The sequence below is a fragment of the Coregonus lavaretus genome (genome assembly GCF_964263955.1).
Source record: "Coregonus lavaretus genome assembly, chromosome: 6".
Lineage (NCBI taxonomy): Eukaryota > Metazoa > Chordata > Actinopteri > Salmoniformes > Salmonidae > Coregonus > Coregonus lavaretus.
Genome location: NC_139993.1, coordinates 10,049,183 through 10,121,271, shown reverse-complemented (window position 1 = coordinate 10,121,271; position 72,089 = coordinate 10,049,183). Strand labels below are relative to the sequence as shown.

General features: G+C 44.1%; 1 protein-coding gene across 1 annotated transcript; it reads left to right on the top strand.

Annotated features, from left to right (window-relative positions):
• Positions 1 to 33,436: 33,436 nt before the first annotated feature.
• LOC311130944 (egl nine homolog 1-like) lies at positions 33,437 to 71,014 on the top strand. The gene is made up of 5 exons (XM_084163767.1): positions 33,437 to 34,463; positions 49,662 to 49,781; positions 68,879 to 69,015; positions 69,450 to 69,517; positions 69,817 to 71,014. The coding sequence occupies exons 1-5, from the start codon at positions 33,690 to 33,692 to the stop codon at positions 69,870 to 69,872; spliced, it is 1,155 nt and encodes a 384-aa protein (XP_084019893.1). The 5' UTR covers positions 33,437 to 33,689; the 3' UTR covers positions 69,873 to 71,014.
• The last annotated feature ends 1,075 nt before the right edge of the window (positions 71,015 to 72,089 follow it).

The window sequence follows — 72,089 nt, the reverse complement described above, 5'->3', positions numbered from 1 at the left end:
TGCACCGTAGCTGTGCTGCATGATCATTCAACCATTTTAGGCACAGTTTGACAAAATGAAATAACTTTTTCCGTAATTGGCCAAGGTTTGGGTCAATTCTATTCTCTAAAGTCAATTCAGGAGCTAAATTTAAATTTAAATCATGATTATTTCATATGAAGTCTTTTGAAATCATTGTTTGAATTGACTTGCACATTTCAAATTGAAGTCAATTTGAATTGATTTACAAAATCTCTGTTAAAGGTCTCCTCTCATCAATATGGCCGTGTTTCTTTTTTTCTTTTTTGCAACAGTTGGCATGGTAAATATGAGACAAATTGAGGAGGAACGACAGAATTGAAAGCTGCCGATTTGGGATTCAAACTCACGTCACCAGGGGGGACATGCTTGGTCCTGATTCAGCAGCACTACGACTAGACCATCCCCAAGCACTTTGGCTGTGTTGTTTTGATCACTTTTCATGGCTTGATAATACATGCCCATCTGGTGTTTTTTGATTAATCAACACACAAGTATTTATATTATTTATTATTTACAAGTGGGATGCGCCCCAAATGGCACCCTATTCCCTGTAGTGCACTACTTTTGCCAGAGTCCTATGGGTCCTGGTCAAAAGTAGGGCACTAAATAGGGAATAGGGTGTCATTTGGGATGCATAGCGTTATCTGAATTGCCGGATATCGAGTAGTTTGTCATGGGTACTTGAAAACGTACTGGCGCTCAGCCTGATATCTTCATCATTTCAATTGGATTGAGCTTCTGGTGAAAGACTGTAGTGAAATCTAGAATGGAGTGTCCTTGAGTGAAGAAGGCCTTTGGGGACTGGCTTGTGGTCTCCTACTCTGTGTGTGGGAATAAATTCAAATTCTACTCTATTAATTTTAATTGCATGAACAGAAAAGCCATGTGTTCCTCAGGTTTGACATTTTGTCTTATTACAGGGAAGTTACTTTGTGCTCAGACTTTTGTTTTTTACACCTGTGTCTTGGCTTGACAATCAAACAAGGGAATCAGCGCCCCAAAGAAATGAGCAATAAAAAATATTTGTTGTATTTGTATCTCTTTTTATATTAATTTGGTCATGACACGATGTTTTCATCCATGCCCGCTAACTAATGAACAGATTTAGGCCTAAAGAGGCAGTGGGCCTAAGAGACATAGACATGTGTGTGCTGCCTCTGGACAATTCATATATTTAATGTATCACTTAAAGGGCAATTCCGCCACTTTTCAACCTCATATTCATCATCTCCAGCACCAAACCAGTGTTACATTTGTTACATATGTTAAAACAGTGTGTTTCTATGATATGTGGTTTAAAATGTGAGAAGAAAGGTCCTATAACATTGCTTCTCTGTGACAGGATTTAAAGAGAAAAAACATGTGATTTTCAAAACTTGCAATGACTTTCTAGCCCAAGGGAGGGTAATTTCATGCTCTACATGCCACCACGAATCACACAGTGTTTGAAAATCACTGTTTTTAAAATGTTTTAACTTTTGTTGTTGTCAACGGGTATAACTCTTTTACTTATTTATTTATTATTTATTTACTTAGAAATGCGCCATTTTCATATCTGAAGAGTTTATTTCCAAAACGCTATATCCACCAATTTTCCACAGTTGTTTTTTCACAAAAATAGATAGTTTTTTATGTGTTTTTTTTAATGGAATGTTTGTATACTGTACATTTGATGGTGATATGTGGCTGTTTCACCTAGCTTTCTTAAGATCAATGCACTAACTGTAAGTCGCTCTGGATAAGACCATCTGCTAAATGACTAAAATGTCAAATGTAAATGTTTTACATACAGATCTAATATTACTGTATTAAATATTGATGTCACAAATGTATCATTTCTACAGTTCTTTATTTTTAAAAATAGTTATTTGTTACATTTGACTGGGTAAAACCAAGTAGTACTACTTATTTCTCTGAGAGTGAGGCGGATATATATTGTAGTGTTTTGCAAAAAACATTATTTGTCTCTCAGAAATTAAACCACCAAGTGATACATTTCAAACAAATACATGTCTGTCATTTAAACAACCCCATACCATGATTAGATAGTGAAAAAAACACATCAATCGCTTTCATAAGTTCTTTAAAAAATAAAAGCTAATTTACCAACATTTCTGAAAATGAATACATAGCGTTTTGGAATGAAACTGTTGACACTAGTATTGTGCTGGAGATAATGAAAATGAGGTTGAAAAGTGGTGGAGTTGCCTTTTACGTAAAAAGCCAGGACACTGTCGTGGTCCTTGAGGAGAGGATCTGTGTACTATCTGTCTACTCTCACACGTAAGCACAGCTGATACACTTTCCCTATTTGCCTCCCCTTTGTGTCTGAGCCACTTCAGGCTCACTGGAGTTGAGATTTAATCACATTTACCCAGCATCACTATGGCAGCCCCCTGTGTCTCCTCAACTGCCCCTCACTGGGTGCCCCATTGCATTGTGGGAATTGCCCTCACTGCTTGCCACCGCCACAACACACCCTGTACTCTGTGTTTGTTTGTTCCTGCTGTGCGACGACAACCAAAGAGGTTTTCAGTTATACATGTCTGCCGATAGTATAAGGTGGATTTTGGTCAGAGACTAGATTTCGCATAACAAAGTGTTCTTAATGCTCAAGGATATTGTTTCTGTTTGCATGTTTTTTGGCGGCCATTTTGGGAGTTGATTTGTTAATAGAAATTGTTTCACTATTCTTATCTGCCTTCCTGTCAACTACGTCCACTTCTGGTCCAATCGGCATTGTGATCTAATTACATATCGCAGCATCCCCTTTGGCACCTCCCCTGTTGTGGAGTGTCTCATCAACAGTTCATCACCGGGTACCCAACTGCATCGTGGGAATCGGCTACTCGCCACCACACGCTCCGTGGCTCTGGCTCTGCATCCCAAATGGCACCCTATTCCTTATATAGTGCATTACTTTTGACCAGATCCATATGGCCTCTGGTCCTGTAAGTCGCTCTGGATAAAGCATCTGCTAAATGACTAAAATGTCAATGTAAATGTCAAAAGTAGTGCAATATGTAGAGAACAGGGTGCCATTAGGGATGCAACCTCTGTTTTAGACAGAGTAAATGTCATGACATAAAAACAGTGTGCCTCGAAGTTCATTAAGCACCAAACGGAATAAAACAGACTGACACAGAGAGGGACTACCTGGACCTTCTATAAAATCACTATTGATGCAAATGTAAGACATACAGTGCCTTCATTAAGTATTCACACTCCTTGACATTTACATTACATTTACGTCATTTAGCAGATGCTCTTATCCAGAGCGACTTACAAATTATTTTTTGGGAGGGGGGTGGGGTGGGGTAAGGGGGGGGTAGAAGGATTACTTTATCCTATCCCAGGTATTCCTTAAAGAGGTGGGGTTTCAAATGTCTCCGGAAGGTGGTGAATGACTCCGCTGTCCTGGCGTCGTGAGGGAGCTTGTTCCACCATTGGGGTGCCAGAGCAGCGAACAGTTTTGACTGGGCTGAGCGGGAACTGTGCTTCCGCAGAGGTAGGGGAGCCAGCAGGCCAGAGGTGGATGAACGCAATGCCCTCGTTTGGGTGTAGGGACTGATCGGAGCCTGAAGGTACGGAGGTGCCGTTCCCCTCACAGCTCCGTAGGCAAGCACCATGGTCTTGTAGCAGATGCGAGCTTCAACTGGAAGCGTGTGGAGGAGCGGAGGAGCGGGGTGACGTGAGAGAACTTGGGATGGTTGAACACCAGATGGGCTGCGGCATTCTGGATGAGTTGTAGGGGTTTAATGGCACAGGCAGGGGGCCCAGCCAACAGCGAGTTGCAGTAATCCAGACGGGAGATGACAAGTGCCTGGATTAGGACCTGTGCCGCTTCCTGTGTAAGGCAGGGTCGTACTCTCCGAACGTTGTAGAGCATGAACCTACAGGATCGGGTCACCGCCTTGATGTTAGCGGAGAACGACAGGGTGTTGTCCAGGGTCACGCCAAGGCTCTTCGCACTCTGGGAGGAGGACACAACGGAGTTGTCAACCGTGATGGCGAGATCATGGAACGGGCAGTCCTTCCCCGGGAGGAAGAGCAGCTCCGTCTTGCCAAGGTTCAGCTTGAGGTGGTGATCCATCATCCATACTGATATGTCTGCCAGACATGCAGAGATGCGATTCGCCACCTGGTTATCAGAAGGGGGAAAGGAGAAGATCAGTTGTGTGTCGTCTGCGTAGCAATGATAGTAGAGGCCATGTGAGGATATGACAGAGCCAAGTGACTTGGTGTATAGCGAGAATAGGAGAGGGCCTAGAACTGAGCCCTGGGGGATACCAGTGGTGAGAGCACGTGGTGCGGAGACAGCTTCTCGCCACACCACTTGGTAGGAGCGACCGGTCAGGTAGGACGCAATCCAGGAGTGAGCCGCGCCGGAGATGCCCAGCTCGGAGAGGGTGGAGAGGAGGATCTGATGGTTCACAGTATCAAAGGCAGGTCTAGAAGGACAAGAGCAGAGGAGAGAGAGTTAGCTTTAGCAGTGCGGAGAGCCTCCGTGACACAGAGAAGAGCAGTCTCAGTTGAATTACCAGTCTTGAAACCTGACTGGTTTGGATCAAGAAGGTCATTTTGAGAGAGATAGCAAGAGAGTTGGCTAAAGACGGCACGCTCAATAGTTTTGGAGAGAAAAGAAAGAAGGGATACTGGTCTGTAGTTGTTGACATCAGAGGGATCGAGTGTTGGTTTTTTGAGAAGGGGTGCAACTCTCGCTCTCTTGAAGATGGAAGGGACATAGCCAGCGGTCAAGGATGAGTTGATCAGTGAGGTGAGGTAAGGGAGAAGGTCACCGGAGATGGTCTGGAGAAGAGAGGAGGGGATAGGGTCAAGCGGGCAGGTTGTTGGGCGGCCGGCCGTCACAAGTCGCAAGATTTTATCTGGAGAGAGAGGGGAGAAAGAAGTCAAAGCATAGGGTAGAGCAGTGTGAGCAGGACCAGCAGTGTCATTTGACTTAACAAACGAGGATCGGATGTCGTCAACCTTCTTTTCAAAATGGTTGACGAAGTCATCCACAGAGAGGGAGGGGGGGGAGGGAGGGGGAGGAGAATTCAGCAGGGAGGAGAAGGTGGCAAAGAGCTTCCTAGGGTTAGAGACAGATGCTTGGAATTTAGAGTGGTAGAAAGTGGCCTTAGCAGCAGAAACAGATGAAGAAAATGTAGAGAGGAGGGAGTGAAAAGATGACAGGTCCGCAGGGAGTCTAGTTTTCCTCCATTTCCGATCGGCTGCCCGGAGCCCTGTTCTGTGAGCTCGCAATGAGTCATCAAGCCATGGAGCTGGAGGGGAGGACCGAGCCGGCCGGGAGGATAGGGGACATAGAGAGTCAAAGGATGCAGAAAGGGAGGAGAGGAGGGTTGAGGAGGCAGAATCAGGAGATTGGAGGGAGAAGGATTGAGCAGAGGGAAGAGATGATAGGATGGAAGAGGAGAGAGTAGCGGGAGAGAGAGAGCGAAGGTTGCGACGGCGCATTACCATCTGAGTAGGGGCAGAGTGAGTAGTGTTGGAGGAGAGCGAGAGAGAAAAGGATACAAAGTAGTGGTCGGAGACATGGAGGGGAGTTGCAGTGAGATTAGTAGAAGAACAGCATCTAGTAAAGATGAGGTCAAGCGTATTGCCTGCCTTGTGAGTAGGGGGGGACGGTGAGAGGGTGAGGTCAAAAGAGGAGAGGAGTGGAAAGAAGGAGGCAGAGAGAAATGAGTCAAAGGTAGACGTAGGGAGGTTGAAGTCCCCCAGAACTGTGAGGGGTGAGCCATCCTCAGGAAAGTAACTTATCAAGGCGTCAAGCTCATTGATGAACTCTCCAAGGGAACCTGGAGGGCGATAAATGACAAGGATATTAAGCTTAAATGGGCTAGTGACTGTGACAGCATGGAATTCAAATGAGGAGATAGACAGATGGGTCAGGGGAAAAATTGAGAATGTCCACTTGGGAGAGATAAGGATTCCTGTGCCACCACCCCACTGACCAGATGCTCTCGGGGTATGCGAGAACACATGGTCAGACGAGGAGAGAGCAGTAGGAGTAGCAGTGTTTTCAGTGGTAATCCATGTTTCCGTCAGCGCCAAGAAGTCGAGGGACTGGAGGGTAGCATAGGCTGAGATGAACTCTGCCTTGTTGGCAGCAGAACGGCAGTTCCAGAGGCTGTCTGAGACCTGGAACTCCACGTGGGTGGTGCGTGCAGGGACCACCAGGTTAGAGAGTCAGCAGCCACGCGGTGTGAGGTGTTTGTATAGCCTGTGCGGAGAGGAGAGAACAGGGATAGACAGAGGCATAGTTGACAGGCTGCAGAAAATGGCTACAATAATGCAAAGGAGATCGGAATTAAATGAACTAAACATCTGGGAAAGGAGAGAGCGGGGCCTCCCTCACCACAACACCCAAATATAACTCTCCCAACTTCCACCTCAGAAACTATAATTGTTGTAAACTACAGCGGTTCAATGTTTTCTAGGAATAGACTAACTTAGTTTATTCAGCTAGCTAACTTGGTACAGTATTCTTCCGTGAAAATCGTCCAGGGCACCTAGTCATAAGACGCCACAGCCAGCTAGCATGCCGGACTCCAACAACACGGTTTAGCACCAATACTCGGCCACAACAAACCACCAGTGTGTCAACACGCCAAGCAGATCGTTCGTGTCCGTGTCTAACGTTGTGGGTTAGTCCCGACAGCTTGAGCGAGTCCGTCATCAACTTATTCAGCCAGTTAGTTAGCTAGAATAGTTAGCAAACTAGCTAGCCATTGCTTTCAGACAAAGAAGAAACCCCTCCTTTCACGGCACGAACACACAGAGAGAGCCAAGCTAACGTTAACTAGTCACTCATGTCCCGAATTCCTTGAACGACTCTGGCTACCAATATGTAAAAACAAAACACAAATGTAGGTTATGACTTACCCCTAGCAGCTACTGTTAGCTAGCCAAGTGCAACGCTAGCCACTGAATTGACTCAGCCAGTTCGCGTCTGTTCGCTAGGTCGTTCCAGCTATTGTTTACTAGTAGCTATCCAGGTAGCAACAAGCTAGCTAAATTTCAAGCACAGTAGCCATTTACTACCTAACGTTAACAGTTCAGACAATGAGGTTAGAAAACAGCTGAATGGTGGGCATTATTGTATTTAATTATTGTAGGCAGCCAGCTGGCGTAATTACTGGCACTCTCAGGCGTGAAACAACTATACCGTTGCTAATAGTTGCCAGTAGCTACCCGCCAGCTAGTCCAGGTAGTGGGTTAGCTAGCTAGCTTCGTGCTTCACCGTGCTTCACCGGGCTCAGCCGAATACAATACTAACCTACAATAATTACATACAACAACCCACGATAACTACCTACAATACCTAACTACAATCTAAATACATAGTTTAAGCTTTACTCGACAAAGCCCAAACTATGTATAAAGCCAAGCTTACCCGACGAGCTTACCCGACGACCTCACCCGACAACCTCCTCCACCCCAACCCTTTCCTATGTTAACGGTTCAGACAATGAGGTTAGAAAACAGCTGAATGGTAGGCATTATTGTATGTAATTATTGTAGGCAGCCAGCTGGCGTAATTACAGGCACTCTCAGGCGTGAAACAACTATACCGTTGCTAATAGTTGCCAGTAGCTACCCGCCAGCTAGTCCAGGTAGTGGGTTAGCTAGCTAGCTTCGTGCTTCACCGTGCTTCACCGGGCTCAGGCGAATACAATACTAACCTACAATAATTACATACAACAACCCACGATAACTACCTACAATACCTAACTACAATCTAAATACATAGTTTAAGCTTTACTCGACAAAGCCCAAACTATGTATAAAGCCAAGCTTACCCGACGAGCTTACCCGACGACCTCACCCGACAACCTTTTCCACATTTTGTTGTGTTACAAAGTGGGAGTAACATGTATTTAATTATCCGTTTTTGTCAACGATCTACACATAGTCTGTAATGTCAAAGTGGAAGAAAAATTATAACATTTGTAAAAATTAAAAATAAATAAAAATAAAACACTAATATATCTTCATTAGATAAGTATTCAACCCCCTAAGTCAATACATGTTAGAATCACCTTTTGCAACGATTACAGCTGTGAGTCTTTCTGGGTAAGTCTCTAAGAGCTTTCCACACCTTGGTTGTGCAACATTTACCCGTTATTATTTTTAAAATTCTTCAAATGCTGTCAAATTGGTTGTTGATCATTGGTAGACAACCATTTTAAGTCTCGCCATAGATTTTCAAAACTGTAACTCGGCCACTCAGGAACATTCTCTGTCTTCTTGTTAAGTAACTCCAGTGTAGATTTGGCTTTGTGTTTTAGATGATTGTCCTGCTGGAAGGTGAATTCATCTCCCAGTGTCTGGTGGAAAGCAGACTGAACCAGGTTTTCCTGGTCCTTAACTATTGCACACATACCCATAACATGTTGCAGTCACCACTATGCTTGAAAAAAATCCAATACAACACTTTGTATTCAGGACAAAAAGTTAATTGCTTTGTCAAATGTTTTGCAGTATTACTTTTGTGCCTTGTTCCAAACAGGATGCATGTTTTGGAATATTGTACAGGCTTCCTTCTTTTCACTCTGTCAATTAGGTTAGTATTGTGGGGTAACTACAATGTTGTTGATCCATCCTCAGTTTTCTCCTATCAAAGCCGTTAAATTCTGTAACTGTTTTAAAGTCACCCTTGGCCTCAAGGTTAAATCCCTGAATGGTTTCCTTCCTCTCCAGCAACTGAGTTAGGAAGGATGCCTGTATCTTTGTAGTGACTGGGTGTATTGATACACCATCCAAAGTGTAATTAATAACTTCAACATGCTCAAAGGGATATTCAATGTCTTTTTTTACCCATCTACCAATTGGTGCCCTTCTTTGCAAGACATTGAAAAACCTCCTTGGTCTTTGTGGTTGAACCTGTGTTTGAAATTCACTGCTCGACTGCGGGACCTTACAATTATCTGTATGTGTGGGGTACAGAGATGAGGTAGTCATTAAAAAATCATGTTAAACACTATTATTGTATACAGAGTCCATGCAACTTATTATGTGACTTGTTAAGCAAATGTTACTTCTGAACTTATTTAGGCTTGCCATAACAATGGGGTTGAATACTTATTGACTCAAGACATTTCAGCTTTGAATTTTGTATTAATTAGCAACAATTCTGAAAAACATAATTCCACGTTGACATTATGGGGTATTGTGTGTAGGCCAGTGACAAAATAAATCTCAATTTAATCCATTTTTAATTCAGGCTGTAACACAACAGAATGTGGAAAAAGTCAAGGGGTGTGAATACTTTCTGAAGGCACTGTACATATTTAGGCAGTACATTTCAAATTCTCATTTGTTTGCAACTACTTGTATGGCTCAAAGATAGCTACAGTACACTGCAGGAACCCAGGGCTCCAGCTCAGATAAGTTGACCTAAAGTACAGCTCAGTCCAGTGCCAAAGAGTGAACCTGTCATCTGATATATCTTCCACACTGTAAACTGACCATGCTGATCCTGTGATCCCCAGTGTTCCCTCCTCATCTAACCCAGCGTTGTTTTGCTCCATCCCAGCGTTGATTTGCGCCAGCGCAGCCCAATGTGTTGTGTGAGCTCTGGCCTTTCAGTCTCCACTGGACCTAACCGAGGATGGCATGTTTGTGCCATTCACCCCTTACACACACACACACACACACACACACACACACACACACACACACACACACACACACACAGCCCTCCTACCCAGAGAACTAGTCCCTAGGCCCCCATGTTCTTAATTTATATAAGCGTTGTTGTCTTCAAGTATCAAGATTGATAGAAAGTCAGGACTGTCCAAGCTCTTCCTTTGCAGTGTCCCCTTGTTGGCATGTTTTCAATTTCGGTCACACTTTATTTGGATAGTCCGGAAAGTCCATCTGTAGATGCTCTTCAGATTGTCATATATCAACAAACTATCTGTTGTTATACAACGGGTGGGTCTAATCCTGAATGCTGATTGGTTAAAACCGCATTCCAGATGGTGTCTATTCCACAAGTTACCACCGGCTAAATCTATGACGTTAAAATGCCGATTTACTCTGTTCCATCTGATTGCGCAATCCACTGTCTCATCAACCCAGCCAGGCAATTTATAAACTTGATCTCCATTATAAAAAGCATCTAGACATTATCTCACATTTCTTTTAGACTAACATTTAGTTTTCAACAGCGGAGATTTTTATAAACCTTGCTGTCTGTCTCTTCGACATTTGCAACATTGATTTTGAGTGAAAACCTCCTTCCATCAGCAAGGGCATTGAAGATGAAACGTGGCTGGGTCTTTCAGCATGACAATGATCCCAAACACACCGCCCGGGCAACGAAGGAGTGGCTTCGTAAGAAGCATTTCAAGGTCCTGGAGTGGCCTAGCCAGTCTCCAGATCTCAACCCCATAGAAAATCTTTGGAGGGAGTTGAAAGTCCGTGTTGCCCAGCGACAGCCCCAAAACATCACTGCTCTAGAGGAGATCTGCATGGAGGAATGGGCCAAAATACCAGCAATAGTGTGTGAAAACCTTGTGAAGACTTACAGAAAACGTTTGACCTGTGTCATTGCCAACAAAGGGTATATAACAAAGTATTGAGAAACTTTTGTTATTGACCAAATACTTATTTTCCACCATAATTTGCAAATAAATTCATAAAAAATCCTACAATGTGATTTTCTGGATTTTTTTCCTCATTTTGTCTGTCATAGTTGACGTGTACCTATGATGAAAATTACAGGCCTCTCTCATCTTTTTAAGTGGGAGAACTTGCAAAATTGGTGGCTGACTAAATACTTTTTTCCCCCACTGTATATCTTGTGGAAGGATGAAACAGAATGAATAAATTCATCAAAATAACGTTTTTAATGAAAATATGTCAATCATTATTTGAATATGTTGGTAACTCGTTCTATAAAGGTGATAATGCCCTCAAAGCTGGTGTTTGGAGGATATATTGGCAAGATTTGCTAACAACACCTATGCCAATATATCCTCCAAACACCGGCTTCTTGGGAATGATCACTTAAATAAGCAACAGCCTGCTTAGGTTAGGGTAGGGTTAAGTTTAGGGTTAGGATACAGGTTAGGGTTAGGGTTAGTAGATAGTTAGTTGAAATGTTACTGATAGTCTGTAGATAGTCTGTAGAGCATCTACAGATGGACTATCCAAATAAAGTGTTACCCAATTTCTTCCCCAAAACTTATTTGAAAGGGGTTTTGTAGCTGAATAACTTGGTTTTAAGTTACTTTGACATGAATGATTGGGCATGATCAGAAGCCCTGTGTATACCTGGTTCTAACATGAAGCTTTTGTCCAGATCATTTCCACACTCAGATTGTGCCGACATTTTAGACAATTAAAAGACGCATTGTGATCTGATTGTGATCAGATCTTATAAGTGTAAACAGACAAGATCAGGACGAAGGACGCATGTTAACGGCAGGTATAAACAGGGCTAAAGACAGCTGTAGGTCACTGCAGGAACCCAGGACTCCAGCTCAGATAAGTTGACCTAGAGTACAGTGCTGTGCGAGGACAGCGCAGTCCAGTGCCTAAGAGGGAACCTGTCATCTGAAATCTCTTCCACACTGTAAACTGACTATGCAGATCCTGTGATCCCCAGTGTTCCCTCCTCATCCATCCTAGGGTTGTTTTGATCTATCCCAGCGTTGATTTGCTCCAGCGCAGCCCAATGTGCTCTGGCCTTTCAGTCTCCACTGGACCTAACCGAGGATGGCATGCTTGTGCCATTCACCCCTTGCACACACACACACACACACACACACACACACACACACACACACACACACACACACACACACACACACACACACACACACACACACACACACACACACACACACACACACCTCCCTCCTCCCCAGAGATTTAGTCCCTAGGCCCCCATGGTCTTCATTTATCCTGCTATGCAAGCGTTGTTGTCTTCACGATTGATAGTAGGGCGGCAGGTAGCTTAGTGGGTAAGAGCGTTGTGCCAGTAACCGAAAGGTCGCTGGTTCTAATCCCCGAGCCGACTAGGTGAAAAATCTGTCGATGTGCCTTTAAGCAAGGCACTTAACCCTAATTGCTGATGTAAGTCGCTCTGGATAAGAGTGTCTGCTAAATGACGTAAATTTAAATGATAGGAAGTCAGGACTGTCTAATGTCTTCCTTTGCAGTGTCCCCTTGTTGGCATGCTTTACATTTCTTGCCCAAAACATCTCTGAAAAAGATTTTGTAGCTCAATAACTTTGTTTGAAGTTACTTTGACATGAATGATTGAGCATGACATTTAAAGCCCTATGTTTCAGAGGGTCAACCATGCAGGTTAGGTTTATTAAGTAGCAGTTCTCATATTAATGTGCACGATAAGTAACAAACTGATTTCACAATTTGCTCTTTGTCACATTAGTTACATTTTTTACAAATACTGGTCTGATGGATATGATCCATTTGCTGCTGTAGCCCACATTTCCTAGAGAGGATCGCATTTTTTGCAAAAAATTATTCTAACTTCTAAATGAAACTGGGCCATGCAAATTAAGTCCTCCCACGCATTATTTTAACTAACAGTGACTGTGGGCCAAGTTCCCCTACTCAGTCTTAAAGGGATGGTTCATCGATTTTACATATTTCTTTGGCTACTTTAACAAAATCGAAGTATAGATTGCAGTCACTCCCTTTCCATAAACTGCCTTTATGGTAAGGAAACAAATATCTAAATATGTAAATTCACTGAACTGTCCCTTTAAAATAATGAAATAAGTCACAACAAAAACAAATTATTCAATATCTACTTGCAGTCCCTGTGGAGTTTTGCTTGCTTGCTTCAGCAGACTATAATGTGAGTAATTGGACACGCACTTGTCCTGCTGTCATGTCAAGGTCCATCCGCCGGTCAGGAAATGCCCTTCTGAGCTACTGACTCACTGACTCATACTGTAGGCTCAGCGGAGATGAATTGAGCATGTAAAGTGAATGCGTGAATGCCGAATTGGGGGCTTTTGGATTAAATATTGAATACACTATGAGTGAATCTAATGTCTCTCATCCTTCAATTATATTTCTCTATCCTTTGTGAAGTCGAATGTCTAGTCTCAACGTCCTTAATTGGTATTTTTCAGTTGTGTTCATGTGCCTGTGTGGCTTCTATGCTTCCGTTTCATTTATTACATTTCTGTGGTCGTGTCTGCGTTCTAAATAGTCAGCTGATTGGGTATGCAGAAATAATTGATGTTACACGGATAAGAGGTATACAGATATACAGCTAATGCTTTATGCTCTATTTACCACACAACACAAGTGTTTATTTTACCTGATTGCATAAAAGACAGGGAAACGTGTTGAGTTTAAGAAATGCAGAATGCGTTATTAAAGGGACAATCTGGGATTCCAAAAATGGATGTACTAATCCCAATCCTCTAAATAGGCAATCTGCAGTTCGAACACTAACAAAGCCTCACCCCGCCACTGATTTGATAAACAGCTGAGGGATGAGGTTGGAGAAATGTAACCACTCTCAAACTCATAGACAAAGCCATATACCACAAACCCCCGAGGTGCCTCATTGCTATTATAAACTGGTTACCAACGTAATTAGAGCAGTAAAAATAAATGTTTTGTCATACCCGGCAGCCAATCAGCATTCAGGGCTCAAATCACCCAGTTTATAATCTTCAATAATCAATGGGTGTGTATAATTAATTTAAAAGTCTAAATGAATGTAGCAACTGCAGATTGCCCCTTTAAGTCTAGAATTTCTAATGTAAATGCACCAAGCACAATGTCATTGAAGTACAGATTTCCACTGAGCACCATACTGTACATTGCTGGACAAGTTCAGTCCAATAAAATGTGAAGTCCTTCAGCAGTCCTCTAAAAAAAACACCCAAAAAGGAAATGAAAATGGCCTACAGAGAGAGAGCGTCACAGAGTAAAATACCAGTAAAAGGACCGTTTCTATTTTTACTACTGCCTAAAAAAAATCCAGAGTGGAATAATGGAAGCATTCAATGACATGGTTACTACATAGTTGTCTGTTGTTGCAGCTGGAACTTCCATCAGAGAAAGCTCTTTGAGGATGACTGGAGGGCCTGTCTCCCCTGGGGCCACGCTTCAGGCTTGCCCGCTTCTGAATATCGACATCTGAGTGGAGCCTGAAGTGAACAAAGATTTTACAGCAGGGGGAACAACGATGCAGCTGCATACACGCAGACATGGCCTCCACCACTCAACAAGCATCAACGAAACGATGAAACGACGACTTACTGAAGCAGTTTTCTCCACATCACAATTCTGATCTTAGAAAGCTGTAGATAGACAGTGTGTGCATTCTTTTTCTCCAGCTCAACATTAAATCACCTAGTTTAATGATTCAGCTGATCCACTAATCGTGGTCTTGGTGATTAGTTGACGAGACGAATCAGGTGTGTTGGTGCTGGGTCGAGACTACAGCCCACACATACTGCAGCCTTCCATGACTAGGGCTGAAGGACACTGACTTAAAGGGACAATACACAGCAAAATCAAACTTTGTCAAAAGTAGTCTAATGTCAAGATGAGTTCATGTCCCAGGAGATCTGTTTTGAAGATCCAGCTCTATGCCACAATCCAAAATGAATGAATAAGGTAATCCCCATGTAATTTCCACATTTGCGGTGCTTATCTTTTCCAGTCATTTATGATTGAGCTGGATCTACAAACCAATGGTGTTTGACGTCAACACGTGCTTTGGTACACTCAGAAAAAAAGGTGCTATCTAGAACCTAAAAGGGTTATTCGGCTGTCCCCATAGGAGATCTCTTTCAAAAACACTTTTTGGTTCCAGGTAGAACCCTTTCCACAGAGTGTTCTACCTAGAACCCAAAAGGGTTCTACCTGGAACCAAAAAGTGTTCTACCTGGAACCAAAAAGGGTTCTCCTATGGGGACAGCTGAAAAACCCTTATGAAACCCTTTTTTCTAAGAGTGTATTCTAGTGCCAACCATAGTGAGCATGTCAGTAAGCTCTCACAGAATACCCATTAGGCTTCACTGCTCTTGGTGGAATGGCTCGAGATTTTGACTGAGGGATGCAAGATTGCTCATTTGAAACCATCCCTTCATCTGGCTACAAGACAGTACAATGAGAATGTTGTACATCTATGATTCCATCATATTGGTCAGACAGCATAACGAGAAAACTTGGCATGGTATCATTCTGCAATATGACGATAGTAAAACAACCAATTTGGAGGCTTTTCCTCCATGTCTGACTTGATAATGAACTTACAGTACTTGACATACAGTATATTCCGATATTTTAAGTGTATAATTTTCATAGATGCTAGATTGCAAAACGTTATGCCTCAGAAATGTTGAGGAAAATTGAAAGTGTCACATTCTGTATGACATTTATATGACTTGGACTTTGCAATGCTAAAGGCGTGTATGGGACAGGCATTGTCAAGCATGTACACACACATACACACAAACACACACAGACAAACACACACACACACTGGCTGTCATGTCATTGGTCTATTGGGACATTGTGTGAGAACAAGAAGGTTTTGAATCTTAAATGCATTTAACCTCCAGTCTGGAATGGTTGTTAATTTCACTGGGTTAATTCAGTTAGTGATGCATGAACAGGCAAGACGCTCATTATTCCCACACACACACACCCACACACACCCACACACACACACACACATACGTCATTCAACAAGCTACTGTATACTCAGACTGGCTGATAAGAATACACACTTACACATGTCCTCACAAGCACACAAACACACGCACCAAACACACACACACACACACACACACACACACACACACACACCAAACACACACACACAAACCAGTGCCTGCCCACTGAGCACAGACGTCAGTTCAATGTCTATTTTTGATTTACATTTGGCTGAGTTGTCAACTAACGTGAATTCAACATGGAATCAACAAAAAATGTCACCATGACATTGGATTTAGGTTAAAAGTTGGGTGAAAAAAAGACAAAATTCCCTTATGTTGATGACGTTTTGCAAACCCAATCAGTTTTCCACGTTGATTCAACGTCATCACATTTTATTGTATTTTTATGACGTGGAAACAATGCTGATTCAAGCAGTTTTTGCCCAGTGGGTGGCTGCCAAAGAGCCCCTGTCAGTGGCATCCCTCTGGCAGGGGTGGAATTTCAACACTGATCTCTTTCCGCGCAATAAGCTGCTGTCACCTCCGTGAACAGTCACAAGTCTCAGCTCCTCCATCGTCAGCCATGCTCTACACACACACCCCTACACACTCACGTGTCCACGCACACACAGAGAGACACACTCCGATACACACACACCCCGACACACATACACACACAAACACACACAGATACCCCCATTCCACACACACCACCCCGATACGCACACGCGCGTGCACACACACACGGCAGCTCCAGAAATGTCAAGTGGAAAGAAAGGCGCCTTGTCACAAAGGCCAAGCCAACTACTGTAAAGGTCAGTCCCAGAATCCACCTCTATAAACAGGGTGTGTCCCAAAAGGCACCCTATTCCCTACGTAGTGCACTTCTTTTGTCCAGGGCCCATAGGGCTGTAGTCAGATGTAGTGCACTATTTAGGAAATGTATTGCCATTTGTGACACAATCACAGACTTCCTGGAGATAGCCATCATTAACTGTCAAACTGAAAAGAAGGTCTTCATGTACCATTTTACTACGCACTTTTTTTTATAAATACCTGCTGTAAGTGATGTGGGTAAGTGTTTTAGGTAACAACTACTGTAACTGCTTATTCTTGTGCCGTAAAGTAAAGTGTTACCCATGAAAATATAGTGTAGTTGTCAAATATTCTTCTAGTTCTTTGGATTTCAAAGGCAAAGGAAGGAGGGGCTTGAGTTGAGAAGTGCCGTTTTTACATTTACGTCATTTAGCAGACGCTCTTATCCAGAGCGACTTACAGTTAGTGAGTGCATACATTATTGTGACTTGATTTTATTTATTTTTTTTATTCTTTTTTTTTTATACCCCCCCCCGTGGGAATCGAACCCACAACCCTGGCGTTGCAAACGCCATGCTCTACCAACTGAGCTACATCCCCTGCCGGCCATTCCCTCCCCTAGACGACGCTGGGCCAATTGTGCGCCGCCCCATGGGTCTCCCGGTCGCGGCCGGCTACGACAGAGCCTGGATTCGAACCAGGATTTCTAGTGGCACAGCTAGCACTGCGATGTAGTGCCTTAGACCACTGCGCTATTCTCCTTCTTTTGACACAGTTCTTTTTTTACAAGTGAACCATAAATGGAATGAAAAGAGCAGCCACAATTCCCTTTTCTAACCGACAGACAATAATATCTGTTGTACACAATACATTTCTATCTGAGCATTGCATTCTGTAATGGGGCCCTTCAGAACAGACTCCTGATTAAAGTTGTGCACTTAAAGGTGATAGGCAAAGGATTGCAGGTTTGTAAAAAAAAAGATAAATATATTACATTTAGTTTAGTCTTGAGTTATAAGTTTCTGTGTGTGAGCACGCGTGTGCTTTCTATCAGCACAATGGGAACGGAAAGCAAGTGCATGCTCGCACACAGAAATGTATCGCTCGAGTCCAAGAATGACACATTTTCGTGTGTACAACATCTAAAGACCTGCATCACTATGCTGAGATCTTTGCCATTTCTAAAAGGAAGTCATTGGGTGATTTTGGACCTTTAAAAAAACACATTTATCACTGGTGGGGTAAGTTTCTCAAAACCAAGTGAAATCACAAAAAAAGTGTCTGGACACTTCCATAACATGCCATTTACCTAAAAATGTAGGGGTGGTTCAAAAAGCTAATTTGTCCTTTAACTGCCAGGACACCCACCATAGCTGATCCTGGCTTCAAACTTCTCAGGGTTTGTGTGAGTGTGTTCCTGAAGGGGTTGGCTTTAAAGCAAATAGGACACATTTCTGTGATCTGAAAGTCCTCACGCAAAAGCTTTTGACACGCCAGTGATTGAAAGATCAATCACAAAGTGTTAAACCAACATGCCAATCTATAACTTTGAATCTAACTTGACATTTACACTGTCCCTTTTACTGTCAAAAGAAGTTGCAGAATCGAGTCACTCAAGTGCTTATTTTTCCTTCAAATGTGACAAATAAGCTGACCCACTTTCCAGCTGAGAAGATACCCTGCTGAGCGTTTACGACATCCTGCTATTTCTCTAAATATTTCTATGCTCTCCCAAAGACATAGAGGAAGAAATGCTTGCAGTAGCAGCAGTAGCAGTGCTACCTCAATGACTCATGTCAGTTGTCCCTAGACATTGATATTGGGTCAGTGTTGCATTTCCCCCAATAATGTTTAAGGTTAGGATTTGGGGAGGAGAAGCTGATCCTAGATCTGTATCTAGAGGTAACTTCACCCTGGAGCACCTCAGTGACTCACGTTCCAAAACAGGGAGAATGGTCCCAGACGGCACTGTGTGTTGAAGTCATAAGACCCTGGTGCGACTCCTAAAATCAAAAGACAGACAGGCATGCATTAGCCCCTTAAACCAGACTGAGTGAGCACAGCGGTCAATCTGGTTGAGTTCAGCAGTCAGTATTGTTGACCAGGCTAGGCATGCATAGCTACATATTCCAAAATAAAAAAGTGTAGAATTCAGACTTGGGATAGTATTGTTTATGCCAGTGTCTTCATTTATAAGCACACGCACAAACACGCACAAACACACACAAACACACAGACACCTCTCATAGTACACAGTAGGCCTACTTTACACCTTCACGCATAACTGGGGCAAGAAGCCACGGGGAGAAAAAACTACAAATATAAAGCAGTCTTTGAAAGAGACATAAAGTGAGCATTAGGAATTCACAAAAAATCAAGGGAAATCTCTGGAAGCATGTGCTACTTGAGTAATGGTGTGAAAAGTCAAACTTGCTGCAAATAACTCTCACACGAGCAAGGCCAATTTAACCATTTGGGACTTGAATCAGCCTAGTGCTTAAAGATTAATTACTTAAGAATCAGGTCGCTGTGCTGCCACCCCAAAACACTGTAACATGCAGACTGGTAGCTAGAAAATAAACTGAATAAATAAAATGAAGGAAATTACAATTAAGTCTTGGCAGTGATGGCTTGACTACTGTAAACTCACAGGCAGCAAACTCACAGGCAGCCAGTGCAGAGACTTTAAAACCGGTGTAATGTGTGCTCTTCGTCTGGTCTTGGTCAGTACCCGTGCTGCAGCATTCTGTGTGTTTTGCAGTTGACCAATGGCTTTCTTGGGTAGACCATACAGGAGAACTTGACTACTGTAATGCTCTCCTTTATGGTCTACCCAAGAAAGCCATTGGTCAACTGCAAAACATACAGAATGCTGCAGCATGGGTATTGACCAAGACCAGACGGAGAGCACACATTACACCGGTTTTAAAGTCTCTGCACTGGCTGCCTGTGAGTTTTAGAATCCATTTTAAAATTATTTTATTGGTTTTTAAATCAATCCACAATTGTGCACCCCATTACACGTCAGAAATGCTTATAAGTTATGTACCCAGTAGGTCCCTCGGGTCCTCTGGCACTGGCCTTTTAACTATCCCAAAGCCTAGGACTGTCACGCCCTGGCTCTGGGGACTCTAGTATGTTGAGCCAGGGTGTGAGTTTTCATTTGTTTTCGTTCTAGTTTAGTATTTCTATGTTGGCCAGTGTGGTTCTCAATCAGAGGCAACGTGTATTAGCTGTTGCTTGTTGTCTCTGATTGGGAACCATACTTAAGCAGCCAGTTTTCCCACAGTGTTTGTGGGATCTTGTTCCTGTGTAGGTTTGTGTTTTGCACCTTTGGACGTCACGTATCGTTTGTTGTTTTGTTTGTGTAATCATTATTTAATAAATATGTTCACCTTCCACGCTGTGCCTTGGTCCTCTGTACCCGACGATCGTGACAAGGACCAAGAGCTATGGAGAGGCAGCCTTGAATTATTATGCCCCCAGCCTCTGAAATAGCCTGCCAGAGAATCTGAGGGGGGCTGAAACTGTGGACATATTTAAAAGAGATCTTAAAACACATATTTTTTGCTTTGCTTTTCCTTAGGGTGCTTTTTAGTCATGCAGTTTTTGTCATTCTTTTGTTTTTTATCTTGTGTTTGTTGTGTAGTAAATATTTCAGCTTTGGTTTTTTATTAGTTTTTTCCTGTGAAGCACATTCCATTGCATTCCATGTCTGAAATGTGATGTAGAAATAAAGCTTGATTTGATTTGATGGGCCTCAGACATATATATATTTTTGCATGTGCTCGCTGTTTAGGTATACGGTATTTTAAAATAAACTATAACCACAACCAATTTCATCTGTGAGAATAATAAGCCAATAAGCACACTTAAAATAAATTGTAATAATAAGCATAATCTTAACCATAACAATAACTATAACCATAACCATAACCTTAGCCATAGCCATTGTCACACCATGATCTGTTTCACCTGTCTTTGTGATTGTCTCCACCCCCCTCCAGGTGTCGCCCATCTTCCCCATTATCCCCAGTGTATTTATACCTGTGTTCTCTGTTTGTCTGTTGCCAGTTTGTTTTGTTTCGTCAAGCCTACCAGCGGTTTTCCCCTTGCGCCCGTCTTTCTCAAGTTCCTGTTTTCTAGTTTTCCCCGGTTTTGACCATTCTGCCTGCCCTGAGCCTGCCTGCCGTTCTGTACCTGTTGGACTCTGATCTGGATTACTGACCTCTGCCTGCCCTTGATCTGTCATTTGCCTTCCCCCTGTTTTTGTAATAAACTTTTGTTACTTTGACACTGTCTGCATCTGGGTCTTCTCCTGAAACGTGATAGCCATAACCATAACCATAACCCTAACCATATCCATAACCTTAAGGATAACCATAACCATGTAACTTGCTCAATTTTCGCCATACTGTGCATGCATTGAACCATAAGCATAACCATATGACTTCCTGCATTTTCACCATACTGTAGCCTACATGCATTGATTATAGCTTGTGAAATCCAGCTGACTGGAAACTATGACCACTAGATGAATCAAGTGTACCGAATGTTTTAACCAAGGTCATGAACCTTCCATTCCAACGCAAACACACACGCAGAGAGATACTCTAATCTCCATCCTGTTTCACCCATGGCCATACTCACTGTGGCCAGAAAAGAGAGAGAAAGAGACAGGGAGACAGAGAGACAGAGAACAGAGAGAATAGCAAGAGAGAGAGAACAGAGAAAACGAGAGAAGAGAGAGGGAAAAGGTCACAGCAATTAAGCAACACAGAGGTGGCGGAGAGTTCTCCAAATCGTATCGTGGGGAGGCCAAGCGTGAGGGTCCTGACAGAGGCAATGCTCAACCCACTGACTCATCAAAAACAGGGGCGATTAGATCAGATAAACAACCCAAAAAATAAAAAACATGTTTTTATTTCGTCTATGGTTCCGGGCAACTGCTGTCCCTTGGCTCTCAGCTCTCACATATATTTGACTTCGCAACGGGGGTGATTTCTGTTTACAAATTTCACATGCGCCAAAGTGACGCAACTAGGCCACAATGGCAGAGGGGAGAGGCTGGTTTGTGTAAATCATGAACGAGGACGAGACCCCCCCACTCCCTTAACGACTACCAGTGAAGCGCAGATTGTTGACCAGACAGACGCCTTGTTGATCTGTTATAATGCATTCATCCACCAGGCGGGAGTGTAACTACTCAAAATTGGAGCACGTTTGGGTCGTGTTCATTACGACATGCAACAGAAAATGTTTTAAAATGTTTTACAATGGAAAACGAAAACAAGCAGTTGTTATTGGACAAGTACAGATAGTACCTCCCCATTTCACTCCATTTAGGTGCGTTTCCCTCCGTTTCATGCCTACGGAAGACAACCGATTGGCATTCGTTATCCACCTGGGAGGGCCCCTGTCGGCCGGCCTCTGGCCGGTGTTCGGACGGACGGTTCCTCCCGCCCCATGTGGATTCGCCTCTATCGGTGGAGCCCCTTTCGGAGACGGTTTACCCCGCTTTCCCGATACGCTCCAGCCGAGCACCGTCCGAGCGAAACCAAGTCGACCCGTCTGACCCAGTGGCCCTACGTTGGTGTTCCGGTGCGGGGAGTGGCACACCCAGGCAGTGATGCCAGGAGTGAGGTCCACCCTGCTACGTACCGGCGCCAGAGACACGTGTTTCTCACACCCTGTTGTTGGCTCAGTTGTGCGGTTCCTACTAAACCCTCCAGCTAGAAAAATACCTCTTGAGCGGCGCCCTGGCACTCGTGGCTCCGGCCGCGGGCAGTTCTGGGCCTCCCGCTGGGTGTGCGGCGGATTGCAACCGGGCCTCCTCCCCTGACGGGGTCGGACCGTGCCCGGGCTGTTCTCCGCTTAGCGTGCCCAGGTACAACCTCTATGTTGCGAGGGGCTACCTGGTTGATCCTGCCAGTAGCATATGCTTGTCTCAAAGATTAAGCCATGCAAGTCTAAGTACACACGGGCTAAACCCAGAATAACCCGTTATGTGAGAATAAAGGAATTTTTACGGAAGAATAGTGGCTAGGCGGCCGAATCCTAACCACTCGAGTGCCAGGGAATGAATTCGAAACAATTCTCACTCCAGAGTGTCCAGACTGGGTTACCAACCATGGACCCATCCGTGCTACCCCAAGGGCATGGATGTGAATGGCAAAGCTTGGAGGAGCGAAGCGAGAGAAGCGAGAGAATAAAGCGAAAAGCGAAGAAGGCAAAATGGCGGTTTCGGGGCTCCGAACCGCTGGGAGATAAGTACCACAGGGGTGCTCCCTACCCAATAAAAACATATTTTCGACACGTGGCCTTCCTAAATGAACCTCAGGCCACGGATCCAGATCCCCCCGATTCCGCGGACGCGAGGGGGAACGCGGGCTCGCTGGCGCCTCAGTGTGTCGGCAAATTAAGGGCACCTGCTCTAGCATCATGGGATGGGGGCAGCAGTGTCGTGACACCACCACAGCCAGTTTATGGAGCAATTGAGAGAGATAAATCTGCTACCCCAATGGACGGATCGGTGGAGCCATCATCCCGAAGTACCCTGCTGATATCGCTCCCTGTCTTAGAATTGAGCTGCGAGCGATGTGGAACGCGACATGGAACCGTCGGGGAAGCTGCTAAGCATTATGCGGTGAAGCATTCAGAGGTGTCAGTCGTGTATATGTGTCGGGTGTGTGGTAAGTCCAGCGGCAACAGTCACTCCATTTCCTGCCATGTCCCTAAGTGCAAGGGACCGGTGGAGACCCGCTTGGAGGCTGACTATGACTGGGTCTGTGGTCAATGTGCAAGAAGGTTTACAATGGCTGCGGGGCTGACCCAACACAAACGTCACAAACACGTTGCTCTTTATTGCCAAGAAAAAGAGGGGGATACGGCAGCAATCCAAAAGGGGAAAAAGGATGGAGGTGACGGATGGAATGTCTGGGAGGAAGGTGAGTTGACTCGATTGAGCAACGAGTTGGCTGGGGATAAGCAGATTAACAGGCTGATCGCCGAGAGCCTGGGCAATGGCAAAACTCCAGAACAGGTGAGGAAGAAAAGACGAAAACTGAGGCTTGGAAGGCTGCCGAGTGACATGCTCCAGGAAGCTGCTGGTGAGTGCAATCTCATCAGGATGCTGTCCAAGCCGGCTGCACCATTAACACCCCAGAGCGGGATACGTGAGATCCTCCGGAAAGAGCTAATGAGGGGTGATACCGATGATGGTGTAGAAATTGGAGAAGTCACCTAAGGGGGGTGGAGCAAGATCCAGCCTTGCTCAATTCGTCCGCCCTGGAACTGCAGCGGTTACTGGGAGGGAGATCGGGTTCCCAGGGGTTACTAAACCAATCAGTGAAACGCAAGGTCACATTGCCAAGTGAAGGAGAGAAAATTGCCAAGCAGTCGGAATACCACAGAGTACAAATGTTGTTTGATATAAACAAATCCAGATTGGCAAATGATATTCTAGATGGTAATGGGGATGTGGTGGCTGCTTTACCGCCACTGGAGGTTGCCTTGGCATTCAAAAGTCGGTGGGAAGTGACTGAAACGTTCCACGGCCTTGGTCAGTTTCACTCGAGAGGGGATGCGGACAGTGGGATCTTCCGGTCTCTCATCTCAGCGGCTGAGGTAAGTGAAAACCTTGGGGCTATCAAAACTGGAACAGCAGCTGGGCCAGACGGGATCACCAAGACGGCATTACAAAAATGGGATCCGACTGGTGCGAAACTTGGTCATACTTTTTCTGTATGGTTGACATCGGGTACCCTGCCTAAGCCTCTCAAGAGGTGTAGGACCACTTTGATACCCAAAACCGCCGACCCGGCTTTGCGCACCCAGGCGTCTGGGTGGAGGCCACTTACCATCGGGTCATTGGTATTGAGGCTGTACTCTCGCATCCTTATAAACAGGCTGGCGCGGGCGTGTCCCATCAACCCACGCCAGAGAGGATTTATTTCCTCACCTGGATGTTCGGAAAACTTGATGATCTTGGGAGGATTGTTGAAGGAAAGTAGGGCGAGTGGCGAGATGTTGGCCGTGGTGTTGGTGGACTTTGCACGTGCATTTGACTCTATCAGTCATCTGCATATCTTGGAGGTGTTAAAGCAGAGAGGACTGGATGAACATATCGTCAGAATCATAGGTGACTCGTACACCGACGTTACGACAATGATTACGGTCGATGGAGAGCAGTCCCCTCCCATCGACGTGAGGATAGGGGTCAAGCAGGGCGATCCCATGTCGCCGCTGCTGTTCAATCTAGCCCTTGATCCAATGATTGACACTCTCGAACGTCTCGGCTCGGGGTACAAGCTGGATGATCGTCAGATCACAACCTTGGCTTTTGCTGATGATCTTGTCTTGGTGAGCGGTTCATGGGAGGGCATGACGCAAAACATCCTGATTCTGGAATTTTTTTTCCAACTGACGGGGTTGAGGGTCCAGCCCAAGAAGTGTCACGGTTTCGGGGAGTATTCTCTGTAAACTCTTGTAGGCCCTGGATAAGGGGTGTGTTGAGCTACACATGGTCGGGCCAGCAGAGTCGGTCGAGTACCTTGGGTTGAGGGTGAGTCCGTGGCAAGGCATTATAGAACCAGAACCTGTCGAGCGACTTCGTGACTGGATTAGCTCGATTGGGCGGTCCCCGCTAAAGCCTTCACAGAAGGTGGGGATGTTGAGTGACTATGCAATCCCGAGGATGGTTTATCGGGCGGACAACGGCGGGTCAGGGCCAAAAATCCTCAATGTACTTGATGGGATGATCAGAAAGGCGGTGAAGGTATGGCTCCATCTCCCACAGTCTACTTGTGACGGGTTACTTTACTCTAGATGCCAGGACGGCGGGCTGGGTATCGTAAAGTTAGCTTGTCAAATCCCATCTATCCAAGCCAGAAGGGACAGTGAAACCAAAGGAGTACCTCGGGATGTGGCTGAGAGCTGGTGGGGACAAGGCAAGTTTGTCTCCCCTAGAAACATCGGATGAGGGTGCTGTCCGGAGTACAGACCCCGCCAGCTTGGTGACGCCAACAATGAAAAACCCAGTCAAGCTTGACTGAAGGCAAGGAGAGTTTCAGAGATGGCAGAACCTGGCAGTGCAGGGAGTGGGAGTACAGGCATTCGCTGGAGACAGAAACAGCAATCACTGGTTGAGAGATCCAGCTAAGGTTGGATTCAAATAAAGATACTATATTGCAGGTCTCCAGCTGAGAGCCAATGTATACCCAACGCGAGAGGCACTTGCCAGGGGGAGGAAAGACATTCCAGCTGTCTGCCGCCACTGTCTATCTGGTAATGAGTCTTGCTCGCATATTCTCGGGCAGTGTCCTGCAGTGAAGGATAGCCGCATCTCGCGGCATCACAAGCTGTGTGACCTGTTCGCAAGTGAAGCCGAAAGCGCCGGATGGATCGTCACCAGAGAAATGAGTTGTATAACCTGTGCCGGGGCGTTAAGACGACCAGACCTGGTGTTCGTGAAAAATGGTACTGCTTTGGTGGTGGATGTTACTGTGCGGTACGAGATGGCCTCAAACACCCTAGAGGTCGCGGCTGCTGAGAAAGTCGCAAGGTACACCCCGATTGCTCAATATATCATGGCTGCCCTGAAGGTGAGGAAGGTAAAAGTGTTTGGTTTTCCACTGGGAGCCCGGGGGAAGTGGCCAATCAGAAATTAAAGGTTGCTAATGAACTTGGGGGTGAATCGTTTACGAAGGAAACGACTGGCCAAACTATTCAGCAGAAGGGCTCTTCTGTACTCCTTGGATGTCCTTAGGGACTTCTATAGAATTGATGGGGAGGTGGTGAGCTCGGATGAAGGTAGCGACGATGATCATCCCTAGACTCAGTAGGCGACTACTGAGGGGTGCCTGCTGATATAGAGGTACTTTCACCGCCCTTTCCAAATGCTGCCCTGACCTTGGTTAGGAGAATTCCCAGAACCCCCACCATTGAACGAAACCCCTGGCTTCGGCGAGGAGATCCAAGTAGACTATGGTCTAATGGGGCATTATGATGGTAGAGGTGCTTCTAAGTTAATCCTGGAAGTAGCACCATCGGCGAGCCATTCTGCTTTGAACGAATCCCTGACTTTGGTCAGGAGAAAAGGGCCATAATTAATTATAAATAGTTCAAAAGTTCGAATTGGTTTATATGAAGAAAAAAAAAAGATTTTAAAAAAAGATTTTAAAAAACTCTGGTCTAGTGGTAGTGTTGAGGCGAACCTGCCCATCCAACTGGGACAAACATGAAACATATGTCTGAAAGCGCAGTGTGAAAAACCCACTATCTGTGACTGTAATGACTGAATACTGGCCTTAGTTACAGTAAGCATAGATTAAACTTGTTGAATTTCATTCAAAGATAGATTAACCTCTACAACACTATAGAAATAGTGACTTCAATTAATTTATGTGGTTATTTTTCAAACAGTTTTGTAATGAAATGTTCATATATTGTATCTGAACTGTATGTAAGACTGAAGTTGCTGAGGACCAATTGCCTGTATTACAGCGACCTCTACTGGAAACATGTTTGTATGGTTTCGTGACAGCTCTTTTAAAATGATGGCATGACAGATATTTTTGTCATGATGATAATAACATCATTGACTTGACATTTGACGTCAAGATATGCTGTGCTGCTTTTGTGACACTCAATATTTACAATAAATAGTGCAGGAAAAATAAATACTATGCGATATCTTTACATTTGTATTTTTTCACCATGTGTTTTACTCTTATTTTGCTTTTTTTTATTTTTTATATATATTGTGAACTTTACTTATGATGATTAGCACCCAACCACAGAATTATAGACGGTACAATATCACCTCAAAATAATCTCCATCCAATACATTTGAGGAACTGTGACACCGAGGGAAAAAACAAGGAAAATGTTGTAGCCTATACATTAACTGTAAATCATCAAGCATATACAAAAGACCACAACATCAACACAGTTTAGCCAGGACTACTTCTTTCATCAACTAGATGGGACTCTTAATGACAACCATGGACACAAATGAGGTTACATGAGGTCTTCAGCGGTCCTTCAGTAAACAATAGCTACAGGCCCAATAGCCACAGGAAGGAGGGTTTGAAACTTGGATCTATTTTTACTACGGCAATTAACATCAAAGAATGTGATATCCTCCATTCTTTGGCCACAGTCTGACACGTAGCTTCGTCGAATGTTGGATGGCTCCTTTCAACGCTGCTGATATCACTTGGCTAGTCTCCATCTTTTGCAAGAGCATACCTCCACGATACAGATAGAAGGGAGATTGTGGTGTGAGGGGGGGGGGGGATATAAGGAGAGAGAGAGAGAGGGTGTGTGTGTGTGTGTGTGTGTGTGTGTTTGTGTGCATGCATGTGTCTGTTTGTGTGTGTAAAACCTTCTTGTGAAAACCTTCTTTTAACCTCATAATAATGTTATTTCATAACCACAATAGAAATCGAGTATATGGGAAATGTATCAGTGGAGTTCAGGGTTGAGGTCAATTCCATTTAAATTCAGTCAATTCAGGAAGTAAATTCCTCATAGGAGGCAATGAAGAAATTTTGAATTAATATTGGAGAATTCACTTTTTTTTATCAAGGATCTCTCTGTACTTTGCTCCGTTCATCTTTGCCTCGATCCTGACTAGTCTCCCAGTTCCTGCCGCTGAAAAACATCCACACAGCATGATGACCACCATCACCATGCTTCACCATAGGGATGGTCCCAGGTTTCCTCCAGACGTGACGCTTGGCATTCAGGCCAAAGAGTTCAATCTTGGTTTCATCAGACCAGAAAATCTTGTTTCTCATGGTCTTTACGTGCCTTTTGGCAAACTCCAAGCAGGCTGTCATGTGTCTTTTACTGAGAGGTGGCATCCGTCTGGCCACTCTACCATAAAGGCCTGATTGGTGGAGTGCTGCAGAGATGGTTGTCCTTTTGGAAGGTTCTCCCATCTCCACAGAGGAACTGTAAAGCTCTGTCAGAGTGACCATTGGGTTCTTGGTCACCTCCCTGACCAAGGCCCTTCTCCCCCGATTGCTCAGTTTGGTCGGGCGGCCAGCTCTAGGAAGAGTCTTTGTGGTTCCAAACTTCGTCCATTAAAGAATGATGGAGGCCACTGTGTTCTTGGGGACCTTCAATGCTGCAGAAATGTTTTGGTACCCTTCTCCAGATCTGTGCCTCGACACAATCCTGTCTCTGAGCTCTACGGACAATTCCTTCGACCTCATGGCTTGGTTTTTGCTCTGACATGCACTGTCAACTGTGGGACCTTATACAGACAGGTGTGTGCCTTTCCAAATCATGTCCAATCAATAGAATTTACCACAGGTGCACTCCAATCAAGTTGTAGAAACATCTCAAGGATGATCAGTGGAAACAGGATGCACCTGAGCTCAATTTCGAGTCCCATAGCAAAGGGTCTGAATACTTATTTAAATAAGGCATTTCATTTTTTTTTTATTTTAGCAAAAAATTATAAAAAACGGTTTTTGCTATGTCATTATGGGGTATTGTGTGTAGATTGCTGAGGATTTTGATTTATTTCATCCATTTTAGAATAAGGCTGTAAAGTAACAAAATGTGGAAAAAAATGGGTCTGAATACTTTCTGAAGGCACTGTAATTATTCAGGTAAAGTCAACAACATTGTGTTATGTTACGGTTAACAAGAACACTTGTTATGCTTACTCAAACTTTGACAGTACAGTATACTCAAATGATAAAAATTTTAACTCAAATGGTTCAATGCAATCGGTTTCCTCAAACCATTTGAGTAAATTTAACTAATCAGGTTTTACAGTGATAGTTTCCCTATGCATGGGTGCATGCATGGGTGCATGTGAAAATATATTATAAATACGTTTGGGAAAACCTGCTTATAACCTCATAACAAGAGAGTATAGCTGTCCTATGGCCTGAAACATTGCTGACTTTTGTCTACCTTATGACAACCTTATGTATATCTTATGACTTATGACAGGGTAGTTATGTCTTCCATATGACAAGTTGTTATGTTTACCTTGTGACATGGCAGGCACACAAACCCTTCCTCGCCAGTTTGCCAAGCATATGTGTTTTGTTTTTCTCTGTGTTTGTTCGTTTGTTTTTACTATCTCTAAACCCCATCCCCACCCCCAGGAGTGCCATCATAGAGCAGGGTAGGGTGATGAATGTGTCAGAGAGGTGCCTGGCAGTGCCCATGGTTGGATGATTCGTGGCGTGTCCAACATTCCTCCCCTTGGCACATGGGCAGTAATGTGCCATTAAGCAAGGTGACTATTGGGTGACTGGTGGAGTATTGGATCAGTGGGAAAAGGCTTAAACTTTTCCCACTTTTCCCTAACATGGGTTGACTCATTATTTCGCAAAAAGGTAGGACAGTAATTCCCTAACCCATGAGAAAATCCATTGTGCAATGCTTGAAGAAAGTATTGTGGTCATTTCGATTAGGGCCATTATAAAACATACATAAAACATGTTTAATATGTTCAAGTAAACTATATATACAAAGTAACTCAAAGGTTACATGAAACACATAATTCCGTAGGGGACGAAACTTTCCCGCTACGCCGATGATCTGAAAAAACCCAGGGACCGTCTGGTTTATTTAAGGTGACGAGGAGAAAAGGAAGAGAAGGAGAGAGAGAGAGAGAGAGAGAGAGAGAGAGAGAGAGAGAGAGAGAGAGAGAGAGAGAGAGAGAGAGAGAGAGAGAGAGAGAGAGAGAGAGAGAGAGAGAGAGAGAAAAGACCGCACACCTGACTTCCTCCACAATAAACAGTTGGTATCCGTCCCAAATGGCACCCTATTTCCTATGTAGTGCACTACTTTTGACCAAGGTCCATAGGGCTCTGGTCAAAAGTGCACTAGATAGGGAAGAATATAGGGTGCCATTTCAGACGCAAACCTTGAAAGTGAGCTGGCGTGGTAGGCGGCCAAGAATATCAAAACGTCTGCCCGCATCGACAAAACCTCAAAAAGACACCGGGATCCTTGTTTTCCATGGGAGCGCTGAACCGCATAAGCGACACAAAAATGAGGGCAAAATACTGACGTTAAAATAATATATTAATGACCTCCATCTTTTGCGACACCTTCTGAAGGGGGTTGGCATATCGTGACACCATCTAAGGGAGGTGATAATAGCGCAGCCGTGTAGATAGGGGCAGGAATTTATATCTGGTATGCATCTGATAAAAAACCCAGTGCGCTGATCACTTTGGGTTGAGTGGGCCTTTCTTAGCGAGACAATACATAACAGACTGAGAGATGCGGGAGTTTATGTGGGTCGTGAATGTGCAGTTGCTTGAGTCCTCTCTCCACGTTCTCTTTAAATGCTTAAGCCCTTATTCTGTGAAGGTATGGCTTATTCAAAGCCCCCATGTGAGAATAATGGATACATTGTAAAGATGTAAGGATAGCTTAGACTATTTATCCATAAATTGCTGTGTTCTTTCTATCCATCATTGAAATCATTGATTATGATTTTGACTCTGCCTCCATAACGAACTTGTGTTGTGCACTTTTCATCCATAACACTGCAAAAGGTCACTTTACACACAGCTGTTTTGCAACTATGTGCATCAGAGAGGCTCACACAGCTGCAAGCCAAGACTGGCAATGCCAATACTGTGATGCTTCCACGACCACAGGTGGGTTCAGGTTTACCCGCATGTGCCAACATCAGTACCACGTACGGCCATGGCAGGGCCTAACAAAGCGTTCAGTGTTGGGGCGAGCGAAGTCACTGCCGCCGTCAGATGGAGCCGATAGGAGAAGTTGAGTTATTACCAAACATACCCTGTGCCCCAGTGCCAATGTTGTTGAGTCATTGTATATGTGGCAGCAAAGTGTGCCAAAAAAGCAACTGAGGAGATGACAGTCAGACTGGCCATGAAGTGAATATAATTGGCCTACCTACTTTCCAAACATACAACAGGGTATTTCAGAATTCAGAGGTGAGATAATGTATTATAAGGATGTTATAACTACTTATGAGTTGTTATGACAACTTACAGCAAGTGTTATAACGCACTACAAGGGTAGGCCTATCATAAGGTATTATAAATGCATTTATAAGGCATTATGCATGTGCCTCATAGAAAGTTACCAAAAGTTGTTGTGAAAATAGCCTCCCTTCTTAGCTTATCTAAGATAGCGTTAGCAGGAAAAGTTCCAGCAAGCCAACTGTTACTCAGACAGACCTTCTTATCAAAGCACTTTTCATATCAGGGATAATTACGCCCCAGATATAGCCACTGAGAGATGTTAATGGTTACTGTTCAAACAACAACCACTATAAAGACTTGCCCTGTGTGAGAACATAACATATTAACCTTTAGGTTTTACATTGTATAATTCAAGTTAAAACTCTACAGTGTTCAAAAGTAGTCAACTGTATTAGTGTTAATTTTGAACTCTTTACAGTTACAGAAACTCCTTGAAAGCTAACACGAATAGCAATAATGTAACACTAAAAAGTGTATATATTGTTCCACACTACACAGAGGTAGCTAACACCGTGTGGTGTAAGACAATATAGACACTATTTGATTTAACTATTTTCCTGTGAGATTACCGCCACAATGTTGGGCAGTCAATCAATTTAGAAAAGTTGATAAAAGCTATATTTGTTTTTAAGAAAGCTTCAATTGTTGGGAAAGGGCCCGTGGTCAAATCAGCTGGGATGAAAAAGCAATTCCTCCGGGCTGTAATCTAAAATTAACTTCAAGCTTTTAGATAACTGTGGTAAAAAGCAGTTGGAAAAAGCGCCTAATGTTCACTTCAAAAACTTGGCAGACAAAATGTCTGCCCCAGACCAATTCTCTACCTCTCTCTAAGATAGCAATGGGAAAGAATAATCTTTGGGTAATTTATCCAAGGGTGGCATGTCATAATCAGTGCTTTGACAGACTTCATGTGGTGGCTGAGTTGGCCGTTGTGCCTAGAAGAAACTTGGTAACATTTTCTAGTGTTATAATTTACTATAAGTATATCATAAGGCATTATGCCATTTTAAGGTATGTGTGCCTCATAGAAAGTGTTACCAAACATTTCTACTTGGTGGTTTGTGTTGTTTTTTATTTTTATTATTCAATTTTTGTCCCTCTGATTATACAGCAAAATGTGTATTATCCCTATCAAAATATTTTTGTTGTTGTTGATATTTTAACTATATTTCATTTCAAGTATTTACCAAGCAGGTGTTCAACTCGGTTTAATATTAATCCTCATTTATTATATGCTGCTGGTGCAGTGGAATTTCTAGGTAAAGGAACATCACCTTTCGCCAGTATCTATTTTCAGTGAATGAGTCAAACATCAATGGGTAGTGAATTGCTGCCAACAGTATCATTACGGTCCAGGTATTTCTGGTTTATGATGTAGGATATATATTTCTGGTTTATGATTATTATGATATTATATTTATAATGTAGCATCATATGTTTAAAATCAACTCTGAATATATTGTTTTTTAATGTTAGGCTATAGTCACACTTCGTTCAAGTATAAAGTCAATTTGATGAATGACAGCATATTTGGATGAGTGTCCACAAACAGGCTAACTTCATATTGTAAAGTAACAAAGCTTCATTGCGGGTGGAAACACTTTTCTATTTAACGATGAGAAGAACATTGTGAACATCAAATGTACCTAAGGACTTCATAACACATTCATAACACATTCATAAGCAGTATACATGCTTATGTAAACAACCACTTTAACTTTAACTTAAAATATAAAATAATGAGTGGTTATAAGTTAATAATGATCCGAATGAGAAAAACAACGAATTCTAAAAAACTGCACGCTTTGTTTCAACCTTATGAATGGGCCTTGGGCCTCAGCGGTTGGCCCTGCCCTCGTTATGCTGACGTCAGGGGTTGTCTTACTTTGGACTACGTGTGGAGTGAAGTTGGGGGGTGGCGCGTAGGCGCCATGCGACTCGACCAGAACGACACACTGCAAACGAGTCAGACAATTGGTTATGACGAGCTCAAACAGTATTTAATCTACTACGAAACACAAAAGGAGGGTACTTCAGCACATGTGATGAAATTATTTCGCTGGAATGCCGCCGCTCTCCAATTTCGTTTCTATTGTTTTAGGAGTCTTCTAAACTTGGACGGTAGCAGCGCGTGAAAAGAGCTTGGTGCGCTCGCTCTGACATAAGCATGGAGAAGGAGAGAGCAAATGCATTTGACAGGGATCAGCAGTATTGTGAGCTTTGTGGAAAGATGGAAAACCTGCTTAAATGTGGACGGTGTCGGAACTCTTTCTACTGTAGTAAAGAACACCAGAAAGCGGACTGGAAGAAGCACAAGCAGTTTTGTAAAGAGGCCGAGAAACCTCAGTGTCAGCCGCAGCCCAAATCAACACAACAGCCCGTACGGACTGCGAAAGGAGGGCAAGACAAGCAGCTAAAAAAGAAAAGCACAGAGGAACAGAATGACACAGCTTCTCAGAGCACCACAAACAATGGGCCTTCAAATCCGCCGACAGATGGCGAAAGAATTAAAGATTTTATCACTTCGGTATCTTGCTCGGGTAGTGTGTCTGACAGCAAGCAGACTGGGGAAGGAATTAAGCTCAGCTCTAAGACCAACGGACAAATGAGGTCCCCCCCGCAAAAACTGGCTATGGACTATATCGTTCCATGTATGAGTAAGCATGGCATCTGTGTTGTTGACAATTTCCTTGGAGAAGAGACTGGACTGAGTATTTTGGAGGATGTGAGAGCCCTCCACAAGACTGGTAAATTTACTGACGGACAGTTGGTTATTCAAAGAAGTGACTCCACTAAAGATATACGAGGAGACAAAATAACCTGGACTGAAGGAAGAGAGCCTGGTTGTGAGAAGATATCCTTTCTCATGAGTCGCATGGACGACCTGGTCCGACACTGTAATGGTAAACTGGGAAACTACAGAATAAATGGAAGGACGAAAGTAAGTAAACACTGAAAGTGAGTTGCATGTTATTAATAGATTTGAACTTATTTCAATATTTATTTATCTTCTCCAGTTAGTCCTATTTAAAAGTTATGAAAGTCTTAAACATTTCTTTTTGCAACAACATAATAATCATAATATTGAAAACCATAATAAAATATTTTAAAATGTGTAATAATAATAGGATGAATATGGTATCATTAATTATACTATTATAAGAATATACAATACATATACTTCTATGATAACATATAGGCCTATTCTTAATATAATAATTAAAAAGGGTAGGCCTATACAGTGCATTTGGACAGTATTCAGACCCCTTGACTTTTTCCACATTTTGTTAAGTTAGTCTTATTCTAAAATTGATTTAATTGTCTGACAGACTGGAGCTCTGTCAAAATCAAATCAAATGTATTGGTCACATACACATGGTTAGCAGATGTTATTGCAAGTGTAGGGAAATGCTTGTGCTTCTAGTTCCGACAGTGCAGCAATATCTAGCAAGTAATATCTAACAGTTCCACAACAAAAACCTAATACACACAAATCTAAGTAAAGGAATAAGAATATATAAATATATGGATGAGCAATGTCATTATCAGAGTGGCATAGTCTAAGATGCAATAGATAGTATAGAATACAGTATATACATATGAGATGGGTAATGCAAGATATGTAAACATTAAAGTGGCATTATTAAAGTGACTAGTTGTTCCATTTATTAAAGTGGCCAGTGATTTTGAAGTCTGTATGTAGGCAGCAGCCTCTCTGTGCTAGTGATGGCTGTTTAACAGTCTGATGGCCTTGAGATAAAAGCTGTTTTTCAGTCTCTCGGTCCCAGCTTTGATGCACCTGTACTGTCCTCCCCTTCTGGATGATAGCAGGGTGAACAGGCAGTGGCTCGGGTGGTAGTTGTCCTTGATTATCTTTTTGGCCTTCCTGTGACATCGGGTGCTGTAGGTGTCCTGGAGGGCAGGTAGTTTGCCCCCGGTGATGCGTTGTGCAGAACGCACCACCCTCTGGAGAGCCCTGCGGTTCTCCCCCAATTGCTTAGTTTGGCCAGGCGGCCAGCTCTTGGAAGAGTCTTGGTGGTTCCAAACTTCTTCCATTTAAGAATGATGGAGGCCACTGTGTTCTTGGGGACCTTCAATGCTGCATACATTTTTTGGTACCCTTCCCCAGATCTGTGCCTCGACACAATCCTGTCTCGGAGCTCTACGGACAATTCCTTCGACCTCATGGCATGGTTTTTGCTCTGACATGCACTGTCAACTGTGGGACCTTATATAGACAGGTGTGTGCCTTTCCAAATCATGTCCAATCAATTGAATTTACCACAGGTGGACTCCAATCAAGTTGTATAAACATCTCAAGGATGATCAATGGAAACAGGATGCACCTGAGCTCAATTTCGAGTCTCATGGCAAAGAGTTTGAATACTTATGTAAATAAAGTATTTCTGTTTTTTATTTTTAGTAAATGTGTAAAAACTGTTTTCACTTTGTCATTATGGGATATTGTGTCTAGATGGATGAGGAAAAACATTAATTTAATCAATTTTAGAATAAGGCTGTAACGTAACAAAATGTGGAAAAAGACAATGGGTCCCGAATACTTTCCTAATGCACTGTATGAACGAGAATATGAATGTATTGTAGCAAATTCGGAAAGTTGCCCTGATATGGACTGCATCTGTCAGTCCAACACCTCACACCTTACGCCAAGAGTTCTGAACGTCTTGGTGATGTTGCTAGGTGTTGTACTAAGGAGCCTACACACACTACCCCCATCCTGCAGAGAGCTCATAAGTCCCCTCGGAGGCTTTCTCCAACTGGTACCCAGCCAGGTCCCTGCAACTGTCAGTCAAATACCAGTAATTTAATGGGGGAAAATAATAATTGAATAGTGCACATTGCATTCCAGTGGTGGAAAAAGTACTCAATTGTCATACTTAAGTAATAATACCTTAATAGAAAATGACACAAGTGAAAGTGAAAGTCACCCAGTAAAATACTACTTGATTAAAAGTCTAAAAGTTTTAAATATACTTAAGTATCAAAAGTAAATGTAATTGCTAAAATATACTTAATTGTAAAAGTATAAATAATTTCATATTCGTTATATTGAGCAATCCAGATAGCACAATTGTCTAGATTTTCAAAAATGTAATTTATGGATAGCCAGGGGCACACTCCAACACTCGGACATCCTTTACAAACAAAGCATTTGTGTTTAGTGATTCCGCCAGATCAGAGACAGTAGGGATGACCAGGGATGTTCTCTTGATAAGTGTGTGAATTTGACCTTTTTCCTGTAAAAATGTAACAAGTACTTTTGTGTGTCAGGGAAAATGTATGGAGTAAAAAGTACATTATTTTCTTTAGGAATGTAAAAGTTGTCAAAAATATATGCTGACCAGAAATATAAACGCAACATGCAACAATTTCAAAGATTTTACTGAGTTACAGTTCATATAAGGAAATCAGTCAATTTAAATAAATTAATTCTATGGATTTCAAATGATTGGGCAGGGGTGCAACCCTGGGTGGGCCCAGCCAATCAGAATGAGTTTTTCCCCACAAAAGGGCTTTATTACAGACAGAAGTACTCCTCAGCAAATTCTCACTAACAGGGATGTAAACAAATTTGTGCACAAAATTTGAGAGAAATAAGCTTTTTGTGTATACGGAACATCTCTGGGATTTTTTATTTCAGCTCATGAAACATGGGACCAACACTTTACATGTTGCTTTTATATATATTTTTCAGTGTAAATAGTAAAGTAAAGTACAGAAAAAAATACTTAAGTAGTACTTTAAAGTATTTTTACCTAAGTACTTTACACCACTGCTTGAAACAAAACAAAATCAGTGTTACTCACAATAACATTACTTGGTGCTTATTCAATTGTTAGATTAATTAAATATTACATTAATTTAATAAGACTTAAACTATTACTACGATATGCTACATTCCATATGCTAGGATATTTCGGTTACAGGACAAAAAACTGTGAGAAAGGGGTATTCCCTCTTTCCCTCCATCACCACCTCTCCCTGTTTTTTGTAAGGACAATGGAGCTCTGTCATCCTAACATACAGTACCAGTCAAAAGTTTGGACACACCTACTCATTCCAGGGTTTTTCTTTATTTTTACTATTTTCTACATTGTAGAATAATAGTGAAGACATCAAAACTATGAAATAACACATATGGAATCATGTAGTAACCAAAAAAAGTGTTAAACAAATCAAAATATATTTGAGATTTGAGATTCTTCAAAGTAGCCACCCTTTGCCTTGATGACGGCTTTGCACACTCTTGGCATTTTCTCAACCAGCTTCATGAGGTAGTCACCTGGAATGCATTTTAATTAACAGGTGTGCCTTGTTAAAAGTTAATTTGTGGAATGGAATTTATATCCTTCTTAATGCATTTGAGCCAATCAGTTGGGTTGTGACAAGGTAGGGGTGGTATACAGAGGGGGGGGGGGGGGGGGGGGGGGGGGGGGGGGCATGACTTTAAAAATGGCAGAGTAATACAAATGTTGTAATTCATGAGCAGTCAAAATGACTGCTTTAGCGGCTCTAGTGTTAAGCCTAAAACAGATAGAAAGGATTCAGCGATAGCTGGCCACTGACTGTTTTTTACCCTTTGTCCGCCCTGAACAAGATTATACATGAATCTGGGAATGACGGCCAATCGCTCAGGTCCAACTAACGGCACACACCTGTGGGCGATGGTCGACCAATGACGGTGTTTGACTGATCGTCGGTTCCGATGCGTCCCCTACTTTATGATTGAGTTCCTGCCCGACTTTATTGCTTTATTGCATGCCAGACCTTAAAACGCTCGGATAGGTATTTAACATATAAGCTAACCACATCATATGACATAGCCATCTGATGCCCGACTGCACAGTCAATGACATGGTACGCAACCATTGGTACATCTAGTCGGGAAGGAACTCAACCTTATACTTGTGTGTGAGATCAGTCTTCACCCCTCCACCAGACAGAACTGTACTAGGGTTACAATACAGTACTGTGTAATTCATCCAGTCTATCCACACACACCAGCTGAACCACACTGCTAGTATGCACTCATTACGCCTAGTCTCTTGACAAACTTTGAAGTCTTAACCATTCTACAGTGCATTCAGAAAGTATTCAGACCCCTTGACTTCTTCCACATTTGTCATTATGGGGTATTGTGTGTTGATTGGGAAAAATAAAAAATACATTTTAGAATAAGGCTGTAACGTAACAAAATGTGGAAAAAGGGAAGGGGTCTCAATACTTTCCGAATGCACTGTATATATAGTGTTGGTGTGTACTGTTGACCGGTGATTCAATTTTTACAAAACAATGGAAAATAATTCAATGCAAAGCACTTCGAATACCTTCCCTTGAGCTGTATGGGGAGCAATGCAAGCGTAATTGCGGCCCTTTTCATGTCCCCTTGACTTTGGATGTGCAGCGGACCTTGGCCCTTTGCGCCTCTCTCACCAGCTGTTAATGGCACTCTACTGCCAAACTCTCATGGTTTATCATTACTTCATTCCTCAATCTGCCCCTGTCGAGAGGACTAATTCACTAAGGTATGCATCTGTTGTGTCACCTATAGGTTCTCGCCAGGGGTTAATTGCAAAGTCCTCAGGCCCACCACTCAAGGTCAACACATGGGGCCCACCCCCTCTTAACACACACAAAGTCAATGTTTTGAGGTTTGAAGATGTACCCAAAAAGTTGCTGTTATGTGCACTTATCTCCAGTCAGGAATCTGCTCAATAGGGTTTAAAGGTAGCGGCTCAGCCAAACTGCTGTGTATCTTCTCTCTCTATTGTTCTGAACTCTCTGATATAATAGTCCATTTCTTTAAACAGGGACTTCCTGTCAGGCTGCACCCTATGCTACTGATAGGCCGTATTTGAGTCATCCATCGCCAGGACGACCTTCACATTTCCTGCATGCGAGGAACGCCCCTTTACCACCAGCTTTGGGCCCTGTTGTGTTTTAGAGGACAAATGCCTTAAAGATACACTATGGAAGTTTAGTTTAAATGAAATTTTGGCTTGGATGTTGGCTGCATGTTTCATATGCGTATTATATGTTAATAAATTAATTTCCTGTTTTATATCACACAAATCCATGAAAAAGTATTAGGGAAAAAATGTATGCTATTGCTCATGGTTGTGAGACAATGTGCCTCTCTCTGTCCAGTGAGGTCATTTCTGGACAATGGGTTATTTCTGTCCATTTAGGGGACCCCCTTTGGCTCAAGAGCACCTCCCGGCAGATGTCACATATAGCCTCTTTAAGTTGTTCGACCAATAGAAAAAAAGACACTGATGTGTCAGTTAGACACTGATGTAACTGCCATTTTGTTTGGGGGTGTGTCTCTGAACCCTTCAAGCTGCTGTAGTTCTCTCCACACTGTTGGCCAGCAAGGTGACTGAGTTTGTTCTGTCACAGCTGTGAAGGACGACCCCTCATAGATCAGTGACTGTTTGGACTGTAGATTGGAGGGCTTCCCTTATCAGTCTCTACACACACACAGACAGATGCACGCATAAAACTCTACTTTGTCTGCCATGGAAAACAGTGCAGCTCTGCTTGCTTGTCACGCAAGCCCCAGATTCAAGGTCTATGAACTTTACGTCTGGGTGTCTAACCAAACAAACAACTTCTAAACTACTCTGGGAATGTTGCTTTTGGAGCCCCTAACATGCTCTGTGTCTTGATGTAATGTATCTTCTATCTATAATGATTGGTTCTGTGGTTGACATGTGGGGAATGCAAACACAACATTTCACTACAAGCAAAGCCTGGCTTTTGTGGTTACTTGAAATGGTATCTGGTGTCAAGATCGCAAAGTAATATGAAATTACAGCAATACTACACTGGAAACAACACTATGGTATGATCTTAAAGGAAAACAATCCTCTCCCTAGAGTACAGATAGGGCTTTCAAGAGAGATTTGATAGGAAGTAATCCGCCCTGCAAGCTTAAATAGTGGGTTGTTTATTTTCTATAATAATTAGACGTTTGCCTCAGTCGTCAGTTTGTGAGAAGCAAAGTAGAGTCCAGGGCTGAATGTTTAATTTGTCCATTTTCCGGGTGTTAGGCCTAAACAGTAGGAAAATAAACAGACTGACCATGATATTGTATGCCGGGTATTCAGACTCCCCGGCCATATCAGCTAACAAATCGAAAAAACTAATATTATTGTTTCCTAATTGATTGTTTTCCAGCGGTCCTGGAACTTTGCACAAATGCACTCTGTCAAGGTCTTAAAGAATAAGAAAATGTCCCCTTTCTTATGGAGGACTAAAAGTGCCACAATTAAATAAATAAATACACCATTAAATAATTACTTAAATGTGTCATTAATTAATTAAAATTAGAATTAAATACATAAATGTGTTATTAAATGTGTCATTAATTAATTCAAATACCGATTCATTTTATGTAAAATACATATATAATAATTTCACTATTTACATTTACATTTCATGGTCCTGCGTTGGAGTGCTTCCTGAATTACTTAAAACTGTCAAACTGACCCATCAATAGTTGGTAGGCGGAACCTAACGCCTGATTGGTTACCCTCTGCATCAAGCCAAGACAAATCAATTCCGGATAATGTCAGCAGGTCCTGCTTCTACATCCTCTGCTAAGTTTAAAATGTCTCTAACCAACTCCCTGGAAAGTTCACGGAGATCCTCCATTGTCTCTATCCAGGTTGGCGTACTCTACTTCAGACCAAAGCAATGGATCAGACTAGATTCGCGTTAGCCCCGCCCACTGACTTTGATGGGTCAGTTTGACAGTTTTAAGTAATTCATGAATCACTGCAATGCAGGATCATGAAATGTAAATGTAAATAGTGAAATAATTATATATGTATTTTACATAAAATGAATCGGTATTTGAATTAATTAATGATACATTTAATTACACATTTATGTATTTAATTCTAATTTGAATTAATTAATGACACATTTAAGTAATTATTTAATGGTGTATTTATTTATTTAATTGTGGCACTTTTAGTCCTCCATACTTTCTGTGATTGCAAGGATTTGTCTTATTTGCTAAAAAAAAATCTACATTTTCATCACCCAAAGTGTTGGGAGCCTAACACACTGGACACTAAAGTTTTGTTGATTGATGGACTTTTAAAATGTGTTCATTTATCAACACTTTTCAAAGTTTTTATTTAACACTTTTCCGGGTAATTATATGTACGTGTTGAAAGTGTTTATTTGAACTCTGTGGGTGTTAAAATTGCTTAGGAGATTTTCCTGTGTACTTTCCTGTTTGACAATTTAAAGGACATGTCAACTGCAATTAATAGACTTATTCCGTTGGGAACAAACGGAAGATGCTAGGCAATATTTGGAAAATGCAGAACACCAGAGACACTTTTGTACACATTCAAGGAAATTGGCAACAGTTCAATGCAGCTGGTCCAGTGTCATCTGTCATTTTACTCAGCCGTGTCATCTCCTTGTGGCCGTGCACTACAACAGGATGTTTGAGAAGCACCGAAGCAGCACTTCCTGCAGACACTGATATGGGCAGCAGGGCCGTGCTGGTTTCTCTGACCATTAGCACGATAGCATGTTAGCACCTACTAGACAATGAGGAAATGCTCAAGTTACTAGGCAAAGAATTGTGCACTACCCCTTTCCCCTTAACATGGACCATTGCATACATTTGGGATCCACCTGCGCTCCCTAAATAATCGTACTTATGGGGACCTACAAAATGCAGTGGTCCACACATGGTAATGGAAAACCTATTGCATAATTCCTACTGGATGTGTATACTGGTGGTCTCAGGCCTCATAAAACTTCCAAAAGCCTTTGGTGAGTTACTGGCTGCTTTAGGATTGTTTGAGAACCAGTCCTGAACGTTTTCCCGCCATTTTCTCCTGTCTAGGAAGCGCTACTGATTAATTTAGGGGCTTGTTTGGACGGACAGCGATGCAACAGGTTGACGCTCACAGGCTAATGGGCGCTAAAACTGCAAGTTAGGGAATGTAAACAAAACAGGCTGAGAACAGTCTTAGCTCTCTAATGAGGCCAATAGATGGTTTATTCAGGGTTGTGTTCATTAGTCCATAAACTGTGGAAATCTGACCAATATCAGGATGGACTACGTGGACAATAAGAAACACAAATCGTTTTCTGTTGCATGCCCTGATGAACACGACCCTGGTGTCTCTGGGTCTGTCAGCCTCTACTTCCTCCCTGGTGGTGGGTCGGTGCTAGAGGTCTAGCACAATGAAATGCCTAATGCCTCTATTTACATTCTACGGTGGAGATGCACAGTCTAAGGAGAGCCCATTTTGCCCCGTTGTTTTCATTCAGAAGACCGAGGCTGCTCCATTCCCCCAGAACTCACAGTGGCACTGTAGACTCCCTGTGGAAAGTCCCCCGTCGGTACAGTCTGTGAAACTGACAGGAAATAAGAGTTTTATGTTACTCTGTTTGAGAGGTTATTTAAGAAATGTTCACGTCATAGCAACGTAAATTTTCTGTATCCTTGAGTGCTTGAACTCCTTATCTTTGCTGCAGCTCATATGTGAAAACAAAATGAATCCTGGTCCAAATGGGTTCTCATGTGCTTCTGAAATGAAATGACGTTGCTTTACCAATGGTTGGAGTGGGGCTACCGACTTTCGTCTCCAGCTGCACAGAAAGCTTTGATATGATGGCACAACTTGTAACAAATTCTTACAGAAGTGTGATGCTCTTCAATCCTGATCTTGGGGGACCCACAGCTTTTGCACATTCAAGCCCCTGATAAGTTGAATGTGGTGTGTTCAGTGCTGGGATATAACAAATGTCCACACCCTGGGTGGGTCCCCATTACCTAAATTGTAGAACACTGCCGTAAAGAAGAGCATATTTATCGACTTTGATTGAATTGGATGTTGCATGCAATTTCAAACGTGGATGAGTTGCTTTGTGTTATAAGTGAAGTTGCATTGAAAGAGTGAAAACAGTTGCTTTTTAAAACAGCTGCTTTATGTCCTCTGTAGCTCAACTGGTAGAGCACGGCGCTTGTAACGCCAAGGTAGTGGGTTCGATCCCCGGGACCACCCATACACAAAAATGTATGCACGCATGACTGTAAGTCGCTTTGGATAAAAGCGTCTGCTAAATGGCATATTATTATTATTATTATTATTATTATTATTATTATTATGTAAATCCAGCCTAAAGCATTAAACAGTGTACATCCTTCTTGAAAGTCAGTCTCATTTTAAAAGGTCACTTTGAAGGCAGTTCAGGTCCTCCATCTCAAACGACACTGTCTGTGTCAGACAGTAACTCATGTAGCGTAAACTGCACACTGCGGGGGTTGTGCATGACCCGTCTCAATCCTCAATTGGCTCGCTAACCTCCCTCTCTTGACCATAACAAATGTGTTTACTCCAGCACCGGTTGAGCCTGAATGCTCTTCTAGTGCCAGGGCTAGTCCCCACTCCCCGCTAGAGGAGCAGCAGCCAGCTACAAGACAGACAGCCTCACGCACCGCACGTAGCATGATCATTAAAATAAAGCCTGTCTGGATGTGCTCCAGCAGCCGACACAGCCACCGCTGAGTTTAGATCAGTTCAGCCACTCTTCTCTCTGGAGTAGGCTTGGGCAGTATACCGTTTATACCATATACCGCAGTGGAGGCTGCTGAAGAGAGGACAGCTGATAATAATGGTTGGAACGGAGCGAATGGAATGGCATCAAACACATGGAAAGAATGTGTTTGACGTATTTGATACCATTCCACTAATTCCGCTCCAGATATTACCACGAGCCCGTCCTCCCCATTTAAGGTGCCACCAACCTTCTGTGGTATACCGGGGTATTGGAAAAAGCCACAGGATGGTTTTTCAATACCGTCAACTATTTCTAGGAAGTTTTTCAATAAATGTGAATATTTGTAGCTACCTTTTTAAGTTAATACCTGCATTCAACTTGTGTTATACGTTAGGAGATCAAGTAGATTGCGTTCTTCATTTCACCTCTCACATTATTTTACATTATGAAGCTAACCGTAGTTCCCCAGAACAGTTGAGCCAGTCACGTGTTTGTTTTTAAATAGCACAGCGGGAGCCGGTGAGTCCATAGCGTTCTGTATCTATCGGCGAGTGTCAGTTGTGCGGCGCACATAAGGTGATGAAATTACACTTGTATGCAAATCACTACTAAATGTTTGCCATCGGATATCTTATAATGGCTTTCTGCCAGAAGTCCAAAACTCTGGATTGAGTTATCTGTACAGTTGCAATTTTTTCCCTGTGCTTCATATTAGCATTTAAATCCTCCTCCGTTCTTCTCCCATCTGCTCCATGTACACATGCTGCTCTTCCTTCAGAAAAGCATGCATCACAACTTTGTTCATTTGCACAATTTCTCTTGTTGACTTTCGCTTGTAAATGTCCATACTCAACGAAAAATGACATTCTGTAGCTACTAACTATGCTTGTATAACTTTATGAGCTCGATTTCCCTGTCTTTGCTATGTGTCGTTTTTCGCTATGTGTCAATGTGATTTCACTATTAGTTTGTGCTAATTTTGTTAGCATTCTGGTAATAGAAGCCCAATTAGCTTTTCTTGCGTTTTTAGCTCCCCCTTGTGTGCTATGCCAGTAATATCGTAAATCCCAGGATGAGAGAAGGACGGTATGACGATTTTAAAATCTGGAGACTGCCCAAGCCTACTCTGGAGGTGGCGCGGTGTCAAGAGATTGAGCAGGATGAGAGAGCAGGAGACCGCATTCTCACACACACACACACACACACACGGACACACTCTCACTGAGGTGCATTCACACAGACACACATCACTTTCAAACGTTGAACCATGCAATTACACAGAAAGACTGAAACATGCACAGACACCCTCACCTTCAGACACACAAACACAGGAATACTCAGACATTTACACTCAGATACAGACACACTCACTCCAAGTGTGCAAAGACTGGAGTGTTGAAGCACATTGTGCACAATGCCTACAAGTGCAATATAGCCTATTCCATTTGTGTGGCCTTATATAGTTCAGAGCTGTGACCCATTTATGCATTGTGCCTACTGTAAGCGAGTACCTCGCTCCAATACATGTATATTACATAACGCATACATTGGCTTTCTCACGTCTGCTTGCAGCACTGCGGTAGAAAATGTAACTGATCACCATCAACTTTATAAACATAAAACATTCATTAAACCTCTGGAAAATAAAGTAACAAGAGCAGCAATTTCAGGTCACAGTTACCAAATTACCCTCAACCCCCCCCTTTTTTTTTTTTTGTCATTTAGCAGACGCTCTTATCCAGAGCGACTTACAGTTAGTGAGTGAATACATTTTCATACTGGCCCCCCGTGGGAATCGAACCCACAACCCTGGCATTGCAAACGCCATGCTCTACCAACTGAGCTACACGGGGCCACGTGTTATGCATGTTAAGTGCTTACAGTATGAGATGTGTCTTGCGTTTTGTAGACCGCTGTCCCAAAATCACAGTTGGAGGATTCCCGGATTCAGGAGCGAATGAGCAGGAAATCTGTAATCCTCCAACCAGGATTTCTAGAAAACCAGGGAATTTATTGAACGTTTTTGCAACCCTAGGTTTTGTACGGGCACTGTCTGCATGAAGGCGGTATGGCTGCCAACCCCCTTTTCTCTCCATTCACCTGCCCTCTCTCAATAGAGGCAATTGAGAAATCACTGTTGCACAGCATAGAGGAGGCATAGCATGGCATGCGAGACACGACCACCAGAAATCAAATGACGCAACGCCCACGTAATGTAAACCCCTACGGCTCACCACCCCTCTCTCGCACTGAGCAAAACATCTCTGACGCACTTCAGCCCCTCTTTACGCACTCCATGTCTTCAAATGGCATCTGATGTTATCTTCCCCATGTACCTGTTCACTCCCCCTGACTTGCGTCAGCCCTCGGCGCTGTGTTGGCTTTTGTCCCGACTCGTCTTTTGTTTTGGTCTGCGTGTGTCGGTGTTTCCCTCCTTTTCGAGCTCAGCTTGCACCTGCCAGTAGGAAAAGCGCTAATGGTTGGATAACAGCTGAAATAATGGCGAGTGGATTGTGGGGGCTGTCATCTGTCATGCATAACCTGTCACTGACTGCCGGCTGCAGCATGGAGATCACTCTACGGAATCCGAGAGCGAGCGCAGCGAGATCGAAGCAGCGTCATTTATATAAAACATGTTTTTCATTTAAGTAATTTAGCCGAAGCTCTTATCCAGAGTGCCTTACAGGAGCGTTTAGGGTTAAGTGCCTTGCCCAAGGGCACATCAACAGATTTTTCACCTAGTCGGCTCGCGGATTGGAACCAGTGACCTTTCGGTTACTGGCCCAAAGCTCTTAACCGCTAGGCTACCTGCCGCCCTATCCTGGTGAGCTAAGCAGAAACATTCTAACAATAGCAGTGGGCCTTTTTTTAAAGTCTCTGCTGCCCTCTTTCCCAACGTTCCGACCTCGACATTCCAAAACTTTGGAGGACGGATTGTTCTGTTATGCCAAAAAAACTAAACAAGACCTTGGTTATCACCAACTCTGGCTGCTTCACGGCACGGTCTCCACACAGACAGACAACCACACACACACACACACACTCACACTCAAACTCACAGCTATGATCACCACCATCGCCTATCCCAGTTAGACTCAAGGTCTGACCCAGAGCGCTGTTGACCTATTTCGTGACCTCAGACCCCCTTTCCTCTCTTTGATTTCCTTTGTTTTGCGTGCAGGCCTCTCTTAAATAAAAAGACGAGGGGGTTTCCACCATCTGGAAATGACCCTGACGCAGAGGCGTGAACGGGAGACGTGCAGAACATCCTGGTGGTTAACAGCCTCCCGTCCACCTCTCCCCTCATCTCAGTCCTCCTCCCTCCTCCACAGTTGGAAAAGAGATCAGAAGGCCTTCCAGGTCACAAATAAACACATACAGAGAGAGCCCAGCAATCTGGGGTAAATGGCAGTGTAAGCAGTCTCATGTCATAGTATCATACAATACAGTCCTGTGGGGTGGGGGGTGGGGGGGGGGGGGGGGGGGGGGGGTTACACTCTGGCCCTTGTTGACAGTCTAAGAACCTATCGGAATCCTGTTATCAGTTTAGCATAGTTATGATTATTGTAGAACATAATTGAAGAGGACTTGTGATAGGAACTTGACAGGGATATTGTTTGGAAAGGAGTTCCAATTCAGAGTGTTGTCAGTTTGCCTACTTTGGAATTGAAAGGTAACAGATTTGTAGCATCAATGTCTTCTGTTTCTGTGATTAGATATGAAATATATGGTAACACTTTATTTGGATAGTCCCAAATAAATGGTTTGTGTATGATTTGTAGATGTTCAGTAGATGTTCAATAACTGTCAACAACATTTCAACTAACTATCCACTAACCCTAGCCCTAATCTTAACCTTAGCAAGCAGTTGCTTATCAACAGATAGTTGTCCCCCATGATTAAATGAGTCCCCGTCCGTTAATACGTTCGTTCGTCACACGCGATATCTCAAACACCACTGGACCGACTTTGACGAAACTTGGGGGAATAATGTGTCTTACCATAGAGGTCCGGTATTTACAAAATTACATTGATTGGCCAGATGGTTGTGCTATAACAGGCTATTACAAATTTGCCTCAGGGACCAAGGAATTTTCCACCCTTTAGAATTTTGTGAAAAACACTTAAAACGCTACTCCTATGGCACCGAATGACCTATCTACACAAAAGTTGATATTTGGCATCTATGGACAAAAGTCTCTCAACGCAATATTTTCCAGACTGGTACCTAAAACAACATGGCCGCTATTGACCAATAAACATTCTGGTCTGGTACATTAATGCATATAAATCAGTCAAGGATATTCATATTGTAACAAAATTTGGTACACATGTTGCAAACACTGTCAAGACACAACATATGCAAGAACATTCATATCGACCACATGGTGGCGCTATAATGGGCACATATCTCTTGATCTGTTTGACTCCGAGTGATGAAATTTGGCACACACGCTCAGGGATACGAGTCTAGCTAAACCACGTGATATCTCAGACACCACTGGCCCGATTTTGATTAAACTTGGGTGAATGATGCATCTTGCCAAAGAGATTTGTAATTTATAAAATTACACTGATTGGCCCAAGGGGGGCGCTGAGTCATTCGTGGGGGACGACATGTTTACTGTTGCCAAGTTTGTTGAAAGTTTGACCATCTGTACTTTCAAGTTGTATTGTCACGTGTACAAGTACAGTGAAATGCCTTTTTTGCAAGCTCTTTCCTAACAATGAATTAATCAATATCAGAGCACAGTGCCATCTCTTTTGATCTGTAGATCATCTATATGTGACTATCCAAATAAAGTCTGACAAAATATACTACTTTGCGACTACTCAATTGTAGCCTATGTCCTTGAAAGTACTATACATCTCCAATGACCGAGCAAAATGAATGTCGTCGTCCCCCCCTCCACTTTGTCCTGTCCCGTGGCAATACCCGAGCACCAAAAGGATGTATCCATTTATAAAAAATAAAACAATTAAGAGGATGTATCTGTGTATATTTTTTTCCACCCACGGTTTGTTACGTAACAACTTGTGCGTGTGACCCAGAGACCGACATAATAAAGGGAAAAAATGCTCGTAAGCCAACAGTTCTGACCTATTGTTTTCTAACACTTGAAGTAAAGGCCAGACCGATGACACAGCAAAAACAACTCAGCTACTCCAATTAGCCTCTTTCCTTTCAAATCAGCCCAGCAAGCGTGTCAGTCGCCTCTCTGTCTCGTCTTTCACATATCAGCAATTATGAATAACAAGCTCTCCTTTTTGTTTGTGATTCTCTTTTTTGTTAGCATGCTTTGAACGGGAATAATTTAGTATGTACTTTTTATACACATGCATTTCAATAGCAGTATTATCAATTATGAATCAACAAGACTTCTTAAATGACATGACAATTTCATAATATCAAAGATAGGAGATATGCTGTTTTATTATATGCTTTACCAGAGTGTAGCCTAATCATGGAGAAATAGGTGTTGGGAAGCATTTTTAGCTTGTGTGACAACTTTTACGACATTGTCAAAATGGCCACCCAAACTATTTCCTCCTAACATGTCCTTCTCATGTTCTTTTTCAGGCTATGGTGGCCTGTTACCCAGGCAATGGGACTGGGTATGTACGTCACGTGGATAACCCTAACGGCGATGGGAGATGTGTAACGTGTATTTACTATCTCAATAAAGACTGGGAGGCTAAGGTATGTCAAAACAATGAACTGAAAGCAAACTATATGTCCAATATTTTGTTTATTTTTTGCATGTTTTCTGCTACTAACCCAAAATTTGGCACATTACGTATTTTTCTGGTTGTAAACTGGTTCTCTGTTTGAGGAGACTTCACCGGGTAAATAAGTATTTTTCATGACAAGATCTAGACGGCATTGGAAAGATTAAATTTTTTGGTCAAATTCTAACCAGTAAAAAAAAATCGGGTAACTTTTTTTTCTGGTTCCTTAAAAAAAACAGTAGACCTATACAAGGCCTATTCATCAAAAATGCCATAATGACGTCATTGCAACCAGTTTTCTCTGCTGGGAACAACACTGTGGCTTTGAATATTGACTCTGTTAATTCCATGCCAGTCACTCTTCAGTTACCCTTTAGAGTTCAGTTTCTGGAAGTAATCCCAAAGTTCACCAACCAGCCCACTAAATGAGTTTATGCGGAGGGGAGAAGCGTTGATCGATAGAGGGGAAAGGGGGGTGTCTAAAGAGGTACTGACATGCTATGGATTAATCCCATACATAGTGTACACTGACTCCATTGCCTTCACCCCAACTCCTTGCTCCAGAAACCATTGGGTTGGGCCAGAGCCAGAACACACATTGGTAAAGCGACGTTTTGAAAATGTATCATTGGCTTTGATACTCTGATTGGTTAGAGATGATCCAATCACTGATGACTTTGTTTTGTACAACACCCCTCATTTTGACGTCACTACAGACGACTTCAACGATGGCAGTCTGACTGAAGTATGTAGCAAACGATAGAGCTGCGGAAGAATTCAGTTTGAGTCATCAGGCAACTGACTCCATACCATATGTATGGTGTCCATATTAGGACAGCCTTTGATGGACAAATCAGAGGAACACGAACACCTTGTGAATCGGAAGCTGTCCTAATATGGCAACCATACATGCTACGGTGTGACAAGTGATGACAAAATAACTTTCTGACATGGCTGACTATGGAGTCCTGTTGGGACGGAATACATGTAATGGCCACAGTCTGCATAATATACAGCTAATGTGGGCACCCACTGCTATTACATTTTCATGTCAATTGCACAAATAATGCACACAATCCCACGCACACACAGGCATTCATACACCAAAGGTGGTGGCAGTAACTGCTAGAACAAACCCCAGGGCTACCACTAGAACATTGTGATTGCAGGTGGAAACTATGCTGGAATGGGGATGACAGGCAAGCAGCTCCTCTCACACTCCCACTCTGACGTTGTGGGCCTTAATTCTAATCCGATAGCATCCTCCCTTCTCTTTCCCCCTTATCTTTGCCTTTGCTGACCCTCCTCTCAGATCTGAAACAATTAATTTGAATAGGGAGATAGTTAATTTGAATAGGGAGATAGGGAGTTATCAGTTTGGAATACACAAGTGGGGTCATATAGTAGGGCTGCAGCCTAGGTCCTAGTAAAAAAACAATGGATGTACTGTAGGGGGGAATGAGGTAACAATAGAACACTGTGATGTAACAATTATCAAGGGATCCTTGTGAAAAATGCACTCTTGTTGATTCCAGTGGCATCAATGGTGACAACAGACTTCATGTCTTGTAAAGGGACTTGACACTCCAAAATGTCAGTTTGTCAGATGTTTTGAAACCTCAAAAGTGGTCATTTTTTCCCATATATCCACATCCCAGGCCATCTGTTTAGTAGATCCAGCTTTATGCCACAATACATGAATGGAAAAGATAGGCACCATTTAATTAGAGGTTTTGCTGCGGGGCTTATCTTTTCCGTTAATATAGGTTCGAGGCATAAAGCTGGATCTACACAACCGATGGTTTGGGACTTCGGTTCATTTTCACATTGACATCATGTGATTAATGCTAGCTTTAAGGAGACAGGTTAAAGAAGGATTTTTAAGCCTTGAGATAATTGAGTGCCTTTGAACGGGGTATGGTAGTCTGTGCCAGGCGCACTGGTTTGTATCAAGAACTGCAATGCTGCTGCCACTTTGTGTAGCCATTAGCGATGATGCTAATGACAAGTGTCTTTTGGTAGATGGAAAGGCTATCCCAAAAACCTTCTCAATTAAATGTTAACTACAAAGTAGCCTATGCCTACCTGATCATGATTATTTGCATCAACCCAGTGGCCATTTGTTTTGCAAACTCTGTGCGCTACAGAAACACCGCTAAACAAACAACAAGTCCCTAGCTGTTGCACACTTGAATTAAAGGTTAACTACACTCCAAAATAGAAATGTCTAAGATATTTTGTTCTGAGGCCCGAGGTGACGCCAAGGGCCGGTATACAGCCCTTGGAGGGAGTGATTGCTTTTATTAAACGGTTGCCAACATTTTCATGAAAAATATTATTTTAAGAAGTAAATTCGTTTTTGCGTTCTGATGTTGCTACCCAAGCGGGGTGGTCGTTAGTTATTATTTCATGTTTTGACCCAGTCGTTAATTCAAATAATTATATTCATTCGACGTTGCTATGCTAAACAAATCATTGGCATGTAGCTAGCTAGTAGAGATTAAATGATGATGAGAGACAAGAACCTCAATAAAGAATGATTTAATAAATATCCAATAGGCCTACATAGGCAACAACTATTATGGTTGGTGAGTCCGAGCTAACCAAGCTAGTTGGTGATGTTAATAGTAATGGCACACGAGTGGAAGAACTGTCCATGGTCCTGGCGCTGGTTGATGACAGCCAGTGCTTGCCTCTTCTTTGGCGGAGAATCGGAAGTCCCACACATCACTGCCAGCTAAAATGGCACTCCAGTGCTTTCTGTTCGCCATGTTAGGGGCTGCCAAAAACTCTTGAGTGAGCTCTCACACCGATGGCCACGCACATACATTATTTCCCATGCCTCCAGGCCCGATAACTTTAGCATTCTAAAGTTGCTGCCCAAGCGGGCTGGTCGTTAGTTATTTTCTCATGTTTTGGCCCAGTCGTTAATTCTAATCATTCTATTCATTCAACGTTGCTATGCTAAACAAATAATTGACATGTAGCTAGCTAGCAGAGATTCAATGATGATGAGAGACAAGAACTTCGATAAAAAATGATTTAATAAATATCCAAAAGGCCTACATAGGCCACATTCGCTGGTTAATGAATGAATGGAATTCTGAGTGTTTATGGTTTCCATGGTAAATTATTAGTTTCATGTTCGTTCTTGCGCTAGCTAGCCTACTGGCACAGGAGAAATCGCATTTGTCAAATGAAACATTGTTGCACAGGTCATAGAAGCAGACAGATAGGTTTATACAACCTCCAACTGTTGCAAACCATATAGTATCGTGGAAAAATAATCAGTAGATGTTTTTTTCCCAAGGGAGATTAAGTTGATGAATGTCCTGCCTGGGCTGCAGGACAGTGGAATTATGACATTAACACATCATGGTATTTTGCGGGAGTTATTGTCCCACAACTCCCGTATATCAACCAATCAGCATCCAGGATCCAAACAACCTGTTTTATAATGATCTACTAAGAGGTAGATACCTGGTAGATACTTCCAGTAGGTCTTAATAGCTGCTAATATACTGAAGAAAAATATAAAGGCAACATGCAACAATTTCAAAGATTTTACTGAGTTACAGTTCAGATAAAGGAAATCAGTCAATTAAAATAAATTCATTAGGCCCTAATCACAGATTTCACATGATAGGGAATACAGATATGCATCTGTTGGTCACAGATACTTTAAAAAAAAGGTAGGGGCGTGGATCAGAAAACCAGTCAGTATCTGGTGTGACCTCCATTTGCCTCATGCAGCACGTCACATCTCCTTCGCATAGAGTTAATAATGTTGGTGATTGTGGCCTGTGAAATGTTGCCCACTCTTCTTCAATGGCTGTGCGAAGTTGCTGGATATTGGCGGGAACTGGAACACGCTGTCGTACACGTTGATCCAGAGCATCCCAAACAGCTTAACATGTCTGGTGAGTATGCAGGCCATGGAAGAACTGGGACATTTTCAGCTTCCAGGAATTGTGTACAGATCCTTGCGACATGGGGCCGTGCATTATCATGCTGAAACATGAGGTAATGGCGGTGGATGAATGGCACGACAATGGGACTCAGGATCTTGTCACGGTATCAAATTGCCATCAATAAAATGCATTTGTGTTTGTTGTCCGTAGCTTATGTCTGCCCATACCATAACCCCACCGCCACCATGGGGCACTCTGTTCACAACGTTGACATCAGCAAACTGCTCGCCCACACGACGCCATACACGCTGTCTGCCATCTGCCCGGTACAGTTGAAACCGGGATTCATCCGTGAAGAACACACTTTTCCAGCGTGCCAGTGGCCATCGAAGGTGAGCATTTGCCCACTGAAGTCGGTTACGACGCCGAACTGCAGTCAGGTCAAGACCTTGGTGAGGACGACGAGCATGCAGATAGTTTCTGACAGAAATTATTTGGTTGCGCAAACCCACAGTTTCATCAGCTGTCCGGGTGGCTGGTCTCAGACGATTCCGCAGGTGATGAAGCCGGATGTGGAGGTCCTGGGCTGGCGTGGTTACACGGTCTGCGGTTCTGAGGTCGGTTGGACGTGCTGCCAAATTCTCTAAAACAACATTGGATGCGGTTTATGGTAGAGAAATTAACATTCAGTTCTCTGGCAACTGCGCTGGTGGACATTCCTGCAGTCAGCATGCCAATTGCACGCTCTCTCAAAACTTGACACATCTGTGGCATTGTGTTGTGTGACAAAACTACATTTTAGAGTGGCCTTTTATTGTCCCCAGCACAAGGGGCACCTGTGTAATGATCATGCTGTTTAATCAGCTTCTTGATATGCCACATCTGTCAGGTTGGTGGATTATCTCAGCAAAGGAGAAATGCTCACTAACAGGGATGTAAACAAATTTAGAGAAATAAGCTTTTTGTGCATATGGAACATTTCTGGGGTCTTTTATTTCAGCTCATGAAACATGGGACTAACACTTTACATGTTGCGTTTATATTTTTGTTCAGTATATTTCAGAGCACATAGTAGGATGTTAGATTACACCAAAACTTGGTCTGTGCCATTTACAGCAGTGTTAATCCTGGTCCTTGGGACCCAAAGGCATGCACATTTTTGTTTTTGCCCTAGCACTACACAAATCCACTAATCAAAGGTTTGAGGATGAGTTGATTAGTGGAATCAGGTGTGTAGTGCAAGGGCAAAGCAAAAAATGTCCAGCCCTATGGATCCCCACGACCAGGATTAAGAACACTGATCTACAATATGGTTTATTAACAGATTGATTAACAGATCAAGTTTCTAAAAGGAGGCCTGGATAAGCCCAGATGTGCCTTCAGTTATGGATAAATATACGTTATAAGACCAATAGGAACTGCAGGACGAATTAGAAAGAAGGTGTGTTTGCTGCCATTTACACCATGCAGATACTCATGCAAATTTTTGTGAACTCAGTGCGGTTCGCAATTTTTTTTTTTGTGCAGTGTGAATACTCCAAAGGAACTCAGACCCCTGAAAAGAGCACCCATATGGAAAGCCGTTTTAACATAAAACCTTTTTTTATATCAATAATTGAATTTCTTATATCAATTATTGCATTTTTTATATCCCCCAAAATATCTATTAATATAAAAATGTATTTTTTTTATATTCAAACATTTAATTATTTTATACTTTTTTATATCAATAAATAATGTTTGTATATCAATAATTCTATGATAATGACCTTCATGGGGGCAGGATCACATTTGCATGCTGCTACATAGGTTCTCTGCTCTGTATTTCTCCAAGTTAGGAGCGTTGCGTGACCCTGACCCTGTTGCTACAGCACATTATGTAGGCCTAAGCATAGCTATTCTGGCGCTGTTGAGAAGCAGCAGTGGATAGTATTTGGGGGGAGGAAAAAAAGTTTGTCTGCAGGGGGAATCAAACTCTCACACACACCGGTTTCTCCATTGAATCCTATTGGGAGTTATTGATATAAACATTTATAATTATTGATATAAACATTTCAATGAATACATGTTAAAACAGCTTTCCATAGCCCACAACGCGATCTCGAGAGGTTGTCTGAGTTCGGTTGGCTTGAATTCCGGTGTCCGCTTCCCTTTTTTAGGGCAATGTGAGCTCCTCAGGTTCGCTTGTCATTATTCCCGCACCACACAAGGCTACTGCAACACGGTTTCCCCTGACATAACCCTGACATTGGTACCACAAAAGAGAGATAATGCGCAGGTTCGCAAAGAAAACAAAACGTGCTGTTTTTGGATATTGATTAGCGATTGTCAATATGTGATCTATAGGCTAAGAGAGCTTCATAAGCTGTTTATTGGACAACATATTTGGTGAGAATCACAACATAGGATACAAAATCAATTCTAGCTCTTAAAGGAGCATTAGCCTACATTGTGTGTACAATTTTCAATTACAGCATTATTTCATCTGCAGTTATTCTTCTGCTATTTATTTTGTTACTAATAATATTTACAGTGCCTTCAGAAAGTATTCACACCATTTACTTTTTCCACATTTTGTTGTTACAGCCTGAATTTTAATTGATTACATATATTTTTTTATGTTGCTAGCCAACACACAATACCCCATAATGTCAAAGTGTAATGTCATTTTTACAAATGAATAAAACATGCTTTTTTTTTACCCAAGAGTTCACTAAAGAGGACTGTGAAAATACCCTCAAAGAGCTCGGTTCGGTGTTGATTCCAGTAGAAACCATGTTGTAGACCGATTTGTTACCTCATACATATAGAAAATACGTTAAACGGTACTTCCACCTTATAAGCTCATAGTGGGGAAAAAAAGTATTTAGTCAGCCACCAATTGTGCAAGTTCTCCCACTTAAAAAGAGGAGAGAGGCCTGTAATTTTCATCATAGGTACACGTCAACTATGACAGACAAATTGAGAAAAGAAAATCCAGAAAATCACATTGTAGGATTTTTAATGAATTTATTTGCAAATTATGGTGGAAAATAAGTATTTGGTCAATAACAAAAGTTTCTCAATACTTTGTTATATACCCTTTGTTGGCAATGACACAGGTCAAATGTTTTCTGTAAGTCTTCACAAGGTTTTCACAGACTGTTGCTGGTATTTTGGCCCATTCCTCCATGCAAATCTCCTCTAGAGCAGTGATGTTTTGGGGCTGTCGCTGGGCAACACAGACTTTCAACTCCCTCCAAAGATTTTCTATGGGGTTGAGATCTGGAGACTGGCTAGGCCACTCCAGGACCTTGAAATGCTTCTTACGAAGCCACTCCTTCGTTGCCCGGGCGGTGTGTTTGGGATCATTGTCATGCTGAAAGACCCAGCCACGTTTCATCTTCAATGCCCTTGCTGATGGAAGGAGGTTTTCACTCAAAATCTCACGATACATGGCCCCATTCATTCTTTCCTTTACACGGATCAGTCGTCCTTGTCCCTTTGCAGAAAAACAGCCCCAAAGCATGATGTTTCCACCCCCATGCTTCACAGTAGGTATGGTGTTCTTTGGATGCAACTCAGCATTCTTTGTCCTCCAAACACGACGAGTTGAGTTTTTACCAAAAAGTTCTATTTTGGTTTCATCTGACCATATGACATTCTCCCAATCCTCTTCTGGATCATCCAAATGCACTCTAGCAAACTTCAGACGGGCCTGGACATGTACTGGCTTAAGCAGGGGGACACGTCTGGCACTGCAGGATTTGAGTCCCTGGCGGCGTAGTGTTTTACTGATGGTAGGCTTTGTTACTTTGGTCCCAGCTCTCTGCAGGTCATTCACTAGGTCCCCCCGTGTGGTTCTGGGATTTTTGCTCACCGTTCTTGTGATCATTTTGACCCCACGGGGTGAGATCTTGCGTGGAGCCCCAGATTGAGGGAGATTATCAGTGGTCTTGTATGTCTTCCATTTCCTAATAATTGCTCCCACAGTTGATTTCTTCAAACCAAGCTGCTTACCTATTGCAGATTCAGTCTTCCCAGCCTGGTGCAGGTCTACAATTTTGTTTCTGGTGTCCTTTGACAGCTCTTTGGTCTTGGCCATAGTGGAGTTTGGAGTGTGACTGTTTGAGGTTGTGGACAGGTGTCTTTTATACTGATAACAAGTTCAAACAGGTGCCATTAATACAGGTAACGAGTGGAGGACAGAGGAGCCTCTTAAAGAAGAAGTTACAGGTCTGTGAGAGCCAGAAATCTTGCTTGTTTGTAGGTGACCAAATACTTATTTTCCACCATAATTTGCTAATAAATTCATAGAAAATCCTACAATGTGATTTTCTGGATTTTTTTTCCTCAATTTGTCTGTCATAGTTGACGTGTACCTATGATGAAAATTACAGGCCTCTCTCATCTTTTTAAGTGGGAGAACTTGCACAATTGGTGGCTGACTAAATACTTTTTTTCCCCACTGTAGCTGGGATTACTATGAAGGAAAACAGCCAAGAGGACACAAGTTGTGGTACCAAGAGAGTACAGGGCACAGATTTATAAATACCTACACAATGAAATGGCCAATCTCTGAATAGAGAGAGGATTTGGTTAGCCAATCTATTAGCACAAAAGTAAACTAAAAGTGATTTAAGGTACTGTTTAACTGATTTTCAATCATGTAAGCACGATGTAACATTTGCCCTTTTAAGGTACTGCTATATGGAGTGATATTAGTGTCAACATAAATTGAATCTGAATTGAATCATTTTGAATTATTTCAAAATGATTGAGATCAGATTCCATTCCTGTTGCCACTAAAATCCTTCCATATAGCAGTACCTTCCCTTTTAGTTATTTTCTACTTATGATGTAGGGTTAAGACCAAGTTACTACTCTCTCATACCCACCAGTTCCTCATCATTTGGCCTCGCAACTAGCTCTTAGGAAACTTTGCGGTATTTTGTTTTTGTATGTATTATTTTTGACATTATTAGCTCAGAAAGTGTTTTGTATCATTACATACAGCCGGGAAAAACTATTGGATATCAGAGCGGCGGTAACTCACCAGCATTACGACCAGGAATACGACTTCCCGAAGCAGATCCTTTGTTTGCTCTCCCCAGGGCAATTGAACTGATTCCAGCGGCTGACCCAAAACATCGCCGGCGGAGGAGAGGCACTCGGATACACCGTTTCCAAGTATACTACTCGCTAATGTTCAGATTTGGATAACAAGGTCGACAAGCTCAGGGCAAGGATTTCTTTCCAGAGAGACATCAAGGCCTGTAACATACTTTGTTTCACAGAAACATGGCTCACTGGTGATATTCTGTCGAAATCGGTCCAGCCAGGTCGGTTCTCAGTTCATCGCGCAGACAGAAATAAATATCTCTCCGGGAAGCATAAGGGAGGAGGTGTGTGTTTCATGATTAACGCTTTGAGGATAACACAGTGCCACCGACGAGGCCCACTACCAAGGACTGTGGCCTCTCCTCAGTGGCCGACGTGAGTAAGACATTTAAGCATGTTAACCCCCGCAAGGCTGCCGGCCCAGACGGCATCCCTAGCCGCGTCCTCAGAGCATGCGCAGACCAGCTGGCTGGTGTGTTTACAGACATATTCAATCTCTCCCTTTCCCAGTCTGCTGTCCCCACATGCTTCAAGATGGCCACCATTGTTCCTGTACCCAAGAAAGCAAAGGTAGCTGAACTAAATGACAATCACCCCATAGCACTCACCTCTGTCATCATGAAGTGCTTTGAGAGACTAGTCAAGGATCATATCACCTCTACCTAACCTGTCACCCTAGACCCACTTCAATTTGCTTACTGCCCCAATAGATCCACAGACGATGCAATCGCCATCACACTGCACACTGCCCTATCCCATCTGGACAAGAGGAATACCTATGTAAGAATGCTGTTCATTGACTATAGCTCAGCATTCAACACCATAGTACCCTCCAAGCTCATCATTAAGCTCGAGGCACTGGGTCTGAACCCCGCCCTGTGCAACTGGGTCCTGGACTTGTTGATGGGCCGCCCCCAGGTGGTAAAGGTAGAAAACAACATCTCCACTTTGCTGATCCTCAACACTGGGGCCCCACAAGGGTGCGTGCTCAGCCCCCTCCTGTACTCCCTGTTCACCCATGACTGCGTAGCCAAGCATGCCTCCAACTCAATCATCAAGTTTGCAGACGACACAACAGTAGTAGGCTTGATTACCAACAATGACGAGACAGCCTACAGGGAGGAGGTGAGGGCTCTGGGAGTGTGTTGCCAGGAGAATAACCTCTCACTCAACGTCAACAAAACAAAGGAGATTATCGTGGACTTCAGGAAACAGCAGAGGGTGCACCCCCCCTATCCACATCGACGGGACCGCAGTGGAGAAGGTGGAAAGCTTCAAGTTCCTTGGCGTACACATCACTGACAAACTGAAATGGTCCACCCACGCAGACAGTGTGGTGAAGAAGGCGCAACAGACTCTCTTCAACCTCAGGAGGCTGAAAAAATGTGGCTTGGCACCTAAAACCCTCACAAACTTTTACAGACAATTGAGAGCATCATGTCGGGCTGTATCACCGCCTGGTACGGCAACTGCACCGCCCGCAACCGCAGGGCTCTCCAGAGGGTGGTGCGGTCTGCCGGACGCATTACCGGGGGCAAACTACCCGCCCTCCAGGACACCTACAGCACCCGATGTCACAGGAAGGCCAAAAAGATTATCAAGGACATCAACCACCCGAGCCACTGCCTGTTCACCCCTCTATCATCCAGAAGGTGAGGTCAGTACAGGTGCATCAAAGCTGGGACCGAGAGAATGAAAAACAGCTTCTATCTCAAGGCCATCAGACTGTTAAATAGCCATCACTAGCACATTAGAGGCTGCTGCTGCCTATTTGAAATCACTGGCCACTTTAAGAAATGGAACACTAGTCACTTTAATAATGTTTACATATCTTGAATTACTCATCTCATATGTATATACTGTATTCTATTCTATAATATTCTACTGTATCTAAGTCCATGCCGCTCTTGTCACGGTTCAGACAGACGACCAGAGGACCACAATTGCGTCACACCAGAAAGTTTATTAAACTTAAGGGAAAAGGGAAGTAGGGAGTGAATGAAGGCTCCAGGGGTAACAGGGATCCCGTCCAATGCGCTGGGTCTGTGCCCCCCCCAGTGGCAGCGATGCGTCCTATGAAGCCGGTGGTGGGTGGTCCAGAAGTCCTGGGGGGGGGAGACACAGACACAACAGGGCGGAATGAAACCAGGCAGCAGTACAGTTCAAGGGAAATCCAAAATACGTAGTAGCAAGGCAGAAGGCTGGTCAGAGTTACCGGGATTGAAGAGTAGTCAGGAGTCGTAATGGCAGAAGCAGGTCTGGATCTCCTGAGGCAGAAGAGTATCCAAAAAACAGGCAGGTCCGGGGTCACAAAACCAGGGTGAGCCAGAAGCGCGAGCAAACAGGTTCCGGGTGTGAGCTTTGCAGACGATCTGACACCGGAGAGCTGAAAGACAGGGCCTTAAATACTGGGAGAGGTAGTGGGTAATGCAGCGCAGCTGGCAGAGTAATTAGAGCAGAGCAGAGCAGGGACAGGTGGAGCTAGTTAGGCTGAGTAGAGAGAGTGGTGAGCAGAGTGGAAGAAAATAAAGGTGGTAACCCGGTGGAGTGAGAGGCCCATGACAGAACCCCCCCCCCAAGGGACGGCCCCAGAAGTCCCAAGAGCAACACCACGCCGGGCGGGAGGAGGGGAGCCGGAGGAGGGCTAGAACTCCTCCGAACGGTCCGAGTGAACGTCCTCATCCTCGGAGGAAGCCGGAGGGCCGTGGTCGGGAGATGGGACAGGTCCCGAGACAGGATCAGGCACAGGACAGGAAGCCGAGCGGGCCGGACGGTTAGGGACCCCTCTGGGGCGGCCCCTACGGATTGCAGGTTGATCAGGATGCCGTTGGTGGAAAGCGGTGATGAGAGTCCTATCCACAATCCGACTAGCTGGCACCCAGGTCCTCTCCTCAGGTCCATAGCCCTCCCAGTCAATGAGGTACTGGAGACCCCTACCCCTCCATCTGGACCGAAGCAGGCGGCGGACGGTGTAAACCAGACCACCATCGACGAGCCGTGGAGGAGGAGGACCAGGCGCAGCAGGGACCAGCGGACTCTCATGGATGGGCTTAATCTTAGACACATGGAAAGTGGGGTGCACCCTCAGGGAATTAGGCAGTTGGAGCCGGACAGCAGTTGGGCTAATCACTCTTATGATAGGGAATGGGCCAATGAACCGAGGTGCCAGCTTCTGCGACTCCACCCTGAGTGGCAGGTTCTTCGATGACAACCACACCCTTTGACCAACATGGTAGGTGGGAGCAGGAATTCTCCGACGGTTGGCCCCGGTAGTGTAGCTGGCAACGGATCTGAGGAGTGTGGCTCGGGCTTGTGACCAGGTGCGGCGACATCGACGGGCAAAAGCAAGTGCAGATGGGCAAGTAACCTCCTCTTCCTGGCTGGCAAATAGAGGAGGCTGGTATCCATAAACACATTGGAAAGGGGACATACCGATGGCAGAGCAGGTCAGAGAATTGTGTGCGTACTCCACCCATGTCAATTGCTGCGACCAGGAGTGGGGGTTGCGTGAAGTCATGCATCGCAGTGCCTTCTCGAGCTCCTGATTAGCCCGCTCTGACTGCCCATTGGATTGGGGATGGAATCCGGAAGTCAGACTGACTGTGGCTCCCAGCAGGTGACAGAACTCCTTCCAAAAAGCGGAGGAGAATTGTGGGCCACGGTCAGAAACTACATCCTTTGGCAGTCCGTGGATCCGGAAGACGTGTTCCAGGACCACCTGGGCGGTCTCCTTGGCGGTTGGGAGCTTGGGGAGGGGAATGAAGTGTGCCATCTTGCTGAAACGGTCAACGATGGTGAGAATGACGGTCATGCCACTTGAAGGGGGCAGCCCCGTGACAAAGTCAAGGGCGATGTGAGACCAGGGACGTCTGGGCACAGGCAGGGGCTGCAGCAATCCGGCTGGGGGCTGGCAGGACGACTTGTGTTGGTTGCAGATGGGGCAGGCTTGGACGAATTCCCGTACATCCTTCCTCAGAGAGGGCCACCAGAACCTCTGGGCGAGCAGGTTGTAAGTGCGGGTGGAGCCAGGGTGACAAGCTAGGCGGGAGTCATGTCCCCACTGAACGACCTGGGACCTCAGGTCTTCGGGGACAAAAAGGCGGTCAGCTGGGCAAGTGCTGGGACCTGGCTGGTTACGGAGAGCCTCCAGCACCTGTTCCTCAACAGCCCAGGTCAGAGCTGCAACGATGCAGGGACTTGGCAGAATCGACACAGGGTCCTTGGAGGGGGTGTCATCCTTCTGGAATTGACGGGAGAGGGCGTCTGGCTTGGTGTTGCGTGATCCAGGCCGGTATGACAGAGTGAAATTAAACCTGGTGAAGAACAGGGCCCAGCGGGACTGCCTGGAGTTCAACCGTTTGGCCGTGCGGATGTACTCCAAGTTCTTATGATCGGTCCAAACGAGAAATGGAATGGTGGACCCCTCCAGCCAGTGACGCCACTCCTCCAAGGCAAGCTTCACAGCCAGCAGCTCACGGTTCCCTATGTCGTAATTGCACTCAGAGGGGGACAACCGACGTGAGAAAAAGGCACAGGGATGGAGCTTCCTATCCTCCGCAGCCCACTGAGAAATCACAGCACCAACTCCCACATCCGAGGCGTCCACCTCCACAATGAATTGCCGGTCCACATCAGGCATCTGGAGGATGGGAGCGGAGGTGAACCTCACCTTGAGGGTACTGAAGGCTTTGTCGGCTGCTGGGGTCCAGGTGAAGGGTTGCTTGGTGCTGGTTAGAGCAGTGAGAGGGGCAGCAACGGTACTGTAGTTCCGGATAAACTTCCTATAGAAGTTAGCAAACCCCAGAAACTGTTGCAGCTTCTTTCTGTTCTCCGGAACAGGCCATGAAGTGACTGCTGATACTTTGGCAGGATCCATTTGGATACTTCCCTCTGCCACTATGTACCCCAGGAAGGCCACTGTCTTGACGTGAAACTCACATTTCTCTGCCTTGGCGTAGAGGGAATTCTCCAGAAGACGATGAAGGACTTGCTGGACATGGCGGGTGTGTTCAGACAGGTTTCTGGAGTAGATTAAGATGTCATCCAGGTAAACGAAGACAAACTTGTTTAACATGTCCCGCAGAACATCATTCACTAGAGCCTGGAACACAGCAGGAGCATTGGTGAGGCCAAAAGGCATAACCAGATACTCGTAGTGGCCTGTTGGTGTATTGAATGCGGTTTTCCATTCATCTCCCTCCCGGATCCGCACTAGGTGGTAAGCGTTTCTGAGATCCAACTTGGTAAAAACAGTGGCTCCCTGGAGCAACTCAAAAGCAGAGGTGAGCAGAGGCAGAGGGTAACGGTTCTTCACTGTGATGTCGTTGAGTCCCCTGTAGTCGATGCAGGGGCGAAGAGATCCGTCCTTCTTCCCCACAAAGAAGAAGCCAGCACCAGCAGGAGATGAAGATGAACGGATTAATCCTGCGGACAGAGAGCCATTGATGTAGTCCTCCATGGACTTTCTTTCAGGAGCAGACAACGAATAAAGACGACCCTTTGGAGGAGCTGTTCCAGGGAGGAGGTCGATGGCACAGTCGTACGGTCGGTGAGGGGGCAGAGATGTGGCTCTTGCTTTGTTAAACACCTCTCTGAGACCATGGTAGCATTCTGGGACATTGGAGAGGTCAGGAGCGGAGTTAGTAGGTACTGGCCGAGGGGGTAGTGCGGCAGCAAGCAGGCAGGTTCGGTGGCAGTCCTCTCCCCACTCCCTGATCACCCCGGTCACCCAGTCGAGCTGAGGGTTGTGCCGGCGGAGCCATGGGTAACCCAGGATGAGGGGTTGGCCTGGAGAGGGGAGCAGGTGAAACTGGATAGTTTCTTGATGGTTTCCGGACAGACCCATCGAGACCGGGGCCGTGACATGAGTGACCGATCCGAGTAAGTGTCCGTCCAGTGCCCGGGCAGGAATAGGAGGTGTCAAACGGAGGTTCTCCAGTCCCAGTTGGCGTGCCAGCTTGATGTCCATTATGTTGGCTTCGGCGCCAGAATCCACCAGAGCAGCCAGGGTGTGAGTTGAGTCAGAGAGGCGGAGGTGAACTTGCAGCAGGGGTTTGCGGTCGGAGGACTGGATGGTCATTGAACTCAACCGGACTCCCCCTATGCCCGGTGAGCTTCGGCCCTTTAAAGGGCAGGTTACCACACGATGTCCCTCACCTCCACAATAGAGGCAGAGGTTTGAGGTGAAGCGGCGCTGGCGCTCTGCAGGAGTGAGGGAGGCTCGCCCAATCTCCATAGGCTCAGACTGATCAAGCTGACCTGGGTGAGTGGCAGTAGATGACAGGAGCCCAGTCGGATCTCTCCGAATGCCGGTAGTAGGTGGACCTTGGCGCCCCCTCTCACGACGACGGGTCTATATCCTTCTGTCGATCCTGACAGTCAGTGCGATGGCTTCATCAAGAGTGGAAGGCAGTTCATGGGAGACCAACTCGTCCTTGATATAGTCAGCCAAACTATGGAAGAACGCGTCCACCAACGATGGTGTGTTCCAAGAACTTCGTCTAGCCAGGGTTCGGAAGTCGATGGAATGGTCTGCGACTGTACGTCTGCCTTGTCGAATACTGAACAGTTCACGAGACGCCTCTGCGGTGGGTGAATCCAGGTCAAACACCTTCAGCATCTCCTCAGCAAACAGGTCGAAGGTTGCACATGCGGGGGTTTGACGTTCGAACTCTGCTGTTCCCCAGAGTCGAGCTCGGCCCGTCAGGTGAGTGATGGCATACCCAACTTTAGCCCCCTCCGTGGCGAAGGTCCTTGGCTGCAAGGAGAACTGAAGTCGGCAGCTAGTCAGGAATGGCCGGACCTGGGTTGAATCGCCGTTGAACCGCTCGGGGTTTCCAATCTTGGGTTCCGGAGCAGCGGCTGCAATGACCGGGGCAGGTAACTCGGGGGCTGGGCTGGTGGGCAGACTGGCTGGGGTAAGGTTGGTGAGGAGTTGAATGATCATGGCGAGTTGTTGTTGCTGCTGCTGGAACTGCTGCTCATGCTCATCGGTTTCCATGTCGGGGAAAGTGTGCGCTGAGTCCATAATGGTCAGATCGTACTGTCACGGTTCAGACAGACGACCAGAGGACCACAATTGCGTCACACCAGAAAGTTTATTAAACTTAAGGGAAAAGGGAAGTAGGGAGTGAATGAAGGCTCCAGGGGTAACAGGGATCCCGTCCAATGCGCTGGGTCTGTGCCCCCCCCAGTGGCAGCGATGCGTCCTATGAAGCCGGTGGTGGGTGGTCCAGAAGTCCTGGGGGGGGGAGACACAGACACAACAGGGCGGAATGAAACCAGGCAGCAGTACAGTTCAAGGGAAATCCAAAATACGTAGTAGCAAGGCAGAAGGCTGGTCAGAGTTACCGGGATTGAAGAGTAGTCAGGAGTCGTAATGGCAGAAGCAGGTCTGGATCTCCTGAGGCAGAAGAGTATCCAAAAAACAGGCAGGTCCGGGGTCACAAAACCAGGGTGAGCCAGAAGCGCGAGCAAACAGGTTCCGGGTGTGAGCTTTGCAGACGATCTGACACCGGAGAGCTGAAAGACAGGGCCTTAAATACTGGGAGAGGTAGTGGGTAATGCAGCGCAGCTGGCAGAGTAATTAGAGCAGAGCAGAGCAGGGACAGGTGGAGCTAGTTAGGCTGAGTAGAGAGAGTGGTGAGCAGAGTGGAAGAAAATAAAGGTGGTAACCCGGTGGAGTGAGAGGCCCATGACAGCTCTGTCATTGCTTGTCCATATGTACAGTATATATTCTTAAATTCCATTTCTTACTTAGATTTGTGTGTATTAGGTATATGTTGTGAAATTATTAGATATTACTTGTTAGATATTACTGCACTGTCGGAGCTAGAAGCACAAGCATTTCGCTACACCCGCAATAACATCTGCTAAACACGTGTATGTGACAAATAAAATTTGATTTGATTTGATTCCCCAGCCCCCCTTAGGAGGTGAACGGTTAACTTGATCCCCCGGAGAAGCTTGGGGAGACGTGCATGTTTGAAGGTCAACAGACCCCGCTCTCATGTCTTCTTTACACACCCGTCACACACACACACACTGGCCCCCAAGCAGTTCATGCAAACCTGCAGTTATGAGTCATGTAAATCACGGCGTGCAGATTCCTCATAGCTATGTTTAGCACCAGGTTGGCCCCCCACAGGAAAAAGCATTTCTCCTTTTAAAATTTTCCCACCTTTAACATTCCTATCCTGCGTGTTTCGAGGGGCGTGTGTGTGCGTGTGCCTGCGTGTGTGTGTAGGGATGCGTGCGTGTGTGTGTAGGGATGCAGGGTGCTGCTGTGTGTACCTATGTGTGTTTGCATGCATTTATATGAATGTGTGTTTCAGGAAGCATGTTGGGATGTGTGTGTTACTGTGTGTTTTGGCGTGTGTGTCATTGTGTTTGTTTCCTCTTAACTCACACTGACCCAACTCCCAGGAAAACACTGACCCAACTCCCAGGAAACACTACACGTGGTAACAGCTTTATCCGTGGCATTTGGGAAGAGGTGGACGTGACTGCTCCTCTGTTTGTTTTCCGAACCACACTCTTATCTGCATGGAGTAAATAGCAACAAACACACATACTTCCTCATTCCTCCCCCCTATTTGCCTAACGAGGTTCATTTAGCCACAACTGAAGGTGAATCTGGTACAAATGGTTTGAACCTAAATTCAACCCTGTTTCGCTCCCAGACCTCACATCACTGATAATCCTTTTCTGCACAGTCAGGGTCATGTCATACACTACAAAAGTATGTGGACACCCCTTCAAATTAGTGGATTCAGCTATTCCAGCCACACCCGTTGCTGACAGGTGTATAAAATCGAGCTCACAGCCAAGCAATCTCCATAGACAAACATTGGCAGTAGAATGGCCTGTACTGAAGAGCTCAGTGACTTTCAACGTGGCACCGTCACAGGATGCCACCTTTCCAACAAGTCAGTTCGTCAAATTTCTGCCCTGCTAGAGCTGCCCCGGTCAACTGTAAGTGCTGTTATAGTGAAGTGGAAATGTCTAGGAGCAACATAGGCTCAGCCGCGAAGTAGTAAGCCACACAAGCTCACAGAAGGGACCGCCGAATGCTGAAGCGTGTAGCGTGTAAAGATAATCTGTCCTCGGTTGCAACACTCACTACTGAGTTCCAATCTGCCTCTGGAAGCAATGTCAGCACAATAACTGTTCATCGGAAGCTTCATAAAATGGGTTTCCATGGCCGAGCAGCTGCACACAAGCCTAAGATCACCATGCGCAATGCCAAGCGTCGGCTGGAGTGGTGTAAAGCTTGCCGCCATTGAACTCTGGAGCATTGGAAGCGCGTTCTCTGGAGTGATGAATCATGCTTCACCATCTGGCAGTCTGATAGACAAATCTGGGTTTGGCGGATGCCAGGAGAACGCTACCTGCCGAATGCATATTGCCAACTGTAAAGTTTGGTGGAGGAGGAATAATGGTCTGGGGCTGTTTTTCATGGTTCAGGCTAGGCCCCTTAGTTCCAGTGAAGGGAAATCTTAATGCCACAGCATACAATGACATTCTAGACGATTCTGTGCTTCCAACTTTGTGGCAACAGTTTGGGCAAGGCCCTTTCCTGGTTCAGCATGATTTTGGAATGAGATGTTTGACGAGCAGGTGTTCACATACCTTTGGCCATGTAGTGTATTTCAGAAATATATTTAATTACAAAGGTTATTGTTTGATGATATTTGCTATTGCTAATGAAACTTGGTGCTTCGTTTCCCTGTGAGAAAGGTTGTCAAATTAACAATGTACCTTGCTGCAGCAAGGCATTTTGAAAAAAGAAATGTTTTGATGCACAGAACTGTAGGTATTCTCAGCTTAATTTTAAAAAGGTTCTTATTCCATGTGTTTTTCCATTCTATTCGCACCTTTTGCTGTTTTATGAGGGGATTGGTTCTATGTTCTTTGACAAATCAAGATGGGGGAATTAAATTAAATTACATTTTAACGTAATTTCTGAATGAATTAATGAATTATTTTTCCCCAGAGTGGAAATTGGAAAAATGTGGATCATTTATTGATGTCACACATGACTTGTATTGTCTCGTAGGAACACGGAGGAATCCTGAGGATTTTCCCAGAGGGCAAGGCACAGTTCGCCGACATAGAGCCCAAGTTCGACCGCCTGCTCTTCTTCTGGTCGGACCGGCGGAACCCCCATGAGGTGCGGCCAGCTTACCACACCAGGTAGAGTGATCTCTTAGCCTGACCTCTGACCTTTTGACCCCAGAGAAAATGTCATAACCCTGACCTTGGATCTAGGGTCTTCTGCTTGTCTTCCATCACAATCCCACACTTCCTGTTTTGTGTTGCTTATTGTAATGTCATTTAAGTAAAGCATCTGTCACAGGCCATTTTGAGAACTTGGCTGAAGTGTGAATGGTGACATACTTTACATTAGGTTAATGCATGCCTTGATCTATGAACATACATCGTTGTAAAGTGCTACCACATTAAGCAACACCACCAACACTATCCAGCTGTAATATATATGGAAGTGCTCAATACTGTTAGAATAGTAGGACCGTGACAAATGGTTGGGTAGTGATGGTGTTACCTATAATGTGAATTATTGTATGTTAGATGACCTCTCTGTTTCCGTTGTCTCACTCTCTGTCTAGGTATGCCATAACAGTATGGTATTTTGATGCCGATGAACGAGCTCAGGCCAAGGAGAAATACCTAACAAGTAAGATGGAGTCCTGGGCACGTATTCATAAAACGTCTCAAAGTAGGAGTGCTGATCTAGGATCAGTTTTTTTCTTTTGGATCATAATGAATAAGATAAAATGATCCTAGATCAGCACTTGATCCTAGATCAGCACTGTGAGACTGAGAGGAGTTATGAATATAGGGCCATAGTGATCATCATAAGACATAATAATTTATATGAAGTCATTAGAAATAAGAATTTGTTCTTAACTGGTTGAATAAAAATGAATAAAATGAACTCCCCCGCTCTCCCTCCTTCTCTATTCCGGCCTATAGGTGCAGGAGAAAAGGGAGTAAAGGTGGAATTGAACAAGCTGTCAGATCTGAGCTAATATGAGAGAAGCGGTTGGTCCTGAGGCGTCACTTCCATCACCTGCTGCTGCTGCTGCTGCTGCTGTGGCCAGATGAGGAAAGAGGGAGGGAGGGAGATGGCAGGATGAAGAGGAGGGAGACGAAAGAAACCGACTCGGACTAGTCAGCTTTCTTTACACTTACTATCCAAAGTTGACACACACGCAACACACAACACACACACAGACCCTGAATGTGATGTCATTGCGCTGCAAGGACTCATCATTTTTTGCCAAGTTTCTGTTTTTGCTTGTTGCTTTGATTTTTTGGCTTTATTATGTGAAGAATGCCAGTGTAAAAATGAGCTATGGAGAAGAAGAAAAAAGGAAGGAGTGAGCCGAATGCAAAAAAAAATATTATTGTGAAATTTGGGGTGATGAAAGAAGTGTACCCATATGTACTTATCTGCCAGACGGTATGTCATGGTCTCCATTGGATGGATCTCTCACTGTTAAGAAGAAAAAAAAGGTACAAAAGACTGTGTATGATATCCCTTGACAGGAGGTTGTGACACACTGTCCTGCTATTGCCTGATGCACACTATAGGGCCGACTCAAACCGTACTTAGCTGATTTGGATACTTTCTTTTAGCACGATCCTTTGCAGCACGGTTCTAGTAAATGAGGATGATGCATAACCACGCCAGACCAGTACAGTACAACTAGTCTCGGACCGGCTTGGCTTAGTAGTTTGAAAAGGCTATTAATAGCATAAGCTGCACTGACTCTAATAAGATAGAAGTTTTCACGTTTGTGCAAACGGCAGTAGTGATTTTCACATTGCAGGCGTATGTTGATTGCGGTGCTGTTCTGCTGCTCCTCTTTCTCTGTGTCCTGGCACCCATTGCTTGGTAACTGGGTCCTGTTCATTAGGCACCAAACAGAAGAAAATGGACTGAAACAGGGAGGGACTGACATGCTCGTTCTCCGTTACAAAACATTTAAAAACGTGTTCTTTGCGTCCCATAATGAACACGGATCAGTGATCTGTCTGTTGTTGCAGACGTAATATCACTGTTGTCTTAAAAACCAAAAAATGACACCTAGTTCTATTAGCCTTGCAACGACCTTGCAGCTCTGAAGTTTAATAATGAATAAAAAGGCGGGTTTTGTAAGTGCAGTTTAAGTCTGCGGCTGTATTGTCTCGTCATTACAGCGTGTGTGGTGTGTGTGTGTGTGTATCTGCACGTATGCATTTGTGCGATTCCTTCTCTAACCACTGAGCCGAGGTTGAAAGTGAGTGAGAGAGACTGTAATAATACAGTCATGACTATTCTCTCTGGCTATACACCATCGCCGTCATGTGGTCACAAACACCATAAAGGCATAATTCCTGTTAAGGCACATCTGACCAATGAGTTTATCAACAGGAGAATTGGTAGACCTAACTGAATGCGGCAGGTATCCTAGCAGTTAAGAGCGTTGGGCCAGTATCCGAAAGGTCGCTGGTTTGAATCCCAGAGCTGGCTAGGTGGAAAAATCTGCCTCTCTGCCCTTAATAATTTAATAATAATAACCTTAATAATCCCCAACAACAACTGCTCCCCGGTCGCCGTTGACGTCGATTAAGGCAGCCCTAAATAACCTTAATAATCCCCAACAACAACTGCTCCCCGGTCGCCGTTGACGTCGATTAAGGCAGCCCCCAACTGCTCCCCGGTCGCCGTTGACGTCGATTAAGGCAGCCCCCCCCCCCCCCCCTCCCTCTGATTCAGAGGGGTTTGGTTGAACGCATTCAGTTCTGCAACTGATTAGGTTTTCCATTTCTCCCTCCACCCTAAAACATCCCACAGAACCCTTGCATGTGATTTTGGTAAACTGTATTTATTTGCCATTGATCTATTAATTTATCAATAAATCAGTTGACAAGTAAATAAGACAACATTTAGAGAATACATGGTTTCTTGATATAAACATTTATGTATTGTTTGCATCAAGTTTAAAATATAAATTCCAATATATAATTACAGACTTTTCAGTTGGTCCCATTGTGAAGGGCAAGCTCAATCAAGCACAGCTGAAATATTATAAATGTTTTCACTCATGTCTGAATATGTCCCTTCATTGCAGTCTCCTTAGGAACTTCTCTTCACATCACACCCACAGGAAAGCCAATGACCTTTTTCTAGCCCCTACTCTTTTGGTGTTTACAAGTGTATGAAGGAATACGATATGTGCAGGGAATATGGAGAAAACTCC

Bases quoted from the DNA above. Each gene is read 5' to 3' on its own strand.
- LOC311130944 (XM_084163767.1), top strand. From the start codon at position 33,690: ATGGAGAAGGAGAGAGCAAATGCATTTGACAGGGATCAGCAGTATTGT. The intron at 34,464-49,661 runs GTAAGTAAACAC...GTTCTTTTTCAG, and splicing joins GAATAAATGGAAGGACGAAA to GCTATGGTGGCCTGTTACCC. The intron at 69,518-69,816 runs GTAAGATGGAGT...TCCGGCCTATAG, and splicing joins CAAGGAGAAATACCTAACAA to GTGCAGGAGAAAAGGGAGTA.